General features: G+C 34.3%; 4 protein-coding genes across 7 annotated transcripts; 2 read left to right on the top strand and 2 right to left on the bottom strand.

The window, feature by feature from the left end:
* The first annotated feature begins 13944 nt into the window (after positions 1-13944).
* On the top strand, positions 13945-21893 carry LOC117110771. Its single transcript, XM_033253569.1, has 3 exons — positions 13945-13951; positions 15128-17486; positions 17726-21893. Exons 1-3 carry the CDS (start codon positions 13945-13947, stop codon positions 20028-20030), a joined length of 4671 nt encoding a protein of 1556 aa, XP_033109460.1. The 3' UTR covers positions 20031-21893.
* Positions 21894-23426: 1533 nt separating this feature from the next.
* On the bottom strand, positions 23427-29195 carry LOC117110805. Of its 2 annotated transcripts, XM_033253627.1 has the most exons (3): positions 29121-29195; positions 27499-27737; positions 23427-25224 (listed from the first exon to the last, which is right to left on the bottom strand). In XM_033253627.1, the coding sequence occupies exon 3, from the start codon at positions 25107-25109 to the stop codon at positions 23955-23957; it is 1155 nt and encodes a 384-aa protein (XP_033109518.1). In that variant the 5' UTR covers positions 25110-25224; positions 27499-27737; positions 29121-29195; the 3' UTR covers positions 23427-23954. The 2 variants fall into 2 exon arrangements, with proteins under 2 accessions (XP_033109518.1, XP_033109519.1); XM_033253628.1 differs by lacking the exon at positions 27499-27737.
* Positions 29196-32819: 3624 nt separating this feature from the next.
* LOC117110799 (ketimine reductase mu-crystallin-like) lies at positions 32820-47948 on the bottom strand. Of its 3 annotated transcripts, none has more exons than XM_033253621.1 (9): positions 47801-47948; positions 40381-40516; positions 40102-40164; positions 39681-39782; positions 38417-38594; positions 37611-37732; positions 37226-37310; positions 34006-34160; positions 32820-33940 (listed from the first exon to the last, which is right to left on the bottom strand). In XM_033253621.1, the coding sequence occupies exons 2-8, from the start codon at positions 40501-40503 to the stop codon at positions 34084-34086; spliced, it is 750 nt and encodes a 249-aa protein (XP_033109512.1). In that variant the 5' UTR covers positions 40504-40516; positions 47801-47948; the 3' UTR covers positions 32820-33940; positions 34006-34083. The 3 variants fall into 3 exon arrangements, with proteins under 3 accessions (XP_033109512.1, XP_033109510.1, XP_033109511.1); XM_033253619.1 differs by lacking the exon at positions 47801-47948 and adding an exon at positions 45910-46127; XM_033253620.1 differs by lacking the exon at positions 47801-47948 and adding an exon at positions 45910-46127 and having other exon boundaries at positions 32820-33970; positions 34005-34160.
* Positions 47949-54781: 6833 nt separating this feature from the next.
* LOC117110802 (forkhead box protein I1-A-like) lies at positions 54782-56543 on the top strand. Its single transcript, XM_033253626.1, has one exon. The coding sequence runs from the start codon at positions 54928-54930 to the stop codon at positions 56077-56079; it is 1152 nt and encodes a 383-aa protein (XP_033109517.1). The 5' UTR covers positions 54782-54927; the 3' UTR covers positions 56080-56543.
* Positions 56544-63297: the final 6754 nt, after the last annotated feature.

The raw sequence follows: 63297 nt of genomic DNA on the forward strand, positions 1-63297 counted from the left end.
TATACAGTAGCTTGAGTCATTAGGGAGCTTTCTTTATCTCGTTCAAGAATCAATTCACAGAGAAAATTTCTCTTTTCCGACCAAAACAACCCAGCCAACCACGCACTTGTAGAATCTAGTAGTCGCAAACAGTCTTGGAGTTTATTGTTACAACCAACCGTTTAAAATGTAACGAGAACCCGAACTTCCGCATGGGTTCCGTAATAATACCGCTATACACTCGCGTAGGTCCTATAAGGTGACCCGCGTATAAGACAACCCCCGAGTTTGAGAAGATTTTTGAATGATTTTTCTATGTCAGGTTTATAAACCCCCCCCCCCCCCAATTTCGCCATCAGAATTCATACTTTTGCTGCTTCTTATGGTCTTGATATTGATTCTAGCTGGCTAAAAACAGAGCCAAATGCAGGTCTAATCTTCCAAATAATACCACTTATGAATGAGATTTTATATGGCATCAAAATCTCATTTTCCCCCGTATTTAGAATTGCTTTCATTCATAGGCCTTTTAAAAATCTAAAATTTGTATGTCATGCATATAATAAAAGACAACCCCTGTTTTGCAGTTGTAACATGGTAGATACAATAAAATTTAGAATACGGTAGTCATTGCCCAGTGCACACTATGCAAACTGCCTGTGTTACTAAAGTCATGTTGGAATTTTATGAACTTAAATTGAATTAATTTTTAATGTAATAATAGAATGAAACATGATTGAATATTATATTATACAAGCATGACCCTGAATCATGTACTATTGTACATTATAAGACAAATTTCAATTGATATTTTGTTCTATTGTTTTCAATAAAAATTTGAAATTTGAGTGATTCGCTTTAATTGTAAACTGCCTAATGTGATTAAGATTAAATTGTTTGACTTTAATTTTATGTCAAATGTAATTTTTTTATTATCTTGTGCTTGCCAGCAATAAACTCAAATTCTTATAGAAATTTTCTGATTGTGAAAGTAAACGTCAGTTTTTCTTTTGCATCTCACCTTACATAGGCCTTAAGTTCATTAAACTTGTTAGTCTTAATTTTATGTCAAATGTAATTTTTTAAAACTATGTGCTTGCCAGCAGTAAACTCGAAAATGTTGCACTTATTCAGCGTTTCTTTCCTGACGCACCGGTTCTTCCATCATTCACGATTTTGTGTCATCCTGTCTTGATCAACTGGAATTCTATTTTTACGCTCATTCAAAATCTCAAATTTACACACTTTTGAACTCAGCTGTGAGTGTTACATTAAAAAATCGTTGCTCTCACGTTACTTACCCCTGTTCTACGAGAGCTACTCTGCCTTTGCATTGATTCACGTATTAAGTTCAAAATACTGCTCCTTACTTTGAAAGCACGAACTCCTTACACCGCATACTATCATTTATCAACTAACACCTTTATGTTCCTAAATGCATCCTTAGATCATTGAATGAATTTTTGTTTTCTGTTCTCAGTACAGCCTCCAGAACTATTAGGCATAGATCATTTTCCTTTACAAATACTAGGAATTTAATCTCTACATGAATTAAATTTGTTTAGCTATTTTAAGAATTTTCCCAACATACATTTTCCCCCCTAATAAACAATACTATTAATACTGTACCTCTATTACCAGCATAATTTGTTTCTTTTATTTCCAATAATAATAAATGGGATAATTCATGTTTAATATGCAAATAGATGTTGTATAAACTGGAAACAGGCTCAATATATGGATTTTTGGAGCAGCATGCTGAGGCTTTCATCCTGCACTGGATAGGTAAAGACTAAATAAGATACGAAAGAAGAAAGATTAAGTCATATTATTTTTCTTATTTTTCTACATGCTTTATTATCAGCGTCATTTTGAAATCTGATCTGATTTGTCGTATTAGGCATATTTACATCGATTTAAATTAAAGTGCTTAGGAAACTGAGTTAAAGTAATTAGATCAAGTATTGTTAGCAAATTTAAAACTTGTCAAATTGGGTTAATCTTTAATATCTGATGAAGAATAGTGAGAAAATATTGTTATTAAATATTTATGGATTTGAGATCCCAAATGTGGAAACTGTGGACTAAAGCTGTAGATATTACACCTGACCTTCAAATATTCAAGCTTCAACAAAAATGTTTAGTTTTCCACGTCCTATATCATATAAATTGTTTTTCTGGGCTTTTGAGGACCCTAATTTTATGCCTATAATTTATTTTGGTTTTAAATTATACATTCAACAGAACAGAGATATATGCATTATAAAAAAAAGGTAGGCACTGGTATGTCAAGGAGGAAAAAGTGATTGTACAACATGCACTGTTCTTATTAGCTCCCATTGGCTAGAGCCAATACCATAGCACCCAAAGTGGGTATTTAATAATAAGCAGAATATGTCAAAAACATCAATTTTTTCCCTTAAAATATCAAAGACACTGGAACAAACTAGAGTCTGTAAGTTGTTTAAAATATATATTTAGTTCCCATTGGCTGGAGCCAAGACCATGGCCCCAAATTAACCAGGTGGGCTACTTAATAATAAGCAGAATGTGTCAAAAACATCAATTTTTGCCCTTAAAATATCAAAAACACGGACTAGAGTCTGTAAATTGTTTAAAATATATATTTTTATTTTAAATGAGTGGGTAAATGAATTTTGCTTCTTTTTTTTCCCTTGATATTTACAGTATTGAGTTGAGTTTACAATGCCAAATATAGGTCACTGTTTACCATTGCATCTATAAACAACTTTTTAAATTTATATAAGTAGGTCACAAAACCCATTCGTGTACAGAAAAAAAAGCAGTGTTTAAATAACGATTATTATTAAATATTGTTTTCATGCATGGGTCACTGCGTCAGTAGCAATTTTTGTAGTCAGTCAAGTGTCAAGGAAATGGATTCAGAAATGCGGTCCCAAATAATACATCTGTTGATGTGAATTATGCATACAAGTGTGTTGTGTGTTATTATGCAATGTAGTGTGTGTATCTATGCACACATGATGCGTACCATAGCAAGGATATAAATTATACACAGCAATAGGCTCGTTAGAAACTTTCATTCAAGGGAAATTGCCGAGCCTTGTTGACGATATATGAAATAAGGAAGTGAGGTCCGCAGGTAGTGATAAAAGATGATTAATTAAATCACTACTCGTGACCTAATTGGTGCATCTGAATTGAGGAGTTGCTTGTAGACTGTCAGTCGGTGCGAGCAAGCGGGTTAATCTACAAATTGATAACCCCTGAACTGTTTACAATATCTCCAAGCACCTAGACTCATGTCCTCAACACTTTGTTTCATCACCCAATGTAAACACTGTGATTTTGTCTCCATAATCAAGAATTAAATTTTGAATGTGTTAACATGTAGAGAGGATTTATAGATTCTTGCCGATTGGTCAGTGATGGATATGTAATCTTGTACCCTGCATGTGTGACTACTAACTAGCTAACTAGCGTAGCATCACTTGACTAGCTGTGGCACAGTATGGGAGGGAGGGATAGACTGACTTGAACTCCACCACAGGGTGACTGGCACTACTTTTTTCACCTTTAGTTTATTAGATTGCATGCCTTCTCAGTTGGCCTCTGTTATGGGTTTTAATTGAGATATTTTTCCTTTTGCAGCACAAAAATCTTTCAACATTAAATTTTAATAAAATAAGGGCAGTACAATACAGTATGCTGAGCAATGCCATAACATAAAAACAAATAGAATTACAAAATACCTAAGCCTACATACAGTATATAATCATAATAATTATAATATTTATTTGAAATAGAAAAAACTATATAATACAAATTGCTTACAAAAATATCAAAAACATAAAAAATGGAAAGCAGTAGACAACACCAAAATTATCTCCATCATTACTATCATCAACATTGTCATTCTTACTACAGTGTTGTGTGGTTTTTTTCCTTTAATACTGTATGTATCAAGGTATCTTTTTTCATAAAACACAAACATCAAAAATCACAACAAAATTTACTAGCAGTTTAAAAACTGAATTGTGAATAAATGTTTACAGAATTTGAAAAGGCATAAAAATATTCACAAAGAAATCACAATTGCAGGAAAAAAGTACTCATTAAAAAAAGTTTGAATTATAGTAATTTCTGAAGACTTGAATGCCCAGCTGTAAACAGTGCCACTATATAATGCTTACATTAAAAATATTATTATTATTTATTTATTTTTTTATTAATCTTTAACAATTTCTTCTTAAACTTGTTGTTTGTACTGTCTCTTCATCTAATGATTCTATGTACCAAATTTATAGAGAGGGATCTGGCCTTCCGTCATATCCTAGAAGGTTGGTTAATATTCAGCAGCCCTCTTAATAAATGAAATAGCATGATGCTTTTATTAGCAACGTCTCTTTTTGAGGCTTAGGGAGTGGAGATGTGTTTTAGTTGTGAGAAACAATCGTGTGCCATCACAGGATTTGAACCCAGGACCCTGGTATTGGAAGACAAACATCTTAACCACCAAGCTACATACGCCACTCTATAGCATTTGCAGTTGCTTCTCGTTGTTTCAAGTTTTATTTCAAAATATCCTCATTGTAGTTTTGTAAGTGAAATTACGAATGATATTTTTTTTTTTTTAAATAGACCTAGTTCTATCTATACATTGCACAAAGATTGCAAAACAATACATATATCAATTAAAAATTTTAGGTAAAGTCATACATTGCTTTTCAGTCTTTAAGCTTTTCCAACATCTCATATTAAAAAAACATTTGGTTTAATAATAAAGCTTATATGTTTTAGTAATGAACAAGTTGCCAACTGTCTTGCAGTAGCAATGGGAAATAACTGTGGGCTCTGAAACAATTTATTGTCTTGTAGCAAATAATTTTGGCCAAAATACCTAACACGTAGCCACGGTCTTATCGCCTTGATTCACCATGGATGTCTAGTGACTCCAATCATGTGACCCGTGTGAACAAATGTAGTATCCAATTGCCATGTCTCTCAGATTAACTTCAATTTCCCTGGGGTATGTGTAGAAACTGGAAATATTTAGCTATTTTAGAACCATTTAGTTCTTGATAAAGTAGAGTGTCATTTAGAGTAGGAGACCCTGTCCATCATGCTAGTTACGGTTTTTGGTGTGACTTAATCAATTGTGACTTAGTACTAACGAAGATTACATTGAAAAGATGTCGCTGATTTTCCAACTCCTGGTTTCAATAGTTGGTCAAATCCCAATGCTTTTTCTCACGCCAACTAAAATCACTTGAATTTTGTTAGAGGTGGCGATTGAGTATACAGTAGGCCACGCTACTAGTCAGCCCCCCTGTTGTTTTACATCTCCTTGTTTTAGGGGTAATTAGTATTGATTAGGATACTTTAGTCTCAATTTGTACTGTCTTCAACTTTTACACCATTTTAATGGAATAAGAATGAATGATTAGTCAGGTACGGTATATCCAGACATTTTTAAATTGAAAATTTAATTATATCTATTTTCATTATATTATTTATATAATATATTTTCCCGATTAAAGATATAACAAATTTACCACAGGTATAAATGATAATTTGTTATTCCTTATTTACAGCAAGTAAACTTAGCCTCATTATTATAAAACCTGTGGCTATTTTCTTTAACACTAAAACATTAGAAAGATTTAAGTGGTTACCTAAAACCATGTGCTATAGATTGTATTATGCAGATCATTTCTAAGGTTATTGATAGTCATTTTCTTATCGCTGGTACCAGAAGTAAGATATAAAAAAACTATTCCGGTGATCAACCTGGAAAATAACTAAACCATGGTTCACAGAGCATTGATATGAATGATTTCTGTTTTTCATTATTTAAAATGTTGTTTGTATAATTATAATCGGTATTGTCATTGGCATTACTTTCGCAAAGCATGGAAGCATGAATTAAATTGATGCTGGCAAAACAAAGACGATTTAGTTATTCCACAGGGCCCCCGAGATGCCTTGCGCGTCCTAGAGTCGGCAGACAACACAGGATGTTGGTCAGCGTCGATTGAAGGTGGAGAAGGAAGAGCGAGGAGACTTCTGGAGACATGGAGATCAAATCAACTGATTGACTTGTAGTACAGAACGTGATTACTTCACCTGCAACAATGTATCTTGCAGTCCATCTGTGTACTTGACGTCCGTTTGCCTAGACTAAAGCCTCATGTAGTTGAGATCGTGGATTGTTGATATAAATTCTGCAGTTTTAACTGATTAATAATATGACTCCCTGCATTTGAGCTACAACTTTCTTAAACTTGTTAAATCTTCACACGGGAATTAATGATCTTTAGGTAGATCCTCATGAAATAAAAAGAAATAGTTTGATTTAATGAAGTTTGAAGATTTAATTCATTCTGTTAACAACTTTTTAACATCTGATTCTAAATTTATCACTAAGCGTTTTCTTATATTTTATTTACAAATGTTACAAAATATAGTTAGGAATAATTGCTTATTAAAGATGATGTGCAATGTAATTTTGGTATTAATCATATTTATGAATTGTTTGATTAATTTGATTGATTAATTTGACTAATTATGATGGATTGACACTGACTGTTTGATCAATGGATTATTTGATTTGAAGAATAGAAATAAAATACTTCGCAATACTCAATTCTTTTTTAACAGTATTAAAGAAGTTCTAAAGGATTGTTTGCTCATATGTATTTTAATATGTTTTTTTCAAATATTACAATAACAACTTAATAAACCTAAACAATTCCCATGCAAATATATTGATATCGTATGCGAATGAGCTTCTGGTTTCCTTCTAGTATTTTGAAATATCAAGAGGAGAAATGCTATTTTGTTTAGGTTTTGTTGTGTTGATGACAGAAAGGGAACTGCATTTACTAAACTGCAATACATATGTAATATGTATTGGTATATTAGCAGGACGTCCTCCGGGATTTGTCCATAATAACAGTTTTGTTACAGAAACAAGTTTCCAGATGTTTCCTGGTTTGAGGAGTTGTGTTGATGTAGTTAAGTACTTTCTGCTGCGCCCCAAACTTGTGTTTCTTTGGATCTCAAATCAAAGAAATCTGCTTGTGATTTTGCTGTTATTAAGGATCCTGTTTGTGTTAATACAAAAGTATTGTATGTTTGTGTATGCATACTTTAAACAGGAGCTTAAATTGAGCATGTACTTTGAGGATTCTGGAAATAATTATAGTGTTCATTAAGGTTCACGATCCTGTTTATTTCATCACAACATGTGGATTTATTAATGAAACAAAAATTATATGCCAGTAGACCAAATATTTAACTAATATAACAAAATATATAATTAATTTTCTAATATAATTCACAATAATATGTTTCCACATCTACAAATGGTGCATCAGTGATTCTGAAATTCTGTTAATTAATTTAAAGTATTAAATCTTCTTGGGAACAAAAATAAAGAAATGATAGTTATTTGACTCTTTAGCAGTACATTTGTCATGATGTGGTTGACAAATCTATTTTTAGAATCGCAGGAAGTACCATTGAGTAGAAAGTGAAAGGAAAGATGTAAAACACGATGAACAGAGAATGATTAAATATATCCAATCATGGTCTATGTTTATACTTTTAATGCAATTTTCATAATCCAACCCTGTCTTAAAACAGCGCCCCCTTTATTGTTACTTTTGTGTTAAACTCTCGGATAAGTAGAGTACATTAAAACTAAGAGCTTCTGGAATTCGCACTAGGTTTTGAGGTCTTCCTGTTCAACTCGATGCTGAAATTAACAGTGGCGTCTTGATGCCACGTGACTGGATAATTGTGTCTCTGTGGTAATCTGATAGGCATTTACACCAGCTACGCATGTACTCAGTCTGCAACTAGGATTCCCGTATCACATTACCATGTTATCAAGATAAATATTTTTAGCGGAATTGACTTTCCAAACTCGCATTTTATCTAATATGAGTTACTAATATTGTGTGTTAATTATTATTGTTCATTTTTGTAGTTACCGCTGTATGTAAACAGACACATAAATGCACAATTAAGTGCACCAGCAGTAGACTGGAGGACTGAGTGTACTAATGTATATTATTTGTTTGTTATTACGTGGGTTATATATATAATTATTCTTCTCAAAGGCAAAATTTGATTACGGAGTCTTTCAGGAATGAATATTGTGATCATATTTTCTAAATATGGTTCTTTCTCTGAATTTAAATTTTCTTTGTAATATATTTATTTTATATGTTTATGTATTTGTATCTTATACCAAAAAAAATAATAAAAATGCATTATCCGTATTACTGAACAGCATCTATCAAATGGATGAAAAGAAAAAGACTGATTAATTATTAAAACAAATTAGTTTTCTCAGATAAATTTGTGAATGCCTCAACAAAACCTTTTTCCCATCATGTATTTATAGACTAAGGTAACAAACAGTTGATGTATCAGTATGAAACATGAAATTAAATGTATAAATCAGAAAGTAATACATTCACACATCTTAATTTCTATGCATATTGTATAAACCTTCAGTTTTAGTATTGACTTTACAGTACAGAATTTACAGTCCACTACTGAAGATATTATTGGCTACAAGTATTTTGTGCTCTAGAGGGCTCACTTACTTTTGAACTAATTCAAAGCAACAGAATTTTCTTGATCATCTGAAAAGGAAATTGAAGTAATATTATGTCCATAAAACTTTACTGTAGCTTGGTGGTCAAGATAAATGAATAAGTGTATATATATATATTTTTTTATTTACAGGTACTACTGCAAAATCTCACCGCAAAAAAGAAGATAACACAAATGCCAAGGAGGTAAATAACTTATTAATACAGTAACATCTCCCAATTACTTATTCCTCCATCCATTAAGAAACTTTGTAATTCAAAATTTGAATTTGCATAACATACACGGTGGCAAAAGGTAGGCATAGTGCTACATATGGCTAGGAAGACTAAGCCTTGCCTTGGGATCAAAATTTGTTGTGGAGCTGAGTTACTAACCTCACATGCAATCAGCTTAATTATCAGCCTCACATTCATACAGCTGAGGTTCCAGTTTTGCATGCAAACAGCTGAGCTGTTTATGTTTGCATGAAATCGATCTCACCAAGTGCACTTTCTTAACATAATGTCTAATGTGCTTAAAACAAAATATTGTTTAATATAACAATATGAAGGTGATATGATGCAGAACATAGAATTTGCAAGGTGGAAAAACAGACAAGCGTATTCTGTATTGTCTGAATACCACGTAAAACTCATGATTGTAGGTGAACATTGTGGTGTTTGTGAATGCTCTCCTGTGTACCGGCCAAGTGAAAGTGTTAGTCTGTAGTAGTATATCCACTCAACAAGACACAGATGTATCTATTAATAACACAGATCAAAGGGTTGCATATTGAAAATTTTACTGGTGTAGTCTTCAGTTCATCTCTTACACAGGTGCTACCTATAAATTCACACACCTGGTATCTCTACCTCTCAGAGGTCACATGTGACTGTGCATTAGATTGAATTGCACTTGTTCCTGAGTCACTTGTATCAAAATGTAAAATTTTCTTTGTTTTAGTTTTTCTACATGTAAATCTTAATGCTAGTTGGCAATGTTTATCGAGGAATTTATAACAATTTTAATTTATGATCGCTCCTTAAGGTTTTGGATTTATGGAAACAATTATTAAGATAGTTTTTTGTGGTTTTGTTGAAAGATTTATTCTGTTATCTTAATTTTCTTTTAGAACTCATAAATTGTTGTAAATTGGGGGTGTTTTTTAATAGTTAGCTAGTGTAACACTAACAGAGTTTTCTTTAAAATAAAAACTTTTATTATTTTTTATTTAAACAAAGTAGTGTACTACAAGTTTTAGGATACATTTACCACTTTTAAAATAAGGCCAAAAGGTTAAAATATATTTAGTTACATCTCCTCCAAGTATTACCAAAAATATAAAGTAAATCCATGAACTTGGAAGTTTGCTTTTTGTGGTTAAATGCATGAGTATTGTAAAAAATTGAATATCGCAATGGAATACAGTAGCCTATTGTGATTTGAATAATGATTATTGCATTGTAGAGTTGCTACAGATGTCAATGATTTTTTTTGTCTTATTTCTTTACATATAAAAATAGAGTAAATAAAAATAATTTTTGATTGATAATACCCTAGAACAAAATTATCAAAATACTATATGTTCTTGTGTACTGTATTCGTACACTTTTTTTTTTTTTATAAGAACACATTTTATAAGAATACTGAGGATGAAATTGCTTAAAAATTAAGAACAAAATAAGAACAAATTGAGGCTGATGTGAAATGTCAAATGAGGTTTTTCTTTTTTTAAATAGAAAAAAATAAATTTTATTTGTACCATATTTGCAGTAGGTGTGACCATGGGACTATGTAATAATACCCTCATAATGCAGTTAGTAATCTACTGTTGTAAAATAATAATTTTCTATGTTTGAAAAGTGTGTAAAAATAAGAACGAAGTAATAAAATTTTGAGCCGGATTCAGCAATAAAAAATAAGAACACTGAGCCTGGGCAAAATTTTACCGGTTCCATTTTTTAATACATTATGTAATGTGTCCATATTTGAATGTAATATGACAACATGATGGCCATATATGGTCACATCATGGCCATATATGGTCACATGATGGCCATATATGGTCACATCATGGCCTTATCATCGCTGACATCATGAACTAACACAATCGAAGTAGATTGTGTTAGTTTGTGAAATCAATAAAGCGCGTCAAAATACGCGCTGTTGTTGTTAAGGACTTTTTGTGTGGTAAAGAATACAAAATTTCTTGACAACCAATATGCGCTCGTTTTGACGCGCTACTCTGATTTCACAAATCACAACACAATCTACTTTGATTGATGTTAGTTCGTGATGTGAGCAACGATATGTATGGGCACATCACACACATTTGTGCCATTAAATGTGATAGTGTGAATGGAGCTTAAAGCTACGTTCACATCGAAGCCCGGATCCCGTCCGGTGCCGGGAGAAGAAATCGTGAAAAATGGATTTAGTGGTAAAGAATAGGACCGTTTACATCAAATTCGTACGATTTCGATTCCGGATCCGGACCGATGGATCTGAAAGCCATTTGATTCATAAAATCATACGTTTTTTTCTCTTGGACCAATCGGCAACAAGCTTGGTTGGTTGGTTCGAACCAATCAAACGCACACATACTTAACCCGAATAAACGTGTTTCGTTCGCGATGTGAACGCAGCATTCAAAAAACATAGCAACTCTTTTAAATGAGAATTTTGATTACAAAATAAATACTGTGCACCCTTTAATTCGAGATCCTTCTAATTCTGAGACCCCTAAAATTTGAGTCTACTTTTTCAAAGAACTAATTAATAATCTTCATTCTATCAAATCTTATCAAATTTTGGAGGCTCATGAAAAAATTTACTATTTGCTATTTTTGAAAAAAACATTAATTTTTCCATGACAATAAACATAATTACTATCTGAATAAATGATGTCAAGCATAAGAAGAGATGGGAACATAAATGGCAGAAATACATTACAGATTCATTTTACTTCTTTTATTTAAAAAAAAAAATTTTTTACTATTTACCAGACTGTTTACCATTAGTATATAGGACAGTAGATAGTAAATGCCCTCACCAAAAAATAATTTAAAATCCCGGATGTGAATTAATTTTATTTCGCCTTACCTGATATAAAATATCTCCAGCCTACAGATACTTTTGAAAGGTGCCCAATATTCATTCATCAAGTCCTAAGTTCTGGACAATATAATAATTCTTTCTCATGAAAAAAATATAAACTGCTTTTCCTTAAGTAATTATAAACACTATTATTATAATTATCATTGTCAGTTTCCTGACCATCCTCAATGTCTTCATGGTCATCTACTTTATCTTGCTCTCATCTATTCTTAGTCACTCAGTGGTGTCATGCTAAAGTTGATATTGAGGGCAGCATCAGGGTCCTTGGACCCAGATATTAGGAAACCCAAATTTTTAATGCCCTAGACACAGTGTCCACACATTTTTTTTTTAGGGCCTTGACAAAAATTTAAACTTTTTAAAATATTTTTTTATAATTATATAAAAGACAAATTTTTAAATTAAGCTATTATGGTAATGGCAGTGCAAAAGCAAATCTTTATATCATTTATAAAAATAAAAAATTCACAAAATTTAAAATTCTATTAAAAGAAGGAACCATCTCAAATTTTCATAAATATTTTGCATCCTTACGGTACATAAAGCAAATAAACATATACACACGCAGACTGGTATTAATATGTTCATTTAAATGTTTCATATGCTTATCGCAGCTTTCTAATGCAAATATGGTAATAGCTGTTTGGAAGTGTACACATATTTATGTAGTAATGTAAATATATAAGTGAAACCCTATTAACAAGATCCGGATAATCTACACAGAGAGCTGTGTGTATATTGAACATCAACATTGGCACCTACATTTTCCAAAATGAGGCGCCATACAGACGCCATGTACATAAATCAAAACAATATTTTATCATTTTAAGCTGCAAAAATTATGCAATATGTTGCGTTATCCTGTGATTATGTGGTGTGTACATGGCTGTGTCTATCCACACACAGATTGTTCATAAACCAAAGATTCATTTAGATTGTCATGGGAAAGAAACCTATAAACTGCATAATGCTTAATAAATATAATGTTTATGAGTTGATATACTTGAAAAATAAAGTACTATATTCATGGCTTATAATATAAAATAGGTCCTTGATAGTGTTGAGCAAAACATATAAAGTTTGTTATTTACAACTTCAAGTTGATAAAATATTTAACACCTGTTAAATTAAATGTTTTATTTTAACATGGGAGACTATTTAAATACTTTTATCTTCATTTTCTACTATTTAAATTTTAATTAGTATTTTTATTATAAAGCTATTATTGTACATAAATATTGTGTTGATAGTATAAATTATATTTTAATTTTACTTCATTTTTTATGTATTGTTAACTTAAGAACAGTGATTGAAATTGCTTTTGTCTCCTTTTATGTTTTATCCTGAAATTTTTGTGTTCCAAAATTCAATAAATCAAATCAAATTGTTGCTTATAATATACCACAGTTGTCTGTCCACTACATATGAATGATTGTACTGTAGTGTTTGAAGTTATTTGCACTTGTGTTCTATCTGCATTATGTATTTATACCATGCTAGTGTAAAACAAAGTATCTTGTTTCTTAATTAACCATTGGACATGATTATGTGATTATTTGTTATTGTAAATTTATTCTTCCAGGTACTAAAAGTTAAAAGACCACGAAAACGCAAGTCTGCACACTCAGCACATAAACATCAAGCGAAGAAAAAGGTGGCGGCAGAGTCTGAAGACACTGACCAATTTGCTACCATCAGCAACGGAAGTGAGTTTTAACCACTTTTACAATTTATAATTTGGTAGGCATACAGAAATTGGTATTTCTCTTGTATTGGTAGCAAAAAGAGAGAAAAAACCTAAGAGGCTGAAGATAAAGAGAAGCAGAGATGAAAGATGAAGAGTTGAAGGTTAAATGAATAGATGTAGAAACTTGAAGAGAAGTTGTGTAAAAGTGGTTTTGAGCAATGGGAATGGTTTTCAATCTCTAGCTGTGCAATTCACTTGTGTCATTGAGTAAGGCACTTTATCTGGAGGGGGTGGGGGTGCCTGCTCTACTGCTGATTACAGTAGCTACACTTCAGCATGTGGACCCAATCAATCAAATAAAAAATAAAGTGAAGAAAGAGAGTGAGGGAATTAATAGCTATAGGAAAATGAGATGGAAAAATTCAACAAGTATTGACATTTCAATTTTTGGAAATACTTATTTTTTAAACAAAAAGTAGGCAATGGGTTTTTTTCATAATATTGGGAAAATATTACATTCATGATGACATTATGTTGTTAAAATGAATGGGAAAACATATACTGTACTGATAATGACTAGTAATTAGATAAAAATGTAATCTTAGTAATTAAAAACAAAAGTTTTATAAGTTAATAGGCTTACTGTATTTAGAAATTAGAAACTGACCATTTTCCTATAGAGGGCAGCAGATTAATTCTGATATTTTTAAAAATAAAACTAGAGTACAGTAGAAACCCTCATTTACAAACCCCGATTTAACGAATTCCCGATTTAACGAATGTAAAATAAAGGTGATGACATCATAAAAATTTAAGTGAAAGATTACAAAAAACAAAAAATCCGCTCGAATTGTAACTGTTATTAGAATGCATACAACACAACACACCATACTATACAATACTATGTAATTCTGAAGTGAAGGAGGCCCTCTAACGGGCCTCTTGAAAGTCAGTGTTTTTTTAATGGCTTCACACATGTGCATGCGACAAATTTTACTTCTCTTTCAAACATCATTTTTAGCTTTAAAAGTAAACATAGTGCTTGATTGTTTTATTGAATGATCAATATATATAATAAACAAGTATCTATGGAAGTTGTGTTGGAGTAAAATCCACAATCTAGGTATTTAAGAAGGTAAAAATGTCCGATAATAACGAATTTTTGTAGGGTCTAGAGTGGGATCAGAATGCTTAGAAGCTGCATACTGTAGGCCTAGGCCCCCTCAGACTTAGCTGCGTAGGCCTGTAGGCCTAGTCTAGGCCTAGTTTATACCGGTGTAATTAGTACCAGTGTAAATATATAGGAATTTGGGTCAACCCCGATTTTACGAATACCCGCATTTACGAACGGCTCTGGGCCCATGCCATACGTAAATGAGGGGTTCTACTGTACTATAAAAGAGTTTTTAGACAAAAAAAAGCTGTATATTTTTTCTACTGTTATGTGTTGTATAAATGTAACATTATTATTACTGTATGATACAGTATAATTATTAATATTATCATCATCATTATTATTATTATTATTATTGTTATTATTACTGTACTGTATAAAAGTAGGAACCATAGAGTTATAAGAAGAATACTAGAGCACTAACTTCAATGTATTCGATGTTCTAAAAACACAGAGCTTTGTATGTGTACTCAACAGTGGCGTATCTAGAAGTCTTGAAATGGGGTGGGTTTTATATTGCATATTTTCGCATGTCACAGTATCCTGTCTCTTATACACATCTAGATGTGTATAAGAGACAGATCCAGAGTATGAGCGTGTACTGCTGTTTTCAGAAGTTGAACCAGAGGAAGACCCTTCTGAACATGTATCCATACAAGAGGCAGAGGAAAGGAGAGCAAATAACGAAGGTTCTGAATCTGCAGTTGAATTCATCTCCAATGGGGACCAAGATGGTGGTCTCAAATTGAGCGATATCGGTGATGGAATGTCTTTAATAATGGAAGTTAAAGAGGAAGTAGAAGACCAAGGATATGAAGTTATCAACCAGTGGGATGATGCTACAATACCAGATTTCCAAAAGGATGAAAGTTCAGCATCGGAAACACTAGATATTTGTAACTTGAATTGCTTTGACATAAAAAAAGAGGATGACATTGACAGTATTGAGGGAGAACAGCCTATCAGTGACTGCTACTATGAATTTCCACTCAAAATACGAAATTCCTCAAACCTTGAGAAATTTCTACTACATAAATTTAAGTTTTGGGTTTTTCATTGTCCACTATGCAGTTCCCAACAAGTGTTTTTACATAAATTCTGGTTACAAAAACATCTGCAGGAACCTTTTCACAAAGAGGCAGATAAGATCTCCCCAGAAGCTCAGGATCTTTTGCAAGACTTACTAAAGTCAAAAGAAAACTTTTGTCCTGTTGAGACTTGTCAGATACCTGTCAAGGGAAGCATGGAAGACTTTTGTAAACACCTAATTCTTGAACATATTGATACCTTTGTTTCTTTAAGGAAATTATGCCAAATTAATGTTTTTTGTCAGCAGAATGAAACAGCTGATGAGGATAAATACAGCCTGACAGTTCAACTAAAAGGCAAATGGCATACGTTCTACCGCACGAAAGCATCTTCAGAAATACAAACATCCATAAAAGAGGATTCTATAGACATGTTTCCAGTTTCTAACCAAGTTAATGTGTCTAAAATGAAAATGACCGTGAAAGTGTCTTCTAAAAAGATTCCAGTGTCAATAAAGCCAAAGCCATCTTCGTCTTTCACATCTCGGTCATCTCCCACAATGCAGTCATCACCCAAAGATAGTTCAAAATTCTGCTTTAATGATACGAACTACTATAAATGTCCAATATGCCCATCACTGACTGTTTTCTTTGATGTGTTAATGTTGAAAAACCATATGATCAAAAGGAGCCATCCATTGAGTTCTGTCTGCCGAGTTCTGAAGCAGATTGGAATCCAGCATCCCACTCATACATGTCCAGTGATTACTTGCAACGAAGATTTTGGACAATCACAAAAGAAACAACTTAAGCACATAATGACTGAGCATCCAGAAAAGTATGACACTCTGTCAAAATTGATGGATGGTTGTTATCAAAATTTCCAAAGTATTGCTGGAGTTGAAGGTTTGAGGAGTCTTGGAATACCTCAGCCACAGACCATAAGTTTCACATATAGAGTCAGTGGCAGACAGCTGCCAACATTAAAACCAAAAATTCCGTCATGTACCTCTAGCTATCAAAACGAAATTGTTGTTGATCAATGTCAACAGCAGTCTACATCTGCCTTGATCGGTTCTCATCCTACAACAAGTGCGTCTCTCCTTCAAAGACCTGCAATATTCACATCGATACAGTCACCAGTGAAAACACCCACAAATCTGCCCATGTTTCCAAGTTCACAGACAGTCAGACAGATTTTGAATTCTAAGATGGTGATCCAGAAAGGAGGCACACTAAATTCAGTTGGTGCATTATCGCCAGGAGAATTGACAAACTCTGCTTTGCCAGACTCTGGTCCACAAGAAGATCAGCAAACCAACAACCAACAAACATCAACATTGAAGGTTCAATCTGCTAGAAGTCTTAGTAAGCCACGACCTTTGTGTTTTAAGTGTGGTCTCAATGCATTGAGTAATATTGGCCTTATCAGTCACCTGTTCAATGACCATTGCAACTTGGTCTGTAAAATTTGCTCTTTTACTGCTGAACCACTTAGAATTAGTGAAGACATTCTAATCCATATGAAAGATGTCCATGATATTGATTCCTATGAACTTGAACAGAATGTCTGTCAAAGTCTTAAGGATCTCAGTCAAACTATTGGAGTCTCTCAGCTGGATGGGTTAAGCTGCATCACCCAAAAGAAATTCATTCTAGATGAACTTGTGGTGCATTATGCTCTTGTCGAAGCAGCCTTTCATCAAAACATGTTCCAAGATGATCTTATTGTAAGGCAAGTGAAAAAGGAAGGTGATGAGGTTTGGATTGAGATCCTTGTTGGTGAGAAACCTCTAAGAGAGTTTTCATCATCTGTGAATCAATCTCTTGAAGGTACATTACAACAAAGAAAATCTGAGGATGTTTCAAAGGCAACACTTGATGTCAATACTAGTCCAGAAAGAAACAGTAGGTAAGTAGAATTTCAAATGATGTTTTCAAAAAAATACATTTTACTGTGTAAACATTAAATTTACGGCAACTACGGGTTTTTTTTGACACACTGTTGTTTGTGCCACGTATATAAATTTCATAAATATTTGAATAGTTTCATCAAATTATGCTTGATTTATTATAGATTAATCAGTTCTACAATTATATAAATTTTATTGGAAAAGCATAATTTTAAAGTGATCTAAATTTATATTCCAGAGATTTGGTAACAACATTAGATGAAGAAATAGAACAGGTGAAAGATGTTACATTTGTGAAGAATAAGGAGTACTCTTCAAGCAGTGCATCTGTGGAGAATGATACTGCCAAACCAACAAGTAATGCTGATACTCAACTGCCTTCAAGCAGTGATTCCTCTGCAGTTCAAATAAAATTCAGGCAATCTATTTTTCTAAGAAAGGCCAATACTGTACAGGATCCAGATACTGATGATAGTTTGTCCAACCAAGACTCCACACAGGTGCCTATAGGTAGAATGGCAAACTTAGAACAAGTGAGCCCAAGTTCAGGATACAACAGTCCAATTAAACTATGGCTGATTAAAGAATCCATCAAAGAAATCAGGCTGGAAAGGTTTCCATTTGCTAATTCTTTGCATTGTCTTCGATGTCATATTAATGTTAGTACAAATCGAGGTTTTATATTGCATATTTTCGCATGTCACAGTATCGATGTCTGTAAATTCTGCTTTTTTGACCTCTCAAAAGCCTGTGCCAAACGAATAAAGCGCCACCTATTATCACATTCTGAGTACAGTCGAAAGCAGCCGATAGAGGATTTTCTGACATTGAGTTGTCCTGAGTTTATGCAGCTTCTGGGCATTCCATCTTTAGACCAGTTGTGCAATATCACACGTGATCGAATAATTTTTACTTTTAGAGTAGTTTGGTATAGAATGGCACAAGTACCCTACGAATCAGATGGAAAAACCATCATGCAAAAAAATCTGACAGTTAATTCATCTCCAAAGGCAGGTACTCCAGATCTAATTGTCTTCTTCAGGAACAAACATGGTACAGTGATACAAGTTGACAATGCTAAGGAAAGCCACTCTGAAGCAAATGGAACTAAGCCATTCCGCCCCGAAAGGAGTTCACGATTTCCGTACTATGTAGCGCTTCAAACAAGAAAACCCAGTAAAACACCTGTATCTGTAGCTACACCTGGTCCTGAAACACAAGTAAACGAAAACTGTGCATCTGGTGCCCCTGATGCTATGTCCAGTAGCAGCATGATAGAGCTGGAAACAACAAAGGAGTTTGTAGAAGGAAAGGACTTTACGATTGTCCTCCAGGGCAATGATCGTGTCTTCAAATGTTTGAAATGCACCCGAGCTTACTGGAATAAATGCAAAATGCGAAGACATCTTAAAGTCCACTTGAACATCAGAAACTATCAATGCCATCTCTGTCAAAAGTCTTTCCATTATAATTACCATCTGAAAGCTCATATGAACATTCATAATAACTCCCGTCCATACAAGTGCACCAAGTGTTCAAAAAGTTACAACAACTCAGGTTCTTTGAGTTGGCATGTGAGACAGTGTCATGGACTCTGTAATTTCTCCAAAAATAAAGTTAATAAAATTCAGTGTCAGGTGTGTTTCATACAAGTACGTCAGGAGCTCTACCATGAGCATCTAAGAGAAAGACATGGTGTCTCAGTCGCATACCAGTACAACAAATCTGAAGGAGATGAAATAATTACTGATACAGACTTGACGGTTAAAAGTGAAATAACTAATAGTGAACAGGACACTGAAGATGAATTTCCATGGAGAGGAGAATTGATAGTTGATGAAGGAGATGGTGATGATGAACCAGACACTTACGACCTTGCTCCTGCAACAGCGCAGAACGTCTTCTCATTGGACGATAATAGAAAAGACATCAATAATAGCTCCCAGAAATACAACAGACAGGAGGTTTATCAGTGCACATTCTGCCATATTGTTTACCACAGCCTGCCAGAATTCTCGATGCATAATTGTCAGGAGAGGCCAAACAAGGTACAGGAACGGACAGCTGTTTCTAAGAAATTACTGCAGAACTACACTGAAACGTACACTTGCTCTAATTGTAAACAAACCTCATCAGTACTTGAGACGTTTATAGCATCCTCTCATCCATGCGCCCTCAAGTATGTAAACAACTTTACATGTGAGAAGACTTACACATGCAAACAATGTCAACTGATATTCACTGATTTAGATGGAGTACAAAAGCATGTCTGTAAGAATGCTGAAAAACAAGAGGTTGAATCAGAGGACATACCGGAGCCAGAACCAAACGAACCAGATTCTGAGACAAATCAGCAAGAAAAACAGTCTATTTCATCTGCAGACTTGCACTGCCCGGTATGTAATGGTATTTACAGTATAACTGAACTGCCTTATCATTTGTCATCGAAGCATCATTTGAACAAAAAGGTCGTTTTTGAATTAATGCAGCAAAATGCTTTGGCAATGCAAAGATCTGCCATGTTGAATATTCAAAAAAGTTAGAAAAAAAAATTGTAAAATTCATTGTGGTCACATTACTTTGCTGCAAAATTATGTTGTTGATTTAGTCATATTTACTATGTCTTGTCTAGAGGAGTGTGATCGTTTGTCAGTGTTTATGTATTGTATTTTGTGTACATTGTTGTTTATTCTGTGTTTTAAGGTTTAGTGTTTTGAAAAAATAAAGATAAATAAAAAAATAAGTTTCCTTAAAAATATATGCCACATTAATACACATTTTGTTTGTTTGGTTAAAACATTCTATAATAAAACCAGACCTACAAGATGTTGTTAAACCTTTATAATATATATATATAAACAGGTTCATTTTTATATATAATTGCTTGTTTTGATTGTACCAGGTTTATGAAATCATTGTCTATAAACTAATAATATAGTCAACTTGGTTTCAAACATTTGGTGAGTATACAAACCGATGAAGTGGGCAGATTATTTTAAAATTTTATGCACCACCAGAGAAAATAATGCATGACATACTCTATATACTCTGTTATAAGTCGAAGATTGGATTGGATTGGATCTTTGTGTCTTAAACTTACTATATAGTAGAGCATTGTACAACTTCTAGCAGACAGAATCATGATAAGTTTAAAACAAACTTACAGGTCAGATCTGATACTGTATATCATTATCTGTTGACTCTGACAGACACAAATGTGATAATATATGCCCAGCTTTAATCTATTCCAATGGTCTGAAATGTGTTCTGGCATAGTTTTGATTCAAAATATTTTTTATTTTTCAATTTTGAACTTTCAGCATATGCTTGTATTTAGATATATTTGCAACATTCCACAAATTTTTAAATATGAATTGTATATATATACTCATTTTACCTATTGGTGTATTTGCTAATAAGATTACTAACAAAAGATTTTAAAATGTTCAATACTAAAAACTTGCAAAATAATGAGAGAAAAGACAGTTGTGGAAATAATAATGTTATGATTATCATAGTTATTATAATGGCAGTAATGTTGTTAAGTGATTGATATTTTTTATATAAAATTAGACTCTTAGTAAAAAAGAACAATTAGTACAGTAATTATATAACTACCAGTACTATATATATTGTTGTAGTGAATTGTGGAAGGTGATTGCTTGATTATTAAGATCCGAAAAGGTGGGAAGGGTAGCTGAGCAATTAGTCGACTCCTCCATTTTTGGTAGGAATATTGTTGAAAATAATTTGCAAATTGCTCTACAAACTGTAAAGTAATATTACAAGATTACTTTTATTGATGCCATGAGTCTATAGTGTGAAAAATAGTAACCAGTGGTTTTAAAATATGTGTAAGTAAATTTTATTTACAATTCTCCAACAAGCCATTGTATATTTAGCATTTTCTATTAATGTTGTTACATATTTTACTAATTCATACAAAAATAATTTTCTATGGAATTTTACTTCTTTGAAAAGTTAGATTCAAAATTAATTTTTTCATTAGAACAATTATTGGAGTAAATTGATATGATACTTCTATGACTTTTTCTTTAAAAAGTTTAAAATGTTTTGATGAAATACAGGGACAGCCTTCTGGCAATTATAGTAATGTTTCTGTGATTTTTTTAAATTTATCTTGATATGCATACATATAGATTTTGTTATTGTGATTAATTTACATTAAATGTTATAAAATTTAAATAAAAGTAAGCACAATTGCATTACCTAGTTTTTTCCACTAAATATACATTTCCTAGTGTAAATATGCTTCTAGGGTTATACCACATTCAAATGTGAGTAGACATTATTTTTCCAATGTGTATATTAAGCAGAATAGAATTTGTAAATTTTGATTGAATTTCAATAATGATGGTGAAATAAATGTTCAGGTTTGTAAAGAATTTGCGTCTGTCCTTTTAGCGTTGTCCATACTCACTTGCATGCTGCAGATTACCTCAGCCCATCTTTGTGATGGTGTATATTATTAGTTGTTTGAAAAAGTGTCAGAACAGTGTGTCTAGTGGTATGATGGTATGATTCTCCCCTTAATGAAATTGTGTGTTAAATTTTCGCCGGCCAAACTGACTGTTACCTTCAATGACATGTCTTATCTCAGTGCTATTCTTTATTTTCTCACACGATTGTGAAGAAATGGTTTAAACGTGAAAAAGGCATTGTTCTCTTTAAAAATATTGAGGCATGCTGTACAGACAAGATGGTAATGCTTACATTATTGTCCTGCAACAAGAAGACTACCTAAAGACAGTACAATATGTAGAAGGTAAATATGAAGCCATTTGATTGATGATCTACGCCACTTTAGCCAACGGACTCTGAAGAACTATACGTCTTTCAAAGGCCGATTGTACATATTTCGTGACCGGTTTAATTACATCAAACTCGTTTGCACCCATAATATAATGTAATTTTTCATTTTTTGGCATATCAAATTGTAGGTTAAATTCGAGTTCAGTTTTTGGGTTAGCATATCTCAGTTTTTATTATTTTGTATGAGATTATGTCATTGGTCATTGTAGATATTGTGCAGGTTTTTTTTTTCTGTGTACTGTATAAGTGATTCAAAATTGTTATTAAGGATAGAGAATCTGTATCCGATGCCTCAATGGAATGTAAAATAATTCCAGAGGACCAAGTGAATTGTTATTTTTGCGTATTGGGCATCAAATTGTCTATTTTCTAAAAGTGTGCCAATAGCCAGCCAGTGAGACATATCCATGATAGGCCCTAGTACATATTATTTAGTTTCCACCAGCATTTTAAAGCAAAATATATCAATGATATTAACACTGGATAAGAACCCTATTCACTTCTAATAGCCTGGTTAGATACTTTGTTTATTTACATAGATTTTTTAATTCCTGATGATGACATAATTAATGTCGAAATATTGAATCCCAACACGATGGCGTGTATTTCAATACTTGGAGTATGTATTATACTTTCTTATAGATTTGTAAGTTTAATGTTAATACTAATAGCTTCACGTGGAAAGTTATCACATCGACCAATAAAATTGTTTTCATTTAAATCTCTTAGCAAATAAGGTGGTCATTACCTCTCTTCCGTAGTGTGGTAATTGGCTGAATTAAGCCGGGCACTCACTGCGTCGTACAACGGTCGTACGACGAATCCAGCTCCGCTCCCTGTGAGTGATAGACGACGCAACGCTGTCTGCTGATTGTAGCAGTCTGAACAGATCGTCATTAAAGACGATTCGTTGTGCGCGCGTCGTCGCGTTGCGTTCTTCATAGAATCGCGACAACCGTCGGGCGCAGTGTGTGCCCGGCTTTAGGCTTCTGGAAAGTTCAAATACTCCTGGAGGCAGATGTAGATAATAAATATTTCTAAATTTGAACAAGCTTTTGAGGGCTTTTAGTTTATTTATGATTGCTACAATAAAACAGCCAGATAGGTTGAAGGTTATACCAGAATATTTATTCATTTGTAATTTCAATATTATAATTTCCGAAATAAAATGTATAGTAGTGTAGAATTTTACCACTTTCATTAAATATTGTAACTTCCGTTTTTTTCGAAATTAACAGCCAATTTCCATTTATCACAATAAGTATATAATTTGCTTAGAGCATTTTGCTAACCTCTCTGGCCCTCTGAACTAATGACCAAGTCATCAACATATAAAAGATAGTTCAATGGCATATTAATACTTTAGATGGATCACATGTTTCATAAAAAATAGGAATTAAATCATTAAGACAAATACTTAAAAAAGAGAACTGAGAACACAACCTTATTTAACCTCAACTATAGATCCTTTTTTTTTTTGCTGATCATTCAATTTTGTTTTTTGCAGAAGATACACTTGAATACTGTATATGTTTCTAATTACAGTATATTTAAAACTACTTGAAAACAAGCTACTCATATCTTAATTTTATGTGAATCCCAATGTTTGTTTATAGCATTCACTTTTTGCCCAACTACCAGTACGAAAACCCACGAGGAAAAGCAGGATATCCGTCTGGCATAAACAGTGACGTTGATGGGGGTATGGTTGGCTCATACTTCGGCACGTTTAAATTGGGGAGACTGCCGTGGCTCGTCCTTGGAGTGGCCGAACGAGACCGACATCTTTGAAGCTTTCGGACGGAATGCTTGGTTACAGTGCAGTCTACCCTGATTGGCGCTGAGCGACAACGAGGTGGACGAGATGGTAAAGAGACTTGTGATGTAGTACGTGACGTATTCGACGTGCGTATTTTTGGCGCGCCATATATATCATGATAGCCTTTCAGAGTTAGCGGCATATGAAACTCTGAAGTAGAAGCTGGAAATAATAAACGTGTTAGAATGCGTAGAAGGCCTTCATTACCTAAACTGTTTACAAATGCGACGTTTAACCCTCCAATAAAGCCTCCAAGAAAGACCCCTACAGGACCGCCACATGCAGAAATCTCGGCTCCAAGCTCACGCCCAACACAACCACTAGAAGCTCCAAAACCAAGAGAAACAGCGCGACTAATATGATTGTATGTTGGATTTATGGCAACGCTGATATTATACATCAATATTCCAATTGTCACAATGACAAACATTATACCAAGCTTTCCACACCATCGGCGAATTGAAACAATAACCAAGTTAGTTCTTGATGTCTGCCGGAGGATCTCAATAAAAATCCGTTCCTGTTGGGAAACATTAAGTTCAATGAAGTTTGCACGAAATAGCCTACGTGAGTAGGATTGGATAAGCATTGGATAGTTGCCACCGTTACTCTGCAACATTTTTGAAATTGTTTTTCCAAACGATGATGTCATCCCCTTCAGATATTCTGACATCTCGTTCTTTAGCTTCCTAGCTTCTTCAAGTGCATCGCGCCAAATATCTGATGATCGACTTGGATACTGGCTAATACATCTATCAACGTGTTGATTAATTAGACGGCATATTTCCGCCGCTAAGTTCAAATACTCAAGCCGAAGATGATGGTGAAAGATATTTTTTGCAGCAAATTGAACACATTTAGTTTTGAATTCTTCGAGCACTTTTACTGTCTCTTGTTGTAGTCTAAAGCGCATGCTATTTCTGGGCGTCATATTCGACGCTACAGATTGGCACACTACAACCCGCTTCATGTCACAAGCCGAGAATTATAGTAGTAGTAGCACGTAATTCGTCTATCACAAGTATTATCTGTTGTGTTAGCGACAAGCATGGTTTCAATAGCCGTTTTCCTCAGCAACCAGAGCTCTGAAATTACAAAGATGATTTATTGTCATTAAATGCGTAAATATCAATTGCAGCAGCTTCTATAGACATGATACGAAATATTCTACACGTCATGATATTTTTAGTAGTACCACCTATAATAGTAGTAATGACAGAATGGCCAATAGTCAATAACGTGTTGAAAAAATTGCTAGTCTATTCCCCATTACACTTTTCATCTATCCATTTACCTTTCTCAAATCTTTCTTAGATTTGATTACTATAGCTGCAAATACCATTACCAATACTGAATAACAACAAAAGTAACAGCAATACACTACCAATATAAACAAAATATACCAATATTAAAAATGTTGTTAATGTATTTATGTACCGCATTTTAACTTATTGTGTTTCAAATATTTGGCTGCTTTCTTCAACCGTCCGTCTGAAAATCATCAATTGCTTACTCAATCCTTTAAATCTTCAAACCTTTCTCCATCATTTCACCAATTTATCAACTTATGGCCTATAGAAATAATACTTGTCTTCTACCAATTAACAGACTTTTTTTAAGAACCAGTGTGTCTTTCGCACTAATTAACTTTTGATTCCCTTATGTATATTAGGCGTACTCATAATTCGCCGTGCCTCTCTATTGCCCATATCTTATCTGATTCCCAAACATGATTTGATAACTGGCTGAGCTAAAGAATAAATAACTACAGTTCGCCCTCTCATCCGAGACCCCCTTTAATTCGAGACCACTATTTCAAAGTACCAAGTAACCACCTACGGTACATTTGCGTAACGGTGGTGAGTTATGGGGCCATGGGCGAAAATGTAATGAAAGTCGCCGATGGAGAAAGACTACATATATCCAACTACTCAATATTGTTGGAATACAATAATATATGGCCTATGCCTGATTATTATTCTCATGCCTAAAGAATGAGATAAAATTACCTGACCCTTTTCAAGAGGCGGAAACCTGGAATTTTTAAAAGACTCCTCAGAAGGAATATACTGTATAATGTTTGTCCCATTGGACACCACTTTTAACTTCGGCTTCAGGTTCGGTTACCCTCTTATAATATGCTGTTTGGAGACCACTTTTAGCCTGTGGTCGCTAGTGGTTTCTTAATATTTTCTTTCCATAAATAAAATAAACGTCGCGTTATAGTCGTGAAATTGGTTATGGTGGAGCGAGTGCAACAGTATCTGTTTGGGCTTGTGAATATTCTCACTCCAGGCTAAAATTGTTTTTGACGATTGCCAAATATTATTATTATTATTATTATTATTATTATTATTATTATTATTATTATTATTATTATTATTATTATTATTATTATCATCATCATATAGAGGGAAAAAATCCTTAATTGTATATAATATGAATGAAACACTGTTTTAGTTTTTTTAAAGCCCATCAGTTCAGTTTTCTTTTATCAAAGGTCAGTGTCAGTCTTAATAGACTATGCAATATTTTACCTGACATTAGTTCATATTAATTAATATTATTAAGTTTCTCCATTTATAATTTAATTTCTTATTTTTACAAATAATCTCAATTAGTTATTTGCTTCCTGTAACTCTGGAGATGACTGTGTAGTTTTCTTTTATACTGCTTACGGTAATTATTTAGCAGTTAAGGTATATTTTATGTAATATTATGCTTTAACTTATCGATGTGCCTGGCTGGACGCACCTCAATTTTGTTTTGTGTCCGTCTGTCGCTTTTGTAAAAGTGTGTTACAATAAATTAGTCTGGATTTATAGCTCAGTCGGCTAAACTGGTGGTACAACTGTGTGTGCGCTGGACCATGGAAATCCGTCTAGATCCCCGGTTCAATTCCCAACACTGCTTTCCTTGTGTTTCAGCTGGAGGGCTGAAATGCAAGTTACGATAGAGCACCGTCTTTCTGATAAGACGTATAAGCCGTTGGTCTAGTGCATGTGCACATTGAAGAACGCAGTACTGTACACTCTACGTAAAAAAGTAGGGGATGGTCTCCCGTACTGCTTAATCACCATCAGAAGAACCTCACTATAGAATATGTCTTCTTCAGATTTTCGTGGATTATTCTTAGTGTTTAACACTGAATAAATCTATCCATCCATCAAATGAAGTAGGTTGATCACGATCAAATATCCAAAACACAGTAATGTTGTTTGAAATATGGCCTACAATTTAATAATAATAAAGCTACAGTTTGTAGATTTTACATACTGTAGATGGTTGCTGACTTAAAGCTGAGTGTTCATGGAAAATATCTTACTATTACAAAACAATACTATAATAATTAGGCCTACCTTTGTTAAAGATTGTGTAACTGTACTTTCGTTGTAATTTCATTTAGGCATGACAGTAATCTCACGCTTAAATTGCCCTGTATAGGCTACATTACCCTTCTATTCCCGTATTTTGTTGGCCGTTCTGGTATTGTCGTTTTGAGTCAATGGCGAACAAGCACACTATTAAAATGCTTCCAGTGTTTTACTTAGCAACAGTAAGACGTTTGCTCGTGACTACCTTTTCAACTCGTCACCTCCTGTTAAATAAACAGTGAATAATAAAGGTTGAGAGTATATACACTATAAACCGTATTGATCTGATGAACAATAGGCCTAACTCGCACGACACTTTGAATGCCAGAGTCCCTGATGAACACAAATACTTTTTAATGTTCGTCATATTTAACAAATTACAACTATCAACCTCTCATCTTATGTTGTCATAACAAACACGTGCGTAATTGAAACACTCATTCATCAAATCTTGGAACCAATAATCCCATCTGCTCTACTTTGTAGCCTAGCAACGGAAAGATGTAAATACACAACTTCTTAAAATATACCATTTGCAAATTGCGACAATTGGAACAAGAAAAAACACCAACATGAACTGACGACTGAATTATCAATACAACAGGTCGACAAAATTTAAATCATCTTTGAAAACATCGATAAAACAATTTAAAATATAACGGTTCACTGGATTTCATACCTCATTATTCAACAGTGAATAAATCTAAATAGTAATAGTTACGTTCGCCTAGGACCATTTGAATAAAATATTATTGTCTTTTTATTGGCTAATTATTGTCTGAAAGTACAGAATATGAAGCACATGACCTTTTCCAATCCTTATATCATTCACGGCCTGTTTCTTATAATCGATAACGTGCCAGACAGAAAACAACAGATTACGTACAATACGGTACTCATTGTTATGTCTATAGATCTGTTTACACAGGGTTAATGAAGAGGTTCCTCTGCTGGAAAAAAAAGTATTCCAATACATCGACGAGATAGAAAGTGCCAGTCTAGGCATATTGTATGCGAAGAATGAATTTTAATGCTTTCATTTCATAACATTACTGTATTTTAAAAACCGTCCTGGAAGCACATTTGGAACTGCATTATAGATTCTTTTTTGACGAGTTGGCGGTGGATTCAAGTTTCCGAACATGATGAATATTATGTCAATACGTCTATTTTGGAAATTTAAAAAAATCAAGTATACCTTGTCATCTGCCACAGCTCATTAGAACCAAGTAGAGGTATTGAACCACCGATAATCCAGCTTGGCTTTCTAGTCTTCGTCAGAAACGTGACGGAAATGTTATAACATAATCACTGATGTTGTGATGTTCATACGTAGGTTGTTTTATATGATAGGATACATTTTAGTTGAATAGTCAAGTCAATCAGTGGGTACACTTCGCCTATATTAAATTATAATTGCTTATGTTCTCTCGATGGAAATTGTCAAATAAACGGTTATTGATTGAAAAAGTAAAACCTCATTTAAATGCGCGGTTTATTCACACACAGTTATGTCGGGATTCAATATTTCGACATTAATTATGTCATCATCAGTTTAAGTTAGTTTTAAATACTAAAATGTAAACAACAATCCTTTTCTTGCTTACCTGTGTATAGGTCTATCTGGATATCTTCATAAGTGATCGTTTATCTGCTTTCTTGAAAATCTGTAGGAATACATATCAAATGCTCAATGAATTGATTGTATCTGCTAATCAATTCGTCAGCGTCGATGCACTTAAACTTTGTAATACAACAGAGGGACTATATATTTTGTAAGGCTATGCTACTACGATATGATTGAAACAATTTAGAAGTTGTCTGCAATCTAGTTAATTGTCCAACGTTCGTGTATTCATCTAGTGAATCTGCGTATAGGTTTACCAGGTTTTACCAAAGAGTAGTCCTTGGTTTTACACCATCATTATCGCTCTGATAATCATTCACAATGCCGCTACGATTAGGAGGAGTCGTTAATGCTTACTAAGTAGAAGCAAACCTCCATTTACCGTTTGTTCTTTTGCAATGAAACTGGTCCAACTTTGAACGATAATGCCTCACAATTCCATCTGCTGTGAAGACATAAATCTAACAGACTTGCCATCGATAGGCCTACGTTAATTGAATTTCTTTGTCACGTAATTGTATATACAGTGCTCGTTATTAAGTTCAAACAGTTTGCAAATTAAAACTTAGTAACGTAGGAACAATTTCCCAATTGTTAGTCTAGATGACCCATAGGCCTAAATGTTCTAGTTTCTCATCGCAGCGGTAATTTTTTGGCACCGGTCGCACCTTTCGCCGGACCACTTTTTCTCAATTCTATTACTTTTTTAAATAAATATATACTGATACGTATAAATTATATGAATTTATTAATAATGTTCGCAACACATTGTCTCTTTAATGTTATGTATTTGAATACAACACATCATGCGGTTGTTTATGTATTGACTTCATGCATTTCAACTTTTTTGGCAATCCTTAATTTAAGTAGGCTTAATTAGAAATGTAAACCCCTCAAAAATGTTGGAGGCTGGCCCGGGGTCGGCCAATTGTCAAACCGGCACTGATTACTTGCAATTAAAATTTAAACTCCTAAGTGAAGGACATTCGTTTTTTAAGTGCTATTATGTGCTATTGGTATCCAGCAAGACTTGCCACAAGTCTGTAATTTATTCGGATTTTTCCCTAGTATTAGGTAATTTTGGAGAGCGCCACCAGCGTCTCTTTATGTCGGGAAACTTGATTAGTTGAATCATGGAGGAAGAAATTTCCTCCATGGTTGAATCAAAGAATATATTCTTTGGTTGAATCATGGAGGAAGAAAATAGAATTGAATTTGGATAGCCTAATCCCAGAAAAAGTATAGTATGGAACGCCATGAAAATAAGTTTTATGGGACGTCATTGGTGCCAACATAGATTTATTTTGAATAGTTTTCAATGATTAAGACAAAATTATGGACTGCAACCCAGTCTTGTATCCGACCAGGTTTTTGAAATCCAGTTTACATAGCCAATGCCCACCCAGTTTGCCGAATCCAGTTCAGTGAAATCATGACATCAGTTTGCCGAAATTCAGTTTGCCGAATCTTGGCGTCACCGTCGTACAAAACTACAGTATACGGTGCTTTTGAAAAAAAAGGGACGGTCAGGGGAAGCCGTACATAAAAGGCAAATACTGGAAAACCCCCTAAACAAACTCTCCATGCGAACCATTCCAGGGATTTTTATACTTGGGCCCTGACCGAGGCTCTAGTCGGCCACTGATTCAGATCCCTTGTCGGCAAAGTTTTGGAGCAGTGTGTATAATTGTAAATTATTATTGATTTATTTAGGTCTACTTATTATTATCTTAGTTAAGCTTAGTGTATTTATTATAAATATGCTTGTAAGACATTTTATCTGATAGGCCTATTTAATTATATATTTTTCTTTCGGCTGATAGCCAAATTGTTAATCAAGTTTGATTTACATAATAAGACTAAAAGAATCACATTACAACTACAATAAGCCGCTATTTATTATACGAATACTGTACATGGAAGAGAGTACCTCATCGTGAATGGTGTTGTTAATGTTTTACTGGGATTCATGGTTTTTGGGTCGGTAAAATAGCATTCGGAAAAATGGGTTTCGGAAAAGTGAACTCGGCAATCTGGCTTTCAGCAAACTGAGTTTCGACAATCTGCCCTAGATCCGTGCAATTCCAGTGCGATGCAAAACAACGATAACTAGATTTTATATCAATTCCAAATATGCCATTGATTATACGCTACAACCAGAACCACCGAATTTTTGTCCGGGGCTTTTCAGTCCCTAGACCTCAATCTGAGGATCACTGGAAGTATTACTATTAAAGGCTAAATACAGAAACCACCAAAAAGTCTATACCACAAATACAAACTGCTGATATCTTTTGTTCCTGTACGCTGAACGGGTGTTCTTTCTCTTTTATTCCCAGCTTAGAATCACTTAACTTCAGTCTGCATTAGTGTCTCCATAACCTAAGTCATGCCACCACTTATGTCAACAACATTGCCATCATCATCATCGTCATCGTCGTCGTCGTTGTCGTTACCGTTGTTATCGCCATCATTATCATCATCATTATCATCACCATCATCATCCCATTCATATTTTTCTTGGCACCCATGTAAACAAAGTTTGCACAGTATGACTTCATAAACCCCTGTGAAACTAACAGCATTCTAACATTGTGCCCTTTCCACCCTTTCACAAAAAAAGCTGGATCGCCCTTGAATCTTAGTGCTCTATTAGGTAGTCATTATGTCTTTATCACCTGGTAGAACTGTCCATGGAGGTTTACCTACATGGGCTGTCTGCCATAAAAAAATGACTAAAACTAAAGCTTAATCGGTATAAGGCCTACTTAGAAGCAAACACAGCACTTAATTAAAAAAACTTTTAATAATTCAATTGATAGTACAAAGTAAGCCTACTACTCATCTGACAATAAAATTGAACCATTAAAAATTCGAAACTCCATATTATAACTCTATAATATTTTACACGACTTGTTAATGCTAATTTAATTTATGTTCCCATTGGCATCGGAGTGCCACTAGACAGTGATTCAGTTCACTATGTGGCAATTCTGTACGGCCAGCTGAGAGTTGTTTTTTACTCTTTGTTATTTTGTGTTTGTCAATTTTAAAGTTCTTTGGACGAAATAAATGAAATTCCAAATATAATGTATACCGCATCCTGTGTATTTATAACACATGTTATGTAATTGCATGTTGTTAATATTTCACAATACTCTGCACGTTGTTTAAATATATTATATAGTCACTGTTCATTGTATTATTTATTCGTGTTCCCTGCACTTTATTTATTCATGGAGCTATAAGAAACTCAATTCATCTGTTTATTGGCATTGATTAAATTAACATTTTTAACAATTAAATTTTGAACAATTTGTCATTTTCGTAATAGATCAACATTTGTCTTGAATTGAAATATATTAATATATATATATATAATATGTGTATATATATGTATATGTGTATATATATGTATATGTGTATATATATGTATATGTGTATATATATGTACATGTGTATATATATGTATATGTGTATATATATATGTATATGTGTATATATATATGTATATGTATATATATATATATATATATATATATATAGGCCTATATATATGCATATATATATGCATTTGTATATACATATATATATATATATATATATATATATATATATATATACATATAGGCCTATATATATATGGATTATGGAAATAAATGAAATGAATAACAATTGAATACTTGTTATACGTGATTATAATTTATTTCATAAATTTTTTTAAATAAATACATTTATACCATCTTTACAAAAGATGGCCCCGTGCTCTCCGTTGCTTGCGAGCAGTCATTAAATGCAATCAATATAGGAGACATTGCAAAACAAAAATATCGTAATTGGAATGGTATTAAAACATCAATACAAATAGTAAACCGTGTAACATTATTATTTATGTAGGCCTATCTTTAATATTTATCTCAACAATAAAACTTAGGTTTAAAAGGTTATTCCTAATTCTTCATTTTACATAGTTCTTCATATACAACGTTATGCCTATAATGTAGGATAGGTTATTACCATGAACTTGTGATTCTCTGACTGGTTTGTGGTCAATCGATCTCGCTTGCTTGTAGAAGAGGATTTATACAGTAAAGGAAAGCAAACGATAAATTTATTAGGTAATTGTGTATCTTTTTTTCTTTTTTTATTCAACTCATTCATTGTTTGTTTATTGTATATACTGTTGTGTAATTTATATTCATATTGTCTTGAGATTGTTACTAATAATCAGGTAGAAACATATTAGGCCTATGTATACATTATGACAAATAAAATAAATCTCATCTAATCAATGCGGATAATCACCACGGTGCTTTCAGTGCGGCACTTTTAGTGTATTAAGCTCTGTCTAGACTATCAAATTTTCTTTAACAAAAAACTGTTGCCCATATATAGTCATGATGTGCCTATATATTGACATGAGGTGATGTAATCATGACCATATTTAAGCATGTCACATGTTTTTGTCAAAAAAAATTGATAGCCTGGACAAGGCTAGTTTAGTTTAACAAAACACAAACCATCACCAGTCGAACCAGTCGGCAGGCCTACACACACGGGAACCAAACCTGACAAGCCAACAATTAAAACCACAACCACGGATACCAAGCTACCACCCACCCAAGCCATTCTTTTTTTTTTACTACAACTGGAACAACACACACACACACACAAAAAGAAACCATCCGCCCAAGAAATTCTTCTAACAACATCCAATCACAGTAGGCCCTATGTATGAACAGAAGCAACATTCATCATCTCGGCTCCTTCATAATTCTTCCCCTGAAGACGGTTAGAGCAGGCCTAGGCCTATTTACTAATCGAAACTTTATTTTGGGTTCTCCTCAGGAACCCAAAATAACATGAATTGTGGTGTACAAATAGTACGGTATAATTATTGATTCGCCATGCAAACCTTAAACATCTAGAACACAAATACATCTTTAATTCTTGCAAATAATTTTGCTCTTGTAATTTTCGTACACAAATGTTGCTGTCGCTGTATCCATCACGCCTATGCCTGTGAATATGAGAATGAGACATAAGTAGTTTTATCGTTACAGTCGTCATTATCTTCGTTAACTTTTTCGTCATCGACGCTGTCCCAAATCGTCGTCGCTGTCATCGCCATCACAATTACTATGATCATAACCATCGCCATCGCTATCTGAATCGTCATCATATCAATATCATTATCATTATACAGTATTCATATTATTTGCATTAGTAGGCCTACTATTTTTATACCATTTTATATTATTAATATTAACATTATATTATTATGCCGTACTGTATTATTGTTGTTAGAGGATCTATTGTTACTGCTACAAGAACTATCATTGCTTTATTATTAATATTACGTTCTTTTTAATATCATTACAACTCTTACTATTACCACTACTACTTTCCAGCAAACACAAAACGTTCCTATAACGTTCTCGAACGTTGTGGTTAGGTATGTCATATAATAACGTTCACACAACGTTGTAAAAACGTTCAAACGTTGTGACGTGAAATTAGGTTGTAAGTACGTACACATATGGTTCTACAAATTAACGTTTTTATCATCAAAATAACGTTACTATAACATTCTTAGAACTAATATTGTTCTACAAAATAACGGTGATAAAAACGTTATTATTGTTAGCTAAGTTCTACTCATAGGCATGACGTTGGGCTGGGGAAATTGTTTTCGGTTCGGCCACACAAATAATTTTAGTCGTAGTCGCTATCGTTCTGGCTGCCATCATCATCATCATCATCATCATCATCATCATCATCATCATCATCATCATCTCTCTGTTATTTTGTGTTTGTCAATTTTAAAGTTCTTTGGACGAAATAAATGAAATTCCAAATATAATGCATATTGCATCCTGTGTATTTATTACACATGTTATGTAATTGCATATTGTTAATATTTCACAATACCTTGCACGTTGTTTAAGTATATTATATATGGAGCCCACTCTTAGAATTATGTATATCTCTATTGTCTCTTGAATATAGGCCTAATGTTTTCTCAGGGAACAGTAATTTCACTGTTCCCTGGTTTTCTTGAGTAATACCGGAAGAATATATGCTCATGCTGTGAATATTTTTTTCTAATAACAAATCACAATTTAGTAAATGTACGATATATAGACTATATTATATCTGTCTCTTATACACATCTAGATGTGTATAAGAGACAGACCCATAAGTGGGCGAAAAGAGAGATCGATTATTTTACCACTTAATTTTGAATTTGTTGTTGATTGACTACGAACACAACGTTAAACTATATCCCCGAGGCCAATTCTTTCTAACGATTTCATAAATCAGGATGTTAAAAAAAGACCCAAGACAGGGATTTTTAGCCATTTTCACGGAATGCCAAAAGTACGGTACCCTAATTCTCTTTTATAAATATATTTGGCCCTAAAGACTCAGAAATATAGGGTTGGTGTTTAGCAGTGATGGTTTTTCTATTGATTACTTCAGTAAAGAGAACTTTTCTTTACTGTATAAAGCTTTGTTAGCCTGATCGGCCTCAGCCAAGTCATCACAAACTTTTTACAACCTATGCCAGTTGGCTTTAGACCTACAATTTTGATAAACCTTTAAATTATAGTAAAGAATAGTAATGGAGCAAAAGTTGAAAATGGAAGGTTCCATAAAACATAATGGGTTATTTCTCTGTGATGGAAACAAGAATTCAATTATCAAAAATAGTTCAGATCGTAAGCATAGTTTAGGAGGTTTCCTGCAGTGAAAAAAGAAGTTAAGTTCATATAGTTTGCAAATTAAAACTTAGCAACGTAGGACCAATTATCCCAATTGTTAGTCTACATGACCCATAGGCCTACTGTTCTAGTTTCTCATCGTGACAGTCATCTGTTTGGTCAATGTTATAATAATTATATATAGAACCACATTGGTATATGGATAGGAAACATAGAACTAAGACCTGAATGTTTGGGATGGAAGGTTCAGTGTCGATGTTTATTGCCTCAGACAATGGATGTTAGTTGATGGCCTATTGTATTTCAGCAAAGAACACAAAAGAAGTGATGATGATGTTGATAATGATAATGATGATACTGACGGTCGTGATTATGATGATGTAAAAACGTGAATACAAAATAATAAAAGTATATGGCAAAAGATAACTATATATAAACTAGTTATTTTTGTACGTTAACATTATATAGGCCAATGGCTTAAAATGCACAACGTCGGTAGTTCCGGGGATTCACTCCTTGGCCACACAGGTCAACAGTAGTCGGTACAAAACATTCCGTTTTTCTTACATGACAATGTATCTGGTGCTGGCTTGGGTCTAAAATCGCATTCCATTCTCTCAAGTTCATTGTGGAGAACAACGGGAGGGGGTTGGTGATTCAATGAACGAACAATGAACGAACGAAGAACGAACAAATAATGTAGATATCTCTGTGGGTGATGATGGAGTACCCTACTAACTGCCTACGTCTCTTCTTATTGAGTCTATACACGAGTTCATAATATGTCTTTTCTGAAAGTCTTAGTGTGTTTCACACAGTTGGTTGTGGCGCAAAAATATGCATGATTGGGGAGGGGTCCGATGTCCCTGACTTGAGTATTAGTGAACGCAGGGCCAGTAGCCACCCAATACTAGTTGGGGTCCAGGAGGCCGCGGCCCTAGAAAGCTCCGACAATTTAGGGATTTAAAGCTCACAGTCTTGAAAAATACAAAGAATCTTTTCTTCTCCCCTGCAAATTGTATTTTTATTTCTCCCGACGGCGGTGCTCGCTCTGCCCGAAAAGACCCTGACCCCCAGCCCCGACACTGGCACCACCACATCCACGAATTCGAATTAAAGGGCGGGGGGGGGGGCAGGGAGGTACTTTCACAGATGGAGTGTCTAGACCGCCTCAGTGCCACTATAGTAAGAGCATTTATGATTTCATCATCATCACCACTATTCTTATAGCCTAGTAGTATCTATTCGTGTAATTAACAGTAAATATTATAAAAGTAACTCCTGTAAGATAATTGATCGATAAATGAAAAAAAAACCAAAACAAAAAAAAAACAAAAAGCAAGTTTATGTACTACCGTACCTAAAGATTTGAAGACAGTTGTTTGATCTGATTTCGCATCTTTGTAACCATTAACAACTTCTCCTATCTCGGCATAGACATCGCACTGAGAAGAAAATTTACATAATTTCAACATCGCAGGAAAACATGATTTTATAATATAGGCTTGCGTCAGAAACAGGCTATTATACTAACCACTAAAACAATTCTTCGTTTTCCGATAATGAGTTGAGAGCCGCACTAGTGGGACTCTGTGATCAGTGATTTTAGTTTTGTTGTCTTGAAATTACTAACATCTCCCGAATATTATAGATCTAATAGGCCTATACTACTACTATTACTTCTGCATCACTTATTTTTCAAATAATTAAGAATACATTGTACACCTTTAGTATATGAGACCTACCTTGGATAAGATGATATCGCCGGACTCTTTCAGCGCACCTTCGATAGTGTCAGTATACACAACAGAATTTCGCATGAGCTCCGGATCAATCTCTTGATAGGATGGTTTAAGAGCACCAACGCCTGTGAATAACATTGTACTCCAAACTTTATTTTTTATATTGGAACTTTATTTTATTCTTATGTATAATAATGATCTGCCATTTGCCAGTCAGGCTATTAAGTTACATATAAAGGCTGATAGAATTATTACCAAAACAAATTACAATGCACATTAATAGGATGGTCCCAGTTGCCCTTACTAAACTACACAACTTTTCACTCTGGGGAGTATATAATTATCCAAATACCCAAGGTAAACCATGTAACTATAGCAATAGCGAGTTTTCGCAACCTTACGAATACGTCATCTTCATTATCGTCATTTTTTCCTAATAAAAATCTTGACAACGAGCGGAATATGATCGTTGATTCGTATAAGCGCATCGTTGTGACAGATATGCTACCTTAAGGGATGGACTGACTAAACATTCGATGACTTACCGTACCGAATTTATCGTTTTCTTAAGCTTGCAAAACCTCCAAGTTTCAAGGCTCATAGAAAATATACCAAACTGCTTCTATAGGTCTTTCTCTCATCGTCTTTCTGGTTTTGCACATTATATAAAGGTTTTATAATAAAATTTAATGAATTATGTTATGATAGTAACGCCATTACGGTATTTCTATTATTATTTATTATAAATATCGCTTATAGGGCCTACATTATAAATATCCTTTTCGCCGATTTCCCTGTTGCATACTTACAATTGATATGAGCACCCTTTTTCACCCAATCCAACATCAACACTGGTTTGGTGGATCTAGTAACAGTAACTATTACATCAGCATCCTTCACAGCCTCTTGTGCTGTTTCGCAAGCTATGCAATTGAGCTCGTTGGCTAGAGTCTGTGCCTTGGTAAAGGATCGTGTCCAAATTCTAGTCTAAATAGATCGTATAAGTAAATATTTTAATACACACAAACTTTTTAGACATACCACACGTCACACATATATCCAGTATCTAAAAACAAGTTACATACATACTGATCATACTATCAATGCATCAAATACAATGAAAGATTAGATTTTTATACAAAAATATCGAACTTTGACGTTTAATTCAATGTAAAACAAGCTTAATAAATTTCATAATATAAATATGTTTCTAGAGTACAATTAATATGAAAGAGACATTCTTTACTAATGCTACATGTATTGCATGCAAAATAAGGTATTTATATCTCATGATTTATAAAAAGTTAGTACTGTTGCGACATTTGATATAATGCTCATTTCTTTAATTAAAAAATGTATACAGTAATGCCACTGCGACTGCAACATCCGAATATACCACTACCAATACAACGACGTGTCGCATCCGATCTGGATGGTTTTTAAAGATGTAGCGTCTGTGATGAAGTTGACGTCTGAAATAAGTATTTTGTTTTATGGATTTTATTTTATTGGGTTTTTATCCTATTACGGAATGAACATCGTTAACAATGGTGGCTCTATGATTAAAGAATGTAGAATGGCTAACTAGGTACCGTACCAGTTTTTGAGGGGTGGTGTAGACAATGGGTCCACCATGAGAATTTGTTTGTTTCTTATGGCCCGAAAATGGGCTTTACGACAGTCAGAGACGTATGTTGAAATGAATTTTTCTGTGTTAAGGATTCATGGAGAAATAAGCAACTCTATTCATATAGTTATGGCACTGATAAAAAAAAAATTTAACATTTTAACATCTTTGCAATAGACCTACTTTTGTCTTAATCACATGATTTAGAATAGAATGGCAAACATGATTAATAAACGAACACATATAATCCCACAATAGAATTGGCTACTGGGACCCAAAAAGGCCCCTGAGTCTCAGAAAGCCATAGGGCCCCCGGCCCCTGCGCTACGCCACTGTCCATTACAATTAAAGTACAGGTCGCTTATTTAATCTTTATTATGTATAATACTTCAGAGATCTAGTTCGTTCAACGAGGAGTTTTGTTGAATCAAATATGTATTTCGTACCTCTTTAAATTGATGAAAAGCATTGAGTCCGTTAAAATGGCTCCTGGCTTGATGGCCTGCTCCAAGAATGGCAAGAACTTTGGGCTGCTTCGGAGCAAGGTACTAATTTCAAAATACAATAATAGATTCAAAACCAATCTTCCTTTCTTTATAGTGATGAACATAATGGTAACGATATATAAATAATGAAAATGATAATGATGGTTACGGTATGTTTTTAAAAATAACAATGCATATAATAATTATTATAGTTGGCCTAGTAGTAATAATAGTAATAATACCGGTAATGAAATGAAACATTTTCTTTTTGTATTTACTTATGAATAATCATGATGATCTCTTCCCTATTTATCATCAACATGTATAATAAAAATCATATAAAATGAAAAGCAAGAAGTAAATAAAACAGAAACACACTAACCTTTGTGGCAATTACAGACATAGCAGCCGTTCGATGAAATGTAATTGTCTCGCCAGCTATCATCTGTAAACAATCATTAGTCATCGCATTAACTAAATTTAAAGTTTTGAATTTCTACCGTAACAAAGCAATTTCCTCGTTTTACCTAGACCTAATAAATAAATCAACAAATCAAATTCAAAGAGCGAAATCATAATTCCAGTTAATGTCGTCGATCTTTTTGCATGTACATAATAAATTAAAGTAATTAAATTTATATAGTTTCGAAGTGATGCCTACCGCTTTCAGTCCAGCACTGGGCAAGGTATACAACCAGATCAAAGACTGACGAGATTGCTTTTCACCATCGTGAAATATGGTAAGCACCTTCGTCGTCATAATTCCATGGTAAACACAGGGCATGATAAAGCAGGTTCTGAAAATAATACAAGAAATACTATTACACATTATACATTACACATTAAACATTACACATACAAAGCCATTACACATTACATTACACTATAAGCAAAGCCATTACCCAATACTGTTCAAGCAAAATTATTTTACACATTACAAGCAGAGCCATTATTACAATTACATCACACATTACACACTACACATCACACATTACATGCTATTACAAGGCTATTACACATTACTATTATATTACAGATTACATTACATATTGCACAGACATTGCACGTTACAAGCAAAGCCATTACACACATTACAATTACACATTATACATTGCATATTACACATTACAAGCAAAGCCTTATTGCATTACACATTACAAGCACGGGTGCCTATAAACGAAGACCAAAGACCCAAAAACGAAGACCCCTATTTTTCTCTTTTATTTTGATGATAATACGCCAGGCTGTCACAAAATCAAAATTAAGATTTTTTTTTTTTTTTTTTTTTTTTTTTTTTTGGCATCTGTTTGTAAAATTTTCAAGGGTCTTCGTTTTATAGACACCCTATATGGGTGTCTACAAAACGAAGACCCGAAAAACGAAGACCTCCAATTATTTCTCAATTACCTTATTGAAAGTATTTCAAAATCATCATAAAACAGTTGCCAAGCAAACCACATTTCGTAATTCAACTTATTGGCCACTTGGCGGAAATCAAAGGACCTATCACCTCAGGGTAGGTACTTGCATCATTGGATCAAAATAATACTTCAACAATCAAGGGACTTAAAGCATCTTCTTACATTATTCGAGTCGATGGCAGTTGGCTAGCACTTTAATCTGACTAGTGCAAATCCAATTGTTAATCCCGGTACGACTATACTGTGAACAATAGCAAGCAAGCGTACTACAATGACCATGATAGTCCACCAGAAATACGGATTTGAAGCACCAAAGTTGGACATAATTGCAACAAAACGTTTTTTTTATGAATATATATAGTTAAATTTTATATCTACAACATACAAAAAGTTTACCAAAATATACCCACGGGAAAGGTGATTTTTATAGCAAAGAAAACTGGACTATTTCACTGGGCTTATACGCCCTGCCAAGGATGTGTGTGCTGTGCCTTGGTTACGAAGCGCTTTAATTTGATTTGCCGCTGACGCTGTTGATTGGTTAACATACCTTCAACAGTCTGCGCGTACTCATTTACGCAACACACGTACGTACGTACGTACGCAAGTATGCAAATTCGTACGTACGTCACGTCCCAGAATGTAAACACGGAAATTGTTAGATATTATAGTAACCTCTGTAATATTTAAATTCAGGGTAGATGGAACTACAACAATAATTCAATTTTAATTTTAAATACAATGATAGGTACGATTAATTGACAAATAATGAGGCCTGCCCAGTGTGTGCCGACCCAGCTGAGACTCAGGAGTCGGAAAAAAAGTATGTGATCTTACATCAATAGGCCCTATATAGGAATAGGCCTATTATTATATTTTCTTACCTAAAAACACCAATTAAAATTTTATAGCTAATACAATAAAACAAATTTATTTGCAAATAGTGTAAAAATAATTGTTGATATTTTTAAAAGTATAATAATGACTCTGATAATTGATTTATTTGAAATAGGCCTACTATTCTACTCTCTTCATATAAAAAAAAATGTTGGAAATCACGTAAATTCAGGATTTGGTGCCGAATTACTGTATAATGCCTGTATAATGCCTTGTCTTCTGGTGAATAGCATGGACGGGGGTGACAGGCGAGTACCCCAACTATTTTAAGGGGGTGGTCCCCATCACGTTCCTAAGGAAGTCAAGAATATACCTGGAAATTGTAGAATTGAACTGCATAAATGACCATATTTTAACGAAAGACCACTTTACAGGCAGATAACATCTTATTTTATAACAAGACACTGGTGTTTTATGTCCACAAACATCTGAATTAACTGTAATACATGACTCGAGTGCGTGCCTTTATTATACAAGTATGATAAAAAGTGTGTAAAGATGAATTGGTTTTCGGCTCATGAAGTAGGTAAAGTAGATAAATCGAAGACAATTATGTTGTTATATTTCTATTATCGCAGCGATTCATATTAGATACAAGATACAAGATAGCTTTATTGTCAAATAAAAATATGAAATTATTTTTCTCATGGCAACAAAAGTACATAAACAACAGAGAAACATACGATCAATGATGATTAATTTTACACCACATGTCAGTATTAATTAGATCTCTATGTTTGCCGAAAATCGTTAATAAGAGATCACGAGAAATTTTTTGACGCTTTATTTTGCCTGGTGATGTGATGATGATGAATTTTACTACTGTATATAAAAGTGTCTTCCCATCTAGGTACTATTTTATATTTCTTTTTTACCTCAGTCCCAACCACGTACGGCTGAAGTAGAGCTAATAAAATGTATGATTACTGCACCTGTAGACAAAAATTTGAATATATTATTTTTTTCTCAATATTTTTTGAAATTTTAAAAAAGCCCCCACCCCCTAATTTGGCTACTGCTATCGATCGAATATCCGGAGAAAGCAATCTTGTTTGTTTTTTCTCAGTGTATCAGCTGATTATAACTCAAAGAAAATACCGATAGCCATGACTGAATTTTACTGAATGAACTTTAATATGGTTGGCAATGGTGGTGGGGAGTGGGGTGGGGGGAGGTAGGCAGGCAAGTAAAAAATGGAAATTATAGATGGTTGATGTCCAACACTTATAATTGACAAATAAAAAGGTTAAGGAACTGAAATTTTATTAATATTTATTTGGCATATTATTATGCATGGATGACATGCGGTCTAACTGTTATACAGTCATAATAAAATCTATTTATAATATACTATTAATTTATTAATTCTACGATCGGCAACCCATGGGTCGTAACCCAAGTTTAGGCCGTGAGTGAATTTTTGAGGGTCGTCTGATCACACCATGGGTCTCCAAAAGGTTATACAGAAAGTCTTAAGTGTTAAAATTAAATACTTTAAAAATCAGAACATTCGAGTCAAAACATCGAAACAAAATATTTTAAAAATAAAATACGGTAATTTGTTACAATTGTGGCTATTGTCTTCAATTTGCGTGCCTGCATGCAGTGTACTATAATCTCAGTCAGACCGACTACAATCTTTACATCAATCATCGACAAACGGTCGAGCCGTCTCAGTACCAAACATTTTACCAGATTTAACCCTATCAGTGTAGACGTTAGCATTATGGCCAGGCCTTTTCTTTCTCAGTTTCAATGATCTTCACAATTGAAATGGATTTCTTCAGTGTGATACACACCAAGAATAACCCACAAAAACCCTGAGACTTATTTCCAATGGGGTCCTTCTGGTGGTAACTGAGCAGTACACCGGGAGACAATCCCCTACTCTTTTCCGGAGTTCTGCGTTGCACATGGGCCATTTTGCACACGGGATCAACGGTTTAAAACGTCTCATCCAGTGGATGGGCAGTGCAGACAGTGCAACACATTAGGGCCCATAGCTATCCCATTCATAGATAGGCCTAAAAATAATTTCCAACTTAATATATTTGAATATACGGCCAGCGGGCCCTTCAATATATATGATTATGGCTCTTAGAGGAGTAGATTACTGTGTTTATTTAAATTCAGTGGCAGATTCAAGGGGTCCCAGACGCCCGGGCTTCCTACATTTTTCAAAATTATAAAAAAAATGGGGAATAAAAAGAAATAGACCTATTTAAGTTTAAGTCTAAAAGTGCAATTTCCGGCCATCTAGAGGTGATATAATCATACATTTTCTTACATCTCCGTCTGTCAAAGTCCCTTCCTGGGCCCCTTTTGAAAAGTCCCTGATCCCCGAGAGTAACGGGGCGGTCAATCGAGCAACTCTTGGTGTCATGGGCTGAATTAAAGTATCATTAAAATTTCTGCAATTAAGTTGATAGTGTTCTTTTTCTACGATTTTACATCTCTATCTGTTGCTCCTTTATTGCGTTTGTAATTAAAACAGTAATGTGTTATTGAGTATAATTTAGTATAATATAGGGTCGCCATTTCAAAATGTTTGAATACCAGGGGTTTAGAACAACACCACATAGGTTCATCTTGAAATAGTTACGAAGCCTAGGGCATCAGGGGTTTAGAGTAAAAAGAAGCACTCTTTACGATGAATTTTCTAAAAACGTGAATCAAGTATACTAGTCCTACAATTTCATTCTATAGATTTAAAATATGTTTTCTGAAAATTTGGAACGTCCCCGTCTCATCCGAAAGAAGGTGCTTCATTTCAGCCCTCCAGCTGAAACACAAGCAGAGCAGCGATGGGAATTGAACCGGGACCCTAAAGACCTCCACGGTTAAGCGCACACACAGTGGCTACCACCTTCAGCCGACTGAACTAGATGCTCTCATAACGTGCGATTTGTATAGCTTAACTTATGCTGGAGTAGTTAGCTCGCACTTCATTAAAAAAAAAAAATCCTATTAATCCTGGTACGACTGTACTGTGAACAATACCAAAACAAGTGAACAACAATGACCCGGACTTAAATCACAGTGGCCTGTATTAACTACATTACTATCAATCATCGACAAATCCACCAAATGGAGTCGAGCCGTCTCAGTATCAAACATGTTACCAGATTTAATCTTATCAGTGTAGACGTTAGCATAGGTTTTTTTTTCTAATTTCAGTGTCAATAATCTTCGCAATCTGTCGTAACGTACAAAGGAAACATCTTATTAATCTCCTGACGCAAAACACCAACTGAAGATATTGCCTCTGATGGACTCGGGTAATACAAATTAGGAGAGTCCCCTATCAAGTAACTGCATCATAGCTTTAAAAATAGATTGAAATGAATCCTTCAACTAAGTGTTGCCTAAGTATAATTTCCAGAAACTCTGTGGTCTGTTCCATTAGCCTGAAATAGCATCCTCCTTGTTATTTTAATGAGTATAATCTCTTTATTCTCTTATACACGTGTGCTTGATAATGTAAATTGCTAGGCTACCTGTCTTTGAAACCTGAAAACCTCAACTATAAAAATATCAAAGCTATAAACTCCATATTTTTTCGATAAATAGGCCTACAAATAGAATAAGCACAGTAGCACATTCTTTGTGCTAACGAAATTTAATGAAAGCTTATGGAAAGCTTTCGCTAGTTTTCGCTAGCTTCATCAGGTGAATCACCTGATTTTATTTGTATTTCATGCTACTATGACTAATACGGTTCTAATTTTTATTATCTTTTTTGAGGTAAGTCGATAGATCTTGCCTAATGTACAATTTGTTTTTTAATCCCACATACTGATACTAAATAAGTGCAATAATTCTAAGCCGACACTATTGAAATGAACTTTTGAAGGATCAAAACGCAAGCTTACCCATTATGTTTTTCTACTGAAATCACTGTTCTAACAGGTTGCAGAACATCGCCTTCCTTGCCTTTCGAAAAATCACCAAATGCAGTCTCAATTATTGGAAAAAGGTCTTTGTAAGTAACTAAACCTTTAACATCATCTTCCTGTATAGTAATAAAATTGTCCATAGCGTTTTTGTCACAGGATTGTTCCTATCGAAATACTTGGAAGAGCGCGTGTACCGTATCACTGTGCGTAACAAGGGCGGTGTATATAAACCAAATTCATTAATATTCAGGAGCAAACGTAAACTGTCATCCAATCAAAAGTGTTGGTAGTTGCTAAATGCCACGACTAATGGTTCAAGCGAGGGAGGTGTGGCTTTTTATGGTGACTTCATGATAATTTGAATCTGAGTAGTCGGTCATTATTCCTTCGACACTCCACCGCGAACGAACCCTGAATATATGCTAATGGGGTAGGGTTTGACCTAATATAGGCTATATAGGGTGTTAGGTATATCACGAGTTTATATTTAAACGATATTGAGTGAGGGTGGTTAAAACCTATTGTCACATTACTCCATGGAGACTGGCGAAGTTATAGATTAGATACCAAAACAGGTTGTCGCGTATGATGATCTTTGATACGTACAATTATCATCTCACATGGCAACAGTCAGGGAGTCCGAACTAAGAGCATCGGTCAGGGTCCCAGAATAAAAAGCCCTGGTAGGGTTGACGAGGAGAGTTGTTATGCCCTCCCAGCCCTGTCTCTTATACACATCTAGATGTGTATGGCGCCACCACTGGTCATAAAGGCTACAAAACAACAGGTTGTGAAGCAATCGTTTACTTTTATTTAGAACCTCTCTGGGTTATATTGTTTCTCAGATACGCCCGTATAAAGCCTATAGACCCCTTTCGGTGTTTACATTTCACAATAATACATAGGCCTATCAGTAGCGCAGCGAAGGAAAAAAATTAGGTGTCTGTTCCCTGTTGTATGAGCCGGGGTCAGGGGGTCGCCAAAGGCAACCCTGAAAGCTACAAATATTTGACGAATTTGGGTGAATTTTATTAGTTAGTTGATAGGCATCACGCTACTGTAATACGACTTCATATTTGTGTCCAAACTAAAGTCAAAGTCGAGGTTGATTTCACGATCACAATATTCCAAACATCATAAGGGTATAGGCTTATACCCTCCGTCGGGCAAGCCTGGACCCTCTCATAAAGTCGATAAGGAAGATATATGGGGATATATATGCCACATGTCCGCCACTGCTAATTAGGCGTACAAAAATCGTCAAACAATACAAAATCTGTGTTCTTAAAGACTATTTACTTATTTCGTAGCCTTGATTTATAATTTCATTACGCGGCTAGTTTGATACAATACAAGACCTAGCCTAACGAGGCCTAATCGATTAGCCTTTGGTTTTGAGCTATCATCTCATCGTCTTCCTTATCCGAGAAGATCTGGTTCTACCATGGATGAATTAGCTTACCAACCGAACCCTTGCCGAGGAGCGGCTCGAACCGAACCGATGTTAGCGGCGCCCCTATCATTTACTGCTCGGCCACTCGACTCCTGTGAGAGTCATAATAGCCTAAATTCCAGTAGGCCTATCATGTAGGCTATACATAATTTTATGCAACACTCAGACATATGATTTGGTGAATCATTTCTAAAAATTATAAATAATAGGCCTATCAGCCCCAGGATATAACTTATAGCTTCTTAACCATGTTAATGACATTTTAACAAGACATACCAGGCCCTACGCAGAAGGGGGACGGGTGCTCTCGCACATCCATCCACCAAAACTCCTTGACCAATCAGAGCAGTTTCCAACTAGGACTGAATTTATATAAGCTTTTAAAGAAATTTAAGTGTTTTCTCCGCTGCTTACGTGTCAATGATTCACCTCGTATAAACTCATCTTCCTCCTAGGTTTCACTAAAATCATCTTTATTCTCGCTTGGAAATCATCTTGATACAGTAGGTGTGGATTTAGACCTTCGCATCGTTCGCCGTGGCGAATGTCAGCACGAAATATATACTGTAGTACACAAAGAAACGTCAAAATCAATAAAGAAAGATTATTGATTGTCTAGACAAATAAATAAGGTTATTGTGCGATTGTCAATGAAGCTCTGGATCCTCTAACCAACGTCCTTCCACAGCAGCAGCAGCGATGGAGGAATCATAGAATGGGATGATGACATTTTCCCAAATACATCTGTGCTTGTAGACTGTGCTCAATTATTTCCAGTGGTGGTGCCCTCCCCTAAATTAATCAAATTTATTTAAAAAAAGAAAAAAAAAATTAAATTAAAATTTAAGTCTGAGAGTGCCATAATCATAAATTTTCTTACCTCAGCCCCAACCATGGTGGGGCTGAGATGTTATAGACCCTCAATCTGTGAAGTCCTTCCCTTTCCCCCTTTAGTTCGAATTCCTAGATCTGCCACTGACAGTGGCGGATTAAAGGAAGCCCAATCGTCCCGACCCCCACCCCCCAATTTTTTCAAAATAAAAAAAATGGGGAAAAAAGAATAATAATGATACTAAACTTGTATGAGAGTGCAATTTAGGGCCATTTGGAGGTGCCATAATCATAACTTTTCTTCCCTCAGCCTCAACCATGGTGGGGCTGAGGTATCTCCTCCATCTATGAAGGCCCTCGCTTCAAATTCCTGGATCTGCCACTGAAAACCGTGTAAATACATGCATTTTCAAAAATCTAAAATTATCAAAAATGCCTGAGCTCTTCCTCGTCGATCCCAGCAGGGTTTCCCCCGATATATAACAATTTTTAAAAAAGTATGTCTTACAGGGGATTATTCTTACCGGTTTGACTCAAGAAGTTTGTAGAGTAGATCTACAAGCTCCCAGGTTTATAACTGGACTCAGAAGTTAGTATAGCCTATTCTGCCTTTAATGAACAAATCACGCAATTTCTAATTTATTTTGTGCGAATAATACAGCGTATTGCGAAATTAATGGTAGACAACAAATTGTTTTTTTGTCAAAAGCCTAACTGCATTGAGATATACATTATTTTTAAATCCCTTTTCTCTTTCTTGGTTTTCAATTTCAAATATTTCATATTAATATTATTCTTGATTCCAATCCATTTCGTGTGGTTTTTGGCTGTGGCTATCGTCACTGCCGCAGGCCTTTGATAACAGGCCTATTTACGATAGTTTGATTAATGAGATGGCAACTCAAATTACGTCTATGCAAAACCTGTTTCCTTAAATGAAAGTTTTATCTATTTTATTCTGTTCAAAAAAATAATCTTAAAAATAAGTTTTTATCGTAAATTCTATGATAATTTAATCCTCACAGTTCATGTTTTCAATGATTGAAGCGTTTAAACAATTATGTGAGCCTGTATTCATAATCATATTGCCTATATTTAGGCTTTGGCATACTAATTATTACAATTAATTACGATTATTTATAGTTTTATATATATATAATATATATATATATATATATATATATATAGGCCTAGGCCATTATATACATACAAAATAAAACAAACAAAAATAATAAATAAATAAAATAAGGACAATAACATCAGTGCTCAAATAGGAAAATATGTTATTTCATTCCTCCATGGTTATTCATAATCATATAGCCTACTTAGGTTTTGGCATACAATTATAAGTTTTATTGTAAATTCTATAAGGATATTATCCACATAATTCATGCTTTCAATGTGTTAAGCTTTTACATCAGGCAGTGTCTAGCGGCACTGCCGCAGTGCGAATAAAAGATGCTATTTTCCATCGGCATTGGAACAGTGCGAAAAAAAAGCTGTTATTTTCTATACGCATTCCGCAGTGCGAAAAAACTACTGCTTAATCTAATCGGTACTGCCACAGTGGCAAAAAAGAAAAAAAAACAAACTGCAGTTTTCTATCGGTACTGCCAGTTGAAAAGTTGTTGTTTAATAGAAATTGATGTTTTGATCAATAGATGAATACATTATTGTATCAATAATTGATTAGGTCTAGCACTATATTAATAATAATAATTATTATTATTGGTCATACTAATTAGCGTCGAAAACCGTCAATAAAAACTATCAAAGTATTGTAAGGCTTGCATGGCTAAGTAATAATATATAATTATTAATGCTTGCGGTACGCTACGTAGATAGTTCTGAGAAACACTGTTGTTGGTTGAGAGAATGTTTCGACGTTTCGATTGAGTGGCTTCGATCGTCTTCAGGAGAATAATATCTGCAGAAAATTCCAAATAGGGAAATACTTATGTTTGGGTAGTGAGGCTTGCTGCTGATTGGTAGAAAACTAAACAGTAACTGAGACTACATGTGAAAAGACACAGTATGTGCATACGGGTGGGGCGTGGCTATAAAGCCAAGACAGTGGCATTGTTTCTAGCTTAGTGAAAGGAAAGCCAAAACAATGGCATCGTTTCCAGTGTGGTGGGTAAATACCACACGGACCGATTCAATATCTAACACACAATCTTTTAGAAGTGAAAGAATCCACAATAAGTTTTTACGCTGTTGGACTTGCCAAACTCGTATTATTTCTCCTAAAATTAAAAGACAAATTAATGACCTACTTTTTATATAACTTTTTTAACTCTACGTTTACCTGTAATATTGTTTCTAATTTTTATCTTTATGTTCCAGTTCATAGACTTCGTTCTAAACCTATTTTAAATGTAAAATTTTCACATGTTAATGTTTGTAAAAATGTTTTTTTGTTTTTTTTTGTAGGATGTCATCGCTTTATTTATAACAATTGTGTTTGTGATAATCCTGAATTTGATATTGTATCTCAGTTATTGTTTAGTTTTCCACGAATCAGCAGCAAGCCTCACTACCCAAACATAAGTACTTCGAAGCCACTCTATCGAAACGTCGAAACATTCTCAACAACCAACTGTTTCTCAGAACTATCTACGTAGCGTGCCGCAAGCATTAACAATTATATAATTATTATTACTTTAGCCATGCAAGCCTTCAAACAATACTTTAACGGTTGTTGACGGTTTTCGACGCTAATTAGTATGACCAATAATAATAATAATAATCAATATAGGCCTAGTGCTATCAATTATTGATACAATAATGTATTCATCTATTGATCAAAACATCAATTTCTTTTAAACAATCAACTTTTCGACTGGCAGTGCCGATAGAAAACTGATGTTTTTTGGCACTTGGCAGTGCCGATTAGATAGAAAACAGCGGTTTTTTTTTCGCACTGCAGAATGCCAATAGAAAATAAGAGTGGAGTTGAATAGCTTGGTGGTTAAGATGCTTGCTTTCCAATTATCCTGGGCTTAATTCCTGTCAGGGTTGCAGGATATTTTTCTCACGACTAATACAACGACCCACTCCCTAAACCTCATAGTGAGATTAAGTTTGTGTAAAGCATCATGTGTGTATGTTTGTCTTGTGTAAGGGCTTGTCACAAGTAGCACAGTCATTCGCTATTAACTATTCTTAGTGCATGATTTTATGCGTCTAAATAAATAAATAAATGATAATAATAATAATAACAATAATAATAATAATAATAATAATATTAATTCGTTCATTAATTCATCTTTTATTTCGGAATTTCATGTCCATACAAAAGAACAACAGTAAAGCCAATACAAATACATATAAATATAAGACAAAAGTGAAAAATACACTGAGTCAAGAAAAACATCAAGATCAGGATATCATCTTAATGTGCGACAATTTTCCACTGATTATACATTTTAGAATTGGAAAGAGCATAATGCTTAATGGCCAAAATGATTGAATTAGAGATGATTTTCACACGGTTCCTGAAACTATGTATAGAGTTCTAAGACACTCGTCAATGGACGGTACTCCATTGGATACAAACATAAAACTCGCACTACAGTGCCTCGGTTGTCGCCGTAATAAATGTAGGGCATTATTATAGCAGACTTTTAACGATCTTATAGTACCTTTGTTATATCTACACCAAAGAGTAGAACAATACATACTAACACAGTAGCATTTAAACAAATAACATTTAGTCGTCATAGAGCATTTACCAAATTTCTTATACATATCGAACGGTATTGACGTTTAATGTCACACTCATCGCTTGGTTATTGTTTATAACGTGACTAAGGTAGGTAATAGAGTAACAAATAACAAAGGGTATGATTTAAGTGTAATACGAGGCTCGCCTTGCAGGTTACGAACCATTTAGTCGTAATAGAGCATTTACCAAATTTCCTACTGAGGGAGTTAGCTCTTATACATATCGAACGGTATTGACGTTTAATGTTACACTCATCGCTTAGGTTATTGTTTGTAACATATTTATATATATATGTGTGTGTGTGTGTGTGGTGTACTGTGTGTGTTTATATATATGTGTATTTATATGTATGTGTATGTGTGTATATGCATGCATGTATATATATATGAATGTGTATATTTATGTGTGTGTATTTATATGTAATATGTTCATATGTATGTGTATGTATTAAGTACAATTATACTGTACGCTTATACTGCATATTATTAGGATTTTCTAGGAGGTTTTTTCTTTTTTTTTACTATTTATTAAATATCCTGATTTTTCTGTTTACCTTTGCGTTTCCAATTTTACTTTTGTTCAATTTGACTGTATTGTTTTTTTGATTAGTAAGTTTGGACGCACCACTGATTAGTGTGTGCCACTATTGTAAAATGTGTGCCAATAAAAACTGAAACTGTGACCAAGGTAGGTAATAGAGTTAACAAATAAGGGTATGATTTAAGTGTAATACGAGGATCGCCTTGCAGATTATCATACATTTAGATTTAGACTCATTAAACGTGATATCATAATCACTAGCAAATGTATCACAAATATCAATAAGACTTCGTACCCTGCTGCTATGAAGCCATAAGTAACAAATCATCAGCATGGCTTAAACAATTGATTTTAGTACCGTTTAATTCACATCCAACTTTAGCATTATCTAAAAGTAAAAGTACGCACTCCGTTCCTAACGGAGAAAGGATCAGATATGCAGCTACCCCACCTGACAACAAACTCCTGCGACCAATACCATGATCGAAGGATTCGAATAACAGGGGTGGGGGTACCTCGTTCAACCAGCGTCTTGAAGTGGTTGACCTTATCGAACGCTTTGCTAGCGTCTAGGAACAACAGCAAATGTGGCTACCGTTATTATTGTAATATTCAATTATTTGTTTAAGCACAAATATGCATAGGTCAGTAGATTGTCCCGGTTTAAAGGCAAATTGATTGTCATTAGAACATAATGTATCATCACAGTTTTTAATCATAACTGACTCTAGAAGTTTAGATGCTACACACGCCAGTGCGATAGGCCTATAATTGCTCTTATCAGTAATGTCACCAGATTTCGACTTAATTGTGGGAACAAGAGTGACTTTAGTAAGATTCTGAGGCACAAAACTATGCATAAACATTGAACTGAAACAAATGCTCAGAACAACACACAACCTATCACAAGCAAAGAAAAGATTATGTTTAATTAATCGAAGCTCGACCACACCCACTTTGGTGTATGAGAAAAACTGTCTGGGCGTTAGATCTGCAAGTACCGTAAATGCGCGTATAAGTGCTTGTAAATAACGAATACAAATAAATAACAATACAAATACGTAAATAACGAATACAAAAATTAATCTCATTGCAAATACGGATAATTTTTCATTCCTGATGATGACATAAGAATGTCGAAATATTGAATCCCGACACGATGGCGTGCATTTCGATACTTGGAGTACGGTATGTATTATACTATCTTATCTGAGATTAATCAGTGGACCTTTCGGTTAATATCATTGTCAGTGTGATGAATAAATTAAGAATGTTTCCAAACAAAACTGCAATTTCCTTTTTGACATTTTATGCTTTTTACATTGTAACTTTCAAAATAAGTAAAATTAAGTTTTTTTTAATAAGGAAATGTTTACATAGGCCTTCCTTTATTAAGCTTGCTACATATCTTTCATATAAATTTAAAAAACAATTAATGTTAATATTATATTTTCCACTGCAGTTGTCAAATTTGAGCCTTCAAAATTTAGCAATTCACCTATAAGTTCACACAGTGAAAACCCCAATTCGTGACCCCTTTAATTCTGAGACCCCTTCCAATTCCAGACCACTTGTTCAAACACAGAGGTAACATGTGATTGCATACCAATACCCCACCAATTTTAGAAAGTATAATACATACTCCAAGTATTGAAATGCACGCCATCGTGTTGGGATTCAATATTTCGACATTAATTATGTCACCATCAGGAAATGATGACCAATTTTAGGTCCCAAAGATAATTATCACTAATTAGAGGGCAAACTGACGTAATAGTACCAATTTGATTGTGAAACTTTGCAACTAAACGCTCGCTCTTCAATACCGAGATCACAGAAGTTGTGAAAACCTTCATAAGTACTTAATTAATCTTACTACAGTACATATTTTTAATTAAAAAAATTAACTTGACACTTCACCCCTGGAATTGAAAACCACCAAGATACAGCTCTATTCGATTTCAAGAAACAATTGGCAACGACATAATGTTTTCTATTGATGTGATGGCTCATGCGTAATCTAGAGCGTAGTCAGTGATGATTGTGGCGGTACGATTTTAATTAGTCTGTATTATATTATAATAGGAATAAAAACTTATGGCCTAGTTGGTTTCCATTCTTTAAAATACAACATGAACATGAATCAATTTTCGATCTGTATGATCTGACCTATAAAAAGATTCAATAGAATTGATACTACTTAATCTCATTAATATTTCTTATGTTATTAAGTACACACGTGTATTCTAAGACTGAATCACGACACGTGACAACTGACGTCATCAGATATTTCGCCCGTTTGACCACAACACATAGTTTACTATAGATCAGTACCGTATACAGTTTGGCCGTTGGGAATATTGTGTGCAAGAAGTGGACGGCGTTGATACTAGTGGTTTTTTTTAAACAACTTTTGACATTGTATGTTTGATATTTGAGAGTCATGTCATCAACAGCAGAAAAATCGAAGACAGACGATGCTATGGGGGATAACAAGTATTTGAATTTACCGCTAAATCTGCAGTCCTCTAAGGAAAATGTCGCCATACAGCTGGGTGTTGGTGAAAGCCTACCGAAACAAAACAGTGATTCACACGGTAGGCCAATGGAAAGTTATGCCCAAATGATTGCGAAAGCTATTAAATCCAGCAGTAGTTACAGTGCTTCACTTCCAGAAATATACGAATTCATAACGAGTAAATATCCATTTTATTGTGAAAACAGAATGCATTGGAAGAATTCTGTACGCCACAATCTAACAGTTCAGAAGGAACTATTTAAACGCTTACCTGGATATGAGTTGGATGCTCGTGGCTGTTCACGATGGACTTTAGCTGACGGATTTGAAGAGTTGCTACAAAAACGCCAGAAAAGACGTAACTCCTCATTGCGTACGGCTGGACAAAAATATTCCGTGCGTCCAAAGTTTAAAAAAATTGTTCAAATTGAGAAAAACACAATATCGCCGCGTGCTCTCAATCCTGGTCCACAAATACAGATCTCGCCACCTGAATCGCCTGCTTCGGTGACGTCAGTATCGGCACCTGAGGACAATGTTGTTTTCAATGATCCGTCTTTTGCAAATCTCACCTCAGCGGAGTCAGTTTCGCTGACGGACAGCGACTCCTCCGTATTATACCAAGATCATTATATTTATACAAAATCTAATTTTGAATCGTCAGATAGAAGCGAGACCGCTTTATGGGAAACCGCAATTTCCGGAGAGGTTTTACCTGGAGAATTGTCTCCATACAAGGAAGATTTTTACCCTTCACCTCCAGAAGCTGTCCCGGTTTCCATTTGGAAAAACGAAAGCGTACCGCTTCAAGTAGGTGAACTTACGCCGCTAAGCACCCTCGATGTTTTTCAGGTTCTTCATAGTAACGAGGTAGGCCTATCACCTCTATACGAACAACAACTTGGTAGACCTGCAATAAGTAATTTTAGATATTATGTTGACGGTGAAAATCAACAGAATGGTATGAGAAGCCAGTTAGCCATATATGGAAATGCCCGGTCACTGATTGTACCTAAGACTCCAATCGACCAAGTACTTGTTGTTGACACGAATTGTCCGCCATTGTGCACTGTATAACAAATCCAAACTCGATAGGACAGTTTTAAGGCAAATTTATGTAATTGTATAACGCACAAAAGCGAATTTTGCTACCACACGTCACACAAACGTTGAAAAGTGACAACTTTAAATGCATAGCTTTAAAGGAATAGCAGGTGGAATGCGCTGGAAGTTTTCATGTGCAATGATATGTTTGTAACGCAGTGAAAACAACTGATATTGTGTATATTAAACTAAACACATAACGATAAAATTAATTTACAACTGAAATTTTACTAAAACCTGTAACAATATAATTATTCGTTGTAGTTCTGATAACTGTAAAGGTGATTAAAAATGTAATTATACTTTTTTTACTGAAAAATTTTGATACATTTTATGCAGATATTTAGGCCTATCTTAATCAATTTGTACATTTGTTTGTTTTCCTTTAAGTTGTTTTTGAACAAATGTTTGATCAATAAACATAATTATATTCAAAATGTATAAATTTTCTTTGATTTACATTCAGTTGTTTATCACTTATACCGTACCTATACCGCAAGGGCGACCGACAAAATGTGGATGACCAACTTGCAATAAAGTACTTACAGGCAACAAGCCTGTCGAAAGATACAGATATTTTTTAAACCATCATTGGTTGGTGGAGTAAGATAAATGGTATAAGTCTTACCCAAGCACGATCAATGTGGTCAGTATTAATAACGACGATATGTACATATCTAAAAATCAAACATCCTCAACGAGTATAACCATAATTTTCTTTTTTAGAATTTTTAGAACCATTAAAAACAATAATAAATTATTATAAATAACAAATGAAGAAATATGTTGCAAAAAAGCATTTAAACTACTTTCCGGGCCCACCCTTTATTTCAGGAGAAAGTCCAACATAGCTGCAGGGGAGTAATTTTGGATGTGTTAGGCATACTTTTCACAATATGACTTTGCTCATTCACATAACATAGCTTTTAGTTCATATGAATCGATCTGCAATCGCCGGAGCTGATCAATTTCCAACAAATTTTGTACCACAGTTATTAAAAATAAAATGCAAAATAAAATTTAAAAAAATTAAAAATGAAATGCATTGTGTGGCAGTTCAATATAATTGGAACGATTTTAGTAAAGAGTAAGTTAGAAAATAACAAGGTAGAAATTTTGAAATTTAGAAAAGGGTGAGGCCCCCTTCCCCTCCCTTTGTTTCACAGGCCTGGGTCCGGATTTATCAAACCAGAAATCAGCTTAAATTCGTCTTAAGTCAATTTTTTGCTTAATTCAGATTTATCAATATTGTTTAGTTCAAAAATTGCTTAAAATTAAAAAGTTAACTACGCATTGCTAAGATGGTTTGATAAATCAGCTTAAAATATTTGCTTAGGAACATATTATCTACTTTGACTTTACATTTGGTAAGCTGAGATTGATAAATCCCGGGCCTGATTTTGAAAATCTTTTTGTTGTTTTTATCAATACGTGTGTAATAAGCGCATATCAAAAGCACGCCTAGCCCGGCCCTCTGATCAATAAACCATAGAGAAAATAGAACAGATAAACTAACCCAACCTAACCTAGGACCAATATCATTAATTTCAATAGAATGTAAGTAGATTGGAGATATTGGAAATTGCATTTGGACCCAAATACGTGTCAAAATTAGACTGGATCAATTTAGGTGTTCTAAAGGCGTTACTAATGCACATGCCTTGGCTTCAGTATTACAGTACCGTACATAAAATAGGCCTACACTTGCACTGACCAAGACAATGGTCTCGGAATGCCCTTTCAGTAGTTTATAGAAAATCCTATGCTTTAATTGCCCATACAATATTGATTGACAATTGACCTTGATTCAGTACTTTTTAGGCTTTCGTCAGGGGAATCTGGCCCCTCGTCGGGGAGTCGGTGACCTCCCCACCCCCCACCCACCGTCGGGGAAATCCATTGGATTTGTCTACAAACAAGACCGTCATCTGCAAATAGTCGCGTGGTGCTAGAGACTTGGTGTGGATATCAGTTAGGCCTATGTGGAAAAGAGGTGCGGGCCAAGTATGCCCTATTCTTTTCCGAAGAGTGTAGGCTACTGTGTTCTTTAACGTGCACAATGGGCATATTGGCCACATTTCAACTAGAAATGGATTTTTAGGTAACTTTGGTCATTTAATCATAAATGTTTTCACAATTTTTTAAAGAATTTTACCCATTGTATGAGATCCAAATTGTTTTATTTTAATTTGCAATAAATTACTTCAGTATTGAGTCTTGGAGTTTATAGGCTTAAAAAAGCAAAAGTAAAAATAAGCAAATTAAGTAGGCCTATTAAAAAAAAACAGACAGAAAATGCAGACCCTGGGTAATGTGCACGGGGATAATTTGAAAATAAGCAAGATGATGCAATCCATAAATTGAATAAATAGCCCCAAAAATCGATCACTGTGTGTTTCCCATGGTCTGTTTGTGCTTCAAACAAGCAAACCCTGTAAACAGAACTATGAAATAAAAAAAAAAACAACAAAAAACAAAAACAAAAACTCCCAATTGGTATTCTGAGCTCAGCTTTTATCGTTGTTTTATTCGCTTGATTTTATATGGTAATAAAAAGTTAATAATAATATTATTCGTACTTAATTTTATATGGTAATATAAAGTTAGTGAACCAAAGAACAGTTCTCTTCAAACAAGCAAACACACGCATACAAAGGTATACAAGACTTTTGTTTTGTTCTGCTCACTTTGTTTCGTCTATAACCTTCTTTTTAAGTTATACAGATTTAGCATTACTCCGACTTTTGTTGCGGCTGGTTCCGTCTCTGTGATTTGCTTTGTCCTGTGATTTGTCAATAGCATTCTTTACTTTTCAAATTGTGTTGGTGTATCCATGGAGGAATTAGTTTAGACGAAACTAATTCCTCCATGGTGTATCAAAAGACAGTGTCAATGCGTATGTGTACATGCGGAAAACGTTTTTTTATTTAAAAAAAACAAAAGTCAGACTCTAAGTATGATCTTAGCGTAGGCTTTTGTATTGCGAACAATTACATTGATAAAGCGACCCAACAAAGTTGACTAAACAAACAAATTTATTATATGAATAGGCCTACACAACATAAAATACCGTAAAATACACATCACACTCGCATGTTAAGCTGTATAGTCTTGTGTTCAACAGCGCAAGTGGACAAACGAAACCCTGTGGTATACTATTCGAAAATATCAGGGAATTTTCTCTCAGTGTACTGACCAAAATAGGCGTTAAATAAACGTCCCCACAGAAATTTCCCACGACCCTATTTTGGATCATGACCCAACCCGACCGCTGGTGTACTACAATTAGGCCTAAAAGTGTAATTTGAAATTACTAACCTTAGCCCTATCTTAGGCTTACGGAGTTTCCCCAGATGTATAAACTCGGCGGAGATAATTTTTGGGCCCGGAGATCAACTCTAAAATAACTTGGCCCTTCAAACAAATTAATTAGGAACCAGGACTTTTAGACCATTTAGACAATCAAAAGGAGTATCGGATCGAAGTTAAAACGTTAGGCTGGAATGATACAAAAAAAAAAGATCATGTAAGTAGGCCTATTTTTGCAAGTTTTGGATTATATTTTAATTTTGAATTTCATGAAGTAAAGTTTTCCGACTTAGGCCTACTCTGATTTATATGATTCTTACACACAACGTTTCTACAGAACTGACAGAAGAAGAATTCAATGTAAAATTGACAGTATCAATTACATGATTATGAAAGTGTAGGCCATATATATCTGCATGTTTTGCAAATGTATCAATACTAATTTGATCGAAGTCACAATTGAGTTTTAACATTGAGTGAAGTACAACGTTTGGCCATCTGCAATCATCCATCAATTAAATAATTTTGCTCTTGCAATCTCGAAGTTGTGAAAGGGGAACCCATTCAAGATCTCCATAGAGGGTGCGTATCCGTGGTGCTTTAAGCAAGAAACAGGCCATTTGTAATTGCAGCTCCTGAAGGTTTTCAAAGTCATATGTCTTTCACATATCTCCATAATACACCCGGTTGAAGTCGTCAAAGTTAGCCATATACCTTTAATATAAGCTATAAGACTTTTCCCTTTTGAATGACATGCTCATAATGTGTATGTTCACTTGAATTGGATAAAATATAGACGCCTAAATATTATAGATATTTACCTCCCTTATTGTCCTCTAATTTCCACTTTTTATCTTTATGCGTTTTTGCAACGACCATAACATCTAATCATGCCTCCATGATCTAATCTATCATGGTTGAAACCTAATTTCCATTCCTTAGCAAAAAACTATTGGCAATTTGTAACATTTCAGTAATTTCCCGTTCATTCCCCTGCCTACTAAAAGAGCCCTCCCTCCAAATACCATTCATTCTTACTGCCAAATTACTTTCGCGAAGAAGCGAACACATTTGTTAATAAAAATTGAAAATGAAATTGGAGAAAGTACGCACCATTGTTTGACTCTTTTATCAGGGATAGCGCCAGGATTTGACCGCCGGGGTGGGGGGGGGGGGGGGCAGGGGGGGGGTGGCAGTCCGAGGTCCCGACCAGAGCAAAGTGGGCGTGGACGAGCGTCGCTTAAAATGTTTCGAGAGTGGTCCAGGCGCCCCCGGAAATTTTGACATTTGGGTTTCAAAGGCTTATTTAATCGATTTTTAGAGTTTACTTATACCGTATGTAAAAAATACATATTTTTTTTTCTCCCCGACGAATTGTGGTTTTTCTCTCCGACGGGAGCCCTTCCCCACCCCCCTCCACCACCTCCGCTGGCGCCACCCCTGTCCTTTATAGATATCTCATCTGTCATATTTTCACCAACTTTTACTTTTACTTTAAAAATGAGCTTTGTACCGTAATTGTCCAAGTTTTCCCTCGTATCCCTGCATTCTAAGCGGATTTTAGGAGACCATCTCGGCATATGCTATCAAAAGCTTTTCGGAAGTCCAGGAAGGCTGGGTGTGATACGATCAGTATTTCCCTGGACCGAAAGTATATTTTCTTTTTTCCCAAGGAAACAAGATATGTATATCAACAACAACTACTACTCAACTCTTTTAAAAAATTTAGACACAAGAACTAAATTTTTGTTAAATAAACTAACCAATGATGGCGATATCTACTCGCTACCAGCGCTTGATTATTTTTGCCAATTGAAAGTGCCTCAGTAACTATTTCAAGGTCAATATTACTGACACAGAGTACGTTTTCATTATCAGCATTATATCTAATTTTCGTTAACTCCTTAACTGCCCGTTAAACATGTAAAACAAAATCTTCGTTAACCATACCTAGGTTCTCCCAATATCTTCAACATCAAGAATTTTTTCTTTATCACGTGTAGTTTCGTCTGTCTGGGATTGTGATGCAATTAATACCAGATTTGGTATGTTTTCTCAGCAACTTCTACGGATTTATTAACCCTAACTTCAGTAATTTTGTAAATGTTTGCACTTTACTTACGTTTGCCTCTCTCCACCCAGGAGTATATAAATGGGTACCTGGTAGGATGGTATGGCATTGAATGTATGGGTCATGCGCATTCAAGCAACAATGACCAGGGATACCACCCCCCCCCCCAAAAAAATACATGGTCATGGAATTTTCATAGACAGAAAAATATGCTTAAAAAATAGTATTAAAACCAGGCTCCCTGCTTCTCCTAACTTAGAACCCAAAAAAAAAAAAAAAAAAAAAAAAAAAAAAAAAAAAAAAAACCACCAAGACTGAAAAATATTACGGATGACCTCAAAAGAGGCTGATTTTATTTCGCTAGAAACAAATTTTAACAAGAATTGAATGCATTAACATCTGATCAGCTTTATGAGCACTTGAAATGCTCTGTTTATAATTTATAGCAGACGATCTACCGTCTATATTAAAGGATGAACTGTAACAAAAAAAAAACACCAAGGCCGATTTCTTTCTACTTGCTACCAATTATAATACGGTAAACCTTGACAAAACCAAACATGGCCAGTTTTGCCAATCTAAATAAGAACCAAAGCAGTTGGTACAGTTTACACAAGGTCATAATAATAAGCAGATTTAAAGGACTGTGTTCCAATGAAATTACAACTCTGATTCTACATTTTGCAACTCTTGCAGAAGCTTGCTTTGGGAATACAACTCATATAGCTTTAGATTTGCAACTCTTGCTGTAATTTATTTTGGGTTTGCAACTTCGGTTAACTTTTACAATTTTTAGTTAGAATTGCAACACGGATCACACAGAATATTTTTTTATAAATACAAATTTCCAAATCACTTTACACGTTTTCTTGAAACCCAGTAGGCCTAAGCCAATGCTTAGATCATAGTCTGAAGAGAAACTGTTACTTTGAAGTTTCCTTAAGAATCATATCACTTATAAACATCTGTTATTTTACAAAGTATTGTTTTACAGATTATGACTTGACTTATGATAATAATTAAAGAGCAGCTCACAGTTTGAGACAATATGAATATTATTCTACCAACAGTCCTTAAATAATCAACTACAATTCTTCATTTTACGTAGGTTATCACAATACATCAGCTCTATAAACTGGTAAATCTTACTGAGCCTTTCTCATGCATGTACCGTATATCTTTCGAATCAAAACACTATAGGGAGCCCTCACTGTTTCACATTAGTGTATTATTTGATTCACCCTGATTGCCTTAGTTCCCAGGAAAATGGTTTCTTTATAAAGTAAAATGGCCAGCTACTGTATTAAATATTGAAGTGAATACGCTTCTACAACACAAAAATACACATGCTTAGTAAAGTATTGATAGGCCTATTTGATATTTTTGAATTTATAAATGACCTTTTCACAATATATAATAAAACCGGGCAATAGCATATTGTGTTCACTTGTTAAATAACTTGACACCATAACCATTAATTAAAAAATAAACAAAATTCATTCATTCATGAATACATATGAATTTAAATTGGAAATTAGAATTATCTGGCATATGGAAATGGTGATATATTCATAACCATAATTTATTAGGCAATAATAACTGGTACCTTATTTTTATGAGGGTACAACCTGTGTTTGGTTGATTCAACTTAAAAAATAAACCAGTTAATCATTGAATAATTCAGCCCATTATTACAAATGAAAGGAATGATAAGAGATATCCATACTATGCCACTTGATAGAATCATTAAAGGCTATCAGGGGTGGAGTTAGAGCTGTCTCTTATGCACATCTAGATGTGTATAAGAGACA

This window comes from Anneissia japonica, unplaced genomic scaffold (assembly GCF_011630105.1).
Source record: "Anneissia japonica isolate Jap-2015-1 unplaced genomic scaffold, ASM1163010v1 scaffold2756_len2360902_cov194, whole genome shotgun sequence".
NCBI lineage: Eukaryota > Metazoa > Echinodermata > Crinoidea > Comatulida > Comatulidae > Anneissia > Anneissia japonica.

Coding starts and splice junctions, on each gene's coding strand:
- LOC117110771 (XM_033253569.1), top strand. Junction 17,487..17,725: donor AGTCCAGAAAGAAACAGTAG/GTAAGTAGAATT, acceptor TTTATATTCCAG/AGATTTGGTAACAACATTAG.
- LOC117110805 (XM_033253628.1), bottom strand. CDS start 25,109: ATGAAGCGGGTTGTAGTGTGCCAATCTGTAGCGTCGAATATGACGCCC.
- LOC117110799 (XM_033253619.1), bottom strand. CDS start 46,073: ATGGACAATTTTATTACTATACAGGAAGATGATGTTAAAGGTTTAGTT. Junction 38,595..39,680: donor CTTTTCATCAATTTAAAGAG/GTACGAAATACA, acceptor CGATCTATTTAG/ACTAGAATTTGGACACGATC. Junction 34,161..37,225: donor AACTGTCTTCAAATCTTTAG/GTACGGTAGTAC, acceptor TCATATTCACAG/GCATAGGCGTGATGGATACA.
- LOC117110802 (XM_033253626.1), top strand. CDS start 54,928: ATGTCATCAACAGCAGAAAAATCGAAGACAGACGATGCTATGGGGGAT.